This window comes from Budorcas taxicolor, chromosome 6 (assembly GCF_023091745.1).
Source record: "Budorcas taxicolor isolate Tak-1 chromosome 6, Takin1.1, whole genome shotgun sequence".
Lineage (NCBI taxonomy): Eukaryota > Metazoa > Chordata > Mammalia > Artiodactyla > Bovidae > Budorcas > Budorcas taxicolor.
The window spans coordinates 20,714,313-20,786,401 of record NC_068915.1 but is presented as its reverse complement, the minus strand read 5'-3'; positions in this window follow the sequence as shown (position 1 = coordinate 20,786,401).

The window sequence follows — 72,089 nt, the reverse complement described above, 5'->3', positions numbered from 1 at the left end:
CAACCACTGTCCCTTCCCAAGTTTTGGGGTCAGCTCCAGACATTTTCATTCAGGGCCTTGGCATTAGCATTGTAGATCAGTCTTGGATGAGTATTCAAACAACCCTGGAACTCTACAATTCAATAGACTGTATCAGATTTTTAACTTACTTGGTTATGTCTGCTCTTCCACTACAAGAAAAGGATCTCTTTGAATGTTGCAAATGAGGCCTCACACCCTTACAGTTAGCATTTATCTGTCTTTCAACAATCCTCAATTTCTGACAATCCCTCTGACAGCAAAAGTACAACTCATCAGAGAATAGTCAACTCCACTCTCTTTGTAGAAATGTTTGGGTATCTTTCAAATGACTCACAGAAACTACAAGGGCATGTCCATCCATTGGTATGCTTTCTTGTTCAATGGTGAAAGCTTTTATCAATCACACCACTCCTGTGTGCCAGGGACAATTCATGCCCAATCTATCATTTGGGATGGATTCCATTTTGCCTGCCTTTCAATGAATGAGTCACTCTCAAATCCCTATCTTATCATCTGTCTGTTTAGACTATTCTTGGTACCATTTGTTTCAGTGTATATGTACTGCAAATCAAATGCATGATGGGTGGTAGTTTAGTTATGCAAGAGATTTAATATTGGAGGGAGCAATAGGAGGTGTGCAGAGCCTTTGAATCATAATACATATCTGATATGTAGAGAAGAGATAAAAGGAAGGGAGAAAAATCTTAGTGTACTTGAAAAAAAAACTCAACAAGGTCAATGGAAGTGCTTTAGCCAATGTCACCCATTAGAGAAGTCCCAGCGCTTGCTGGAATAAGCCCACATTAGTGCTCTCACCAGGGCTTCCCTGCTGATTCAGCTGGTAAAGCACCTGCCTGGCAATGCAAGAGATGCAAGAGATGTGGCTTTGACCTCCTGGAGAAGAAACCACTGGCAACGCACGCCAGTATTCTTGCCTGGAAAATTCTGCGGACAGGGGAGCCTGGTGAGCTACAGTGCATGGGGTAACAAAGAGTCAGACACAACTAAGCACACACCTACACACCCACACCCCCACTCACCCCCACACTGCTCTCACCATGTCCAGGCTAGGGCTGTGAGCAGCTTGCGAGCAGTGTGCTCTCAGCACAAAAGCAAGAGTGAATCCAGAATGATAGCCTGCTCCCTGCTGCCAAATACCTGAACAGTACTTTTCATGTCCTTCATAATCAATTTTTCTCTTGGCTATGATTCCCATTTTCTGCTTATTTGTATGTCTAGTAATTTTTATTGAATGTTGAACATTAGGAATTTAACATTTTTGAAGGCTGGATTTTGTTTTATTCTCTTAAGGAGTGTTGAATTTTCTGGCAAATAGCTAAGTTCCTTTTAGGTTCTTTTTCTGTTTATTTCCATAACCTCAAATTCTCTGTCCCACCCATTCTAACCAGCTGTCTCCCTGAATATCCGTTTCTGTCTTCTCAATTTTCCAGACCATGTTTTGGTCCTTCCTTTCTGCTCCATAGTCTAGAAATTACTTCGAGTTATAAACCTCAGGTAGTCATAGAGTTCATCTGTTTCCTTTTTCTCGGTTCTTTGCTCATGTTGTCCAATTCCTGAAATATTTTTTCTTGTGTTTTTGGCCAGTTTTTTAATTGTTTGTGAAAAGTGAAAGTCACTCAGTCGTGTCTGACTCTTTGCAACCCCATAGACTGTACAGTTCATGGAATTCTCCAGGCCAGAATACTGGAATGGGTAGCCTTTGCCTTCTCCAGGGGATCTTCCCAACCCAGGGATTGAACCCAGGTCTCCTGCATTGCAGGCAAATTCTTTACCAGCTGAGCCACAAGCAGGAGATTAATTCTATACCATCTTACTCCTTAATGGTTTGATCAGATGTCTGAGTTCCTCAAAAATTTGAGCAGCAGCATTTTATTTTTGATTTTATGTAAACATGTGCTCAGCTCTACCATTCAGATTCAAATTATTTTATCTGAATGAATTTTATTTCCTCCCTACCACAGGGATCACTCCCCTGCTCCTTGGTTCCCTTGCTCTTCCTTTCTGTCTTTTTTTACCTATCATACAGTTAGGATTACAAGGCGGACATCTATACAAATGTATACCCAGTGAATGTTAGTACCAAAAGTGAAACCAGGACCATAATAGTGGGAAAGAGCAGAATAAATTAAAATTTGCTTATTGAAAGATAACTCTAAAATGCTATAAACATTTTCAAGATTCCTGTGAGCCCTTGTAAATGCACGTGTAAGAAAGCATGAAAGAGTTAAACACAAACCAAACTACAGTGAAACATAAAATGAATAATGTTTACCTTTAGCTACTGAAAGCAGTGCAAAAACTGATAATATCACAGAAGAAGTAAACATCATGTAAAGATCTTTTTAAAATATGAGGAAATATTTTTGATAGCATCTGTGTTAGAGGAGTGCTATTTCCTATGGAAAGGAATGGGCTTTTGAAAACTCTCCATATTCAACACAGAAAAGAAGACACTTTCAAGTTTTTGCAGCAGGCATATTTGGAGAATTGGAAGATAGTAAAACCATTAACAAGCACATGGATATAGTATAAAAGCAAGTAAAAACTAGAAATAACTCCAGTGAAACTAAAATTCTTTGTTCATCAGCAAATGTCTTACTCATTTTGTGTATCTTTTAAATACCCCACTTTACATGGAAAGTGTCAAGTTCCTAGTTCCTAGTTTACCCCAAACTAGGAACCCCATAAATACTGATTGAATTAAATTACCTTAATTTGGGATTTTTCTCTTTTTTTTTTTTTTTTTTGGAAATTACAGAAAGTTTCACGCTTGGATGGAATACTTGAGTTAATGGAAATACCTGTTAGACCATAAAAGAAGAGAAGAGAAATAAACGGAAAAATAATAGACAGCATCAGTTTGTCACAATGGCTTCCTTTTTTCCTTCCAAAAGATAGAAGCAACTGCCACAGAATTTCCTAAAGGAGATAATTGTGTTCCCAGAATTTCAAAAGATAATTGAGGAGATTTCTTCCCCTCATGTGGAATTCATTGGTAAAACCTGAAAAATGCAACTGGGAAAGAATGTTTCAATAAAATGGACAATTTGCAAAATACCAGTTTATAAAATGACGATATATCAAAAAAATAAGTGCCACTTTTTAATACCAATTTTGGCTTGCCATTTTTAAGACTTTTTTTAAATGATAAACTGAAAAAAAAAGAAACTCGAGCAGGAATAACCCAAAAAGAAAATTTACTGTGGATTATGTGGTGAAAAGAATTAACTCTCATTCAATATCATTAATAATGATGCCAAGTGTACAGTATGAGTATTCCCAATTATCCCCAAGATGGCAATCTTCCTCAAGTGCTATATAACATTTCCATGTAAAATCTGAGATAATAAATTTAGCAAAAACTATTACAAAATGTTTTTATTAGAGTCATTTAAAAACACTTATATATCAACCTGTTAGTTTTCTGAGATTTTCCTGCTTTACTGACATCACCACCACTTGTGAATGTTAGTGGTCTTGAAATTTTTACTTTTGTTGAATTCCTAGGTAGTAAAGTCTGACTCATCAAATTTTACTTAAAAATAAGGGAAAGACAATTGTTATTGAGAGACAGTTTTCTTAACCTAAAAAAAAAAAAGTATCATTTTTAATGAAAAAAAAATAGAACTATAATAAATTAATTTTTAAACTGTTACCCCTTGTTCTATAATCCCTGCTATTGGTTATAGATTTATGCAAACCCACAACTTAGTAATTGCTAATTATTTTTTCAGGAAAAGGAAAAATAAAGTCTATTGAATTAATTTACACAACTTAAACTAAGTGAGAACACAGACTTCAAGGTCAAGCATTTAAGCTGCCTGAAAAGTATTTGTAAGAGTAATTTGCATTTGTTTCATTTTCAATTTTTTCTTTTAAGACGATGTTTTCTTCCAGAATACATTTACAGCTATTCTAAAAATCAAGGTTTGCATCGCTGTCTTTTCTCATACTTTTTATGTGTTGGCAGTGGAAGGGGAGTCCAGGACAATTCAGTCCAACATGTGACCAAAGCTGGAAATTGTTATGTTTGGGTATGGGGATGGGTATTCTTCCCAGAGCTGTTTGTATCCTTAGAGATCATTATTCCTACAACACAGGGATCACTCCTTAGAACTTTCTTGTTCCTCATAATTGAAATATTCTTTGTCTTTCCTTTTGTGAATCTCATGCAAGCCCACTTGCATCTTGTGCTGTGAAACAAATCTGAGTACCCTGCCCCTTCCACCCTCTGTGAACCAGCATCACGACTTTGCTTAGGATATTTGTATGTGGTTGAAGTGGGGGCATGTGGTGAGCAAGAAAGGGTGCTTTCTTGCTTCTCCTTTTTCCTTTTTGTGGATTCACTTCAAGTTGCAACAGTCACTTATATATACATGGCCTAGATACTTATATCATACCTGGAATTTTCAGTTGAGAGTTATACAACCGAGCCACTACAGGGGTTCTACTGTGGAAATCTATTTCCTGGAACATTCTGTTGTACTATAGCTGATGTCAAGACGTGACATAATTACTAAAAACAACAACTTGGGCCATATTTTTTAAAATTCACATTAGAAAGCATCCATGTTTTGTGAGCTGCTGACTGGTAATTATGGCAGAAACAGACAGATTGTTAATCAAACCCATTTTCCTTTTCTCCCAAAGTGTGTGCACTTAGTTGCTCAGTCATGTCCGACTCTTTGCAACACCATGCACCATTGCCTGCCAGGCTCCTCTGTCCACGGGATTCTTTGGGCAAGAATACTGAAGTGGATAGCCATTCCCTTCTCCAGGGGATCTTCCTCACCCAGGGATCTCCTGCATTGCAGGCAGATTCTCTACCATCTGAGCCACCATGGAAGCCCTTTTTTCCTAATACACAGGACCTTTCCTTATCTCCTTTGCAGTTAGGTGTGGTCAGGTAATTACACTCTGGCCTACAGAAAGTGGATGGCCAATAAAAATATCCTACATAATTCTCTGTCTCAGTTCTACCATCTGTAGTCTATATGACAATGCCTGCTGCTGCTGCTGCTGCTGCTAAGTCACTTCAGTCGTGTCCGACTCTGTGCGACCCCATAGACGGCAGCCCACCAGGCTCCACCGTCCCTGGGATTCTCCAGGCAAGAACACTGAAGTGGGTTGCCATTCCCTTCTCCAATGCATGAAAGTGAAAAGTGAAAGTGAAGTCGCTCAGTTGTGTCTGACCCTCAGGGACCCCATAGACTGCAGTCTTCCAGGCTCCTCCATCCATGGGATTTTCCAGGCAAGAGTACTGGAGTGGGGTGCCATTGCCTTCTTCATGACAATGCCTACTTTTGATTATATTCTTTGAGGCCAAAGATGGAGAAGCTCTATACAGTCAGCAAAAACAAGACCAGGAGCTGACTGTGGCACAGATCATAACTCCTTATTGCCAAATTCAGACTTAAATTGAAGAAAGTACAGAAAACCACTAGACCATTCATGTATGATCAAAATCAAATCCCTTAGGATTATACAGTGGTGGGGTTAAATAAATTCAAGGGATTAGATCTGTTAGACAGAGTGCTTAAAGAACTATGGATGGAGGTTCGTGACATTGTACTGGAGGCAGGGATCAAGAAGATCCCCAAGGAAAAGAAAAGCAAAAAGCCAAAATGGCTGTCTGAGGAGGGCTTACAAATAGCTGTGAATAGAAGAGAAGCGAAAGGCAAAGGAGGAAAGGAAAGATATACCCATTTGAATGCAGAGTTCCGAAGAATAGCAAGGAGAGATAAGAAAGCCTTCCCCAGCAATCAATGCAAAAAAATAGAGGAAAACAATAGAAGGGGAAAGACTAGAGATCTCCTCAAGAAAATTAGAGATAGCAAGGGAACACTGCATGTAAAGATGGGCTCAATAAAGGGCAGAAATGGTCTGGACCTGACAGAAGCAGAAGGTATTAAGAAGATGTGGCAAGAGTACACAGAAGAACTGTGCAAAAACAGATCTTCATGACCCAGATAATCACGAAGGTGTGATCACTCACCTAAAGCCAGACATCCTAGAATGCGAAGTCAAGTGGGCCTTAGGAAGTATCACTATGAACAAAGCTAGTGGAGGTGATGGAATTCCAGTTGAGCTATTTCAAATCTTAAAAGATGATGCTGTGAAAATGCTACACTCAATATGTCAGCAAATTTGAAAAACTCAGCAGTGGCCATGGGACTGGAAAAGGTCAGTTTTCATTAAAATCCCAAAGAAAGGCAATGCCAAAGAATGCTCAAACTACCTCACAATTGCACTCATCTCACACGCTAGTAAAATAATGCTCAAAATTCTCAAAGCCAGGCTTCAAAAGTACATGAACTGTGAACTTCCAGATGTTCAAGCTAGATTTAGAAAAGGCAGAGAAACCAGCGACCAAATTGCCAACATCCACTGAATCATAGAAAAACAAGAGAGTTCTAGAAAAACATCTGCTTCTGCTTTATTGGCTATGCCAAAGCCTTTGACTGTGTGGATCACAACAAACTCTGGAAAATTCTTCAAGAGATGGGAATACCAGACCACCTGACCTGCCTACTGAGAAATCTGTATGCAGGTCAGGAAGCAACAGTTAGAACTGGACATGGAACAACAGACTGGTTCCAAATCAGGAAAGGAGTACATCAAGGCTGTATATTGTCACCCTGCTTATTTAACTTACATGCAGAGTACATCATGTGAAATGCCAGGTTGGATGAAGCACAAGCTGGTATCAAGACTGCCAGGAGAAATATCAATAATCTCAGATATGCAGACGACACCACCCTTATGGCAGAAAGTGAAGAAGAACTAAAGAGCCTCTTGATGAAAGTGAAAGAGGAGAGTGAAAATGTTGGCTTAAAGCTCAACATTCAGAAAACTAAGATCATGGCATCCAGTCCCATCACTTCATGGCAAATAGACAGGGAAAAGAATGGAAACAGTGACAGACTTTATTTGGGGGGGGGGGGGGGGCTCCATAATCACTGCAGATGGTGACTGCAGCCATCAAATTAAAAGACACTTGCCCCTTGGAAGAAAAGCTATGACAAACCTAGAGAGCATATTAAAAAGCAGAGACATTCCTTTGCCAAAAAAGGTCTGTCTAGTCAAAGCTATGGTTTTTCCAGTAGTCATGTATGGATGTGAGATTTAGACTATAAGGAAAGCTGAACGCTGAATAATTGATGGTTTTGAACTGTGGTGTTGGAGAAGACTCTTGAGAGTCCCTTGGACTGCAAGGAGATCCAACCATTCCATTCTAAAGGAGATCAGTCCTGGGTGTTCATTGGAAGGACTGATATTGAAGCTGAAACTCCAATATTTTGGCCATCTGATGTGAAGAATTGACTCATTAGGAGAGACCCTGATGCTGGGAAAGATTGAAGGCAGGAGGAGAAGGGGACAACAGAGGTTGAGATGGTTGGATGGCATCACCAACTCAATGGACATGAGTCTGAGTAAACTCTGGGAGTTGGTGATGGACAGAGAGGCCTGGCGTGCTGCAGTCCATGGGGCCGCAGAGTCGGACACGACTGAGTGGCTGAACTGAACTGATGATAATACCTATGTCAATTTTGGCATTCATATATTGAAAATGGTAGTCAGTCCTGAAATTTCTGTATCTATACAATTGCCCTCTTTGCTCCTGCATAACTCCTCACCTCCCACCATCATTTGTACTTTAGAGAAGCAAATAATACATTTCTTTTGCATTCAGTCATGACTTAAAGGTTTACTTAAGGTTTTTAGCAGCCAATCGTAGATAATACAGTGGCAAAAGTTTAAACCATCCTATATGTTGACTGCCCACAATTTTTTCTCTACTAATATTGCTTTTATTTGGGTGACTAGTTCATTGTTTCTGAGAATTACTACCAACAGAATTTTTAATGAAATTTACCTCTTACACAAGGATGTTATAGGAATTATTCTAATATTTTTATAAATCTTTCAGGGATTCATGATGCAAAGGCTCCACATAAAGCAAAATAATGATGTTAACTGTATTATACACAACAATTTTAATGAATAATACTGCATAACATAAATACAAAACAACTATTTCCAGAGACAATTGTTTCTCTGAAGTGAACTCTTTGTGAATACATCAGAATAATTTCATAGAACAAATTAAGAAAGCACTTGGTACAACCTATCCATTTTGTACTCTTCCATTTTCATAGTTACAAGGCTAAAATGCTTAGAAAAGACTAATAATTATCTCTGCTAACAAAGAAAACTAATCCTTTTCACTTTTTAATCCAACCAGCTTTGCTTCCTACCACAGCAGCAGAGAATTCCTGGCTCTGATCTGCACCTTCTGCCCATCCATTAAAAGCACATGACATCATGCTCTGACCTTCTTTTCTCGAACCAAAATTGCTTTCCGTTACTGGAATATAATGTACAAAGGTCTCTAAACTCGCATGTTCAGGATTTCCACTTTCATCATAATGCCATAGCCACCATCATGATGTATACCATGGAAAGGCCTGTCTTCTGAACAGCTCTGAAAAGTGGGAAATGTATTGTCTACACAATCAGAGCACTTTCTCACAGTTAAGACTTTGTCCCTACTGGTCTCTCCATTTGTAAAAAGTTTATCCATTTCTATAAATCAAAATGTTTCTTTCACCTCAAAGTACCAATTCTATGTACTATAAAACCTGTCCCAGGTCATTTCTCTTTCTTCTCTGTCCAGAAAACCTCCAGTCACATAGTAACCTGACTATTCACTTATGTTACTAGAAGAACCAGTGTTGGCAATATCTGCCAAGACTCATACAAACAACACTCAGTCTGAGACGACCATGAGGGGCTATGCTGGTGTGCAATGCATAATTCCAGTGGGCCTGATATAGATTACTATACAGATTAGAGTGGTATAATCATCAGTTGTATATAGTGGCCCTGCCCAGTGCCACAGTCTTAATTCTTTCATGTTCTGAGTTCCACTACCCTTCATCTACTCCTACATCTCTTCTCTGTTACTAAGAAGTACTACAACTCTGACAACATCACCAGTGACTGGTACACTCTGTGACTACAATTCTTGTTGGGCTTTTTTTTTTTTTCCATTTTTTTCACTCCTCTCTTCTCAATCTATTCTTCAGACTCTCAAGTCTTCTATTTCCTTTTCCTTTCATTTTTATGTATTCTTTGTAGTCATCTTCCCTGGCCTCATTTTCTTTCCTACCCAGCCCAGACTCCTTAGTCAATAATCCCAGCACAGTCACAGATCCTCTGTACCTTCTCCTTAGTTCTAAATCTTTTTGCATAATGGACTCCACAACTTACTAAACCTAGATCCAGTATCTTCAGCTGGTTTGGTTCGGTTTAATTCAAACTACTATATGAATGCACAAATAGTTTTTTTTGTTTGTTTGTTTTTTACTGTGCCTAGATGAATGCCAGGAGCATATAAGCACAGGGCACTCCCTGAAATAATAGAAAAGAAGACCTCAAGTGGGCTTTAAATTCATCGTAAATGGTAAGTGCAGATGGGGAAAATTCAGCAGCCATAGAGATTGGTGTCACCACATATGTATGGGCTTGGGACTCCTCCGAGATCTCAGTGAACTCAGCAATCTTTTGCTTGGTCACAGATAACTTTTGTCCCTATTATCCTTAGCATTAATCCAAACCAATGCACTCTCCTCAGCATTAACCCCTGCCAGATCCCTCCTTGGCAGGCACCACTACTTCTCACTTCACAGAGAAAACAGAAGTCATCACCCATCAACTCCCTCAACCCACCACTCTGAAACCCATTTTTTAAAATATAAATTTATTTATTTTAATTGGAGGTTAATTACTTTACAATATTGTATTGGTTTTGCCATACATCAACATGAATCTGCCACAGGTATACACGTGTTCCCCATCCTGAACTCCCCGCCCTCCTCCCTCCCTGAACCATCCCTCTGGGTCATCATTTTTGCACCATGCTGTCTTATTCTCAGTTTTAGAAAAAGCCTGGTGCTTCCTAAACTCTCCAATCATACTTTGCTCTCAACCTTTCTCATCTCCCTCAGAGACCTTACTTCATTAATGATTATCTCCTTTATCATACAACAAACTGTCCTCCTGCATTAGCTTCCTCCTTTCTGCTAAAAATCTAGCCAAGTATTATCACCCTTAAAAGGCAAAGAATCCAAGTCCTTTGTTTGCCTTTAATAACCCTATCTCCTTTCATCCTTCTTCAATCAATTTACCTTTAAAAATTGTCTGCTCTGTGGCCTACTTCTCTTTCTACACCTTGATAACTAGTCTCACACAAATTCTAGTCCTGGAATGTTTGTGGTCAGCTCAGCATCACAATCACTTCACCTAAATCTGCAAAATACAAATCCCAGACCCTCTTACTTTACTTTCTAGGTTAGACTTTATCAGTGACAAACTCAGGTGAGAATTAAGTGAAAGTAAAGCAGAAGCTGCAATTCTCTGGAGCAGGTGACATATGAGAGATACAGAGAGATGATCAAATCGCCATGGCTTTCAGGGAAATTCTGAAGACCCATCTGTTTCTCCCCACAGACTGAAGCCATTTGGGGGGCTTTCTATAGATTTTGGAGAATTAAAATAACTGCTGGTTAACTTTTGAGAACAATTTACTTTAGCATCTCAGACTGAGATCTTTTGTGTCAATTTCTCTGAACTTCGGCCAACTTCCTCATCCTCAGTGGCAACTTCCCTGAGTTTCAGTCCTTCAATTTTTCTCCAGCAAGTTCTGTCAATACATGATTCTATATTAAACCTTCTATGCACAGACTACATGGAATATATTACCTGAGTGAATACTGATGAATACACTCAAATACTCCCCTGAGTCTATTCTAGCAAATATCACCAAAAATTTCCAGATCTCCAAAACTTTATTCGGTGTCTCTGAAACTATTGCCAATGTGGCAACTGCTTTCTTGGAACTTACTATCTTTATGGAACTTAGGGGCTATCAGAAGAGATACTTAAAGACATAATAATATTTATATATATAATAAGATGTACTATAAAAAGAAGTAAACTTCTATCAATGGAAAGAGGAAAGAGCAACTGGACCTATCTTAGGGAATTATGATGAAGGATTCCCTCTGAAATCTCCTGACTATACTGAACTCCTCTGGGGCCTCCAAGCAGTACATGGGGCCTCCTAGGCAGTATTAACACAGCTAATGACTTTCATTCCTTTCTCCCTTTCTTTTATCCTCTAGGATATAACTTGACGATGTCCACAAATAAACGCTCTTATTTTTCTGTCCTAACAATGAACAAAGGGAAAAGTGAGTAAAAAAGAGATCCTGAATAAAGAAAATTCACTTACAAAATTCTCTGTCCAGAGTTTACAGGCTCAGAAGCCTAGATTTATTCAAATAAATTTTTCTAAACCCCAAAGCAAAGATCTCAATCTTTTCTACTATGATAGTGCTTTAGAGAATAATCTCAATTGAATACAAATGTATATCCACAATTACTACTTATAAGAAAAGCAATTAAGTAAAAAATTTAAATATATGCAAAAAACAATCTTATTAGTTTCTTTTCCCCAGGAAATCAAGGGCAAGATCCTCAACTACTTTATATTATAATATGTTAATAGATCTAACAGTAACAATCAATTTAGTGTGTGAAATCCACTCTTCCATAATATTTTGACTATAGTGATATTTCACAAGCTGTCAGCATGGATAGAAAATTTCCATAATTTTAGAAAACTAGGTCAACATCATATAGACACACTCTACATAATCCAGCCTATTCTGTCAATATCTTAACTCTAGCAGGAATGTGGATTCCATAATACTGTGAAATCAAACAAGAATTTCTGAAATAGAAGCAATTGGAAAATGTCCTATACTTCCAAGTCAAATTCATATGTGGAAAATCTGTGTGTAGTACAATAGATTTAAATAAGGAATGCTGAAGATGAAATAAACAAGGATTTGGGTATGACAGTCATTTTAGTTGATTACATCATAGCCTGAATTTAGAAAATCTATGATGTTACTATGGAAACTGTTTTTGCTTAAATGTAGTTATAGATATTCTTTAAGTACAAATTAAATTAATTGAAGGCAGGAGTAAAATGTCAGAACCATTTAGAAGCTTAAAGAACAATCTACTTACCTAGAAGAATTAACAAGAGTGATGGAAAAGGGAAGACTATGAACACATCTCCTAAAATGAATACATACAGAATATTTTTAAAGCAAGCTCTACACATTTTGAAATCCACTTAGAATAATGTAAATTCCAAATACTATCCAATTCCAACTTCAACATGATGTTTACAATCTAGTGGGACTAAAACTATAAATTCTCTGATGCCTACTTTAGTTTTTAAAACTCAAGTGGAAGAATTAATCTTCCTAGGGATTACCTTGGATATTGTAGACACTTACAAAGTTGCCTAAATTAATGAATTAGCCTAGAATCACACAATGCTACAGTGACGATGCTGCGACTGATTAAGGCCCAGTAAATAGTGCCCTATTTCCCATTTTTTCTGAACTAGCTAAAAGTAAGAAAGATAGAAGGAAATGGAAGATGCAATGGGCTGAATGTTTGTATTCCTGTAATAGTCATATGTTCAAGCTCTAATCCCCAATGTAGTGGTATTTGGAGGTGGGCCTTTGGGAGACAATTAGATTTAGATGAGGCCATGAGGAGGGGATATGGTATGGACCTAACAGAAGCAGAAGATATTAAGATGTGGCAAGAATACACAGAAGAACTGTACAAAAAAGATCTTCACAACCCAGATAATCACAATGGTGTGATCACTCACCTAGAGCCAGACATCCTGGAGTGCAAAATCAAGTGGGCCTTAGGAAGCATCACTACGAACAAAGCTAGTGGAGGCGATGGAATTCCAGTTGAGCTATTTCACATCCTAAAAGATAATGCTGTGAAAATGCTGCACTCAATATGTCAATAAATTTGGAAAACTCAGCTGTGGCCACAAGACTGGAAAAGATCAGTTTTCATTAAAATCCCGAAGAAAGGCAACGCCAAGCAATGTCCAAACAACTGCACAATTGCACTCATCTCACACGCTGGCAAAGTAATGCTCAAAATTCTCCAAGCCAGGCTTCAACAGTACATGAACCAGGAACTTCCAGATGTTCATCTGGAAGCAATTGGATTTAGACAAGGAAGAGAAACCAGAGATCAAATTGCCAAATCCATTGAATCATGGAAAAAGCAAGAGAATTCCAGAAAAAAAAATCTGCTTCTGCTTTATTGACTATGCCAAAGGCTTTGACTGTGTGGATCACAGCAAACTCTGGAAAATTCTTCAAGAGATAGGAATACAGGACCACCTGATCTGCCTACTGAGAAATCTGTATGCAGGTCAAGAAACAACACTTAAAACTGGACGTGGAACAACAGACTGGTTCCAAATCAGGAAAGGAGTACATCAAGGCTATATATTGTCACCCTGCATATTTAACTTTTATGCAGAGTACATCATGAGAAATGCTGGACTGGATGAAGCACAAGCTGGAATAAAGACTGCTGGGAGAAATATCAATAACCTCAGATATGCAGATGACACCACCCTTATGGCAGAAGGTGAAGAAGAACTAAAGAACCTCTTGATGAAAGTGAAAGAGGAGAGTGAAAAAGTTGGCTTAAAACTCAACATTCAGAAAACTAAGATCATGGCATCTGATCCCATCACTTCATGGTAAATAGATGAAGAAAGAGTGGAAACAGTGACAGACTTTATTTTTCAGGGCTCCAAAATCACTGCAGATGCTGACTGCAGCCATGAAATTAAAAGACGTTTGCTCCTTGGAAGAAAAGTTATGACCAACCTAGACAGCGTATTAAAAAGCAGAGACATTACTTTGACAACAAAGGTCTATCTAGCCAAGGCTATGGTTTTTCCAGTGGTCATGTATGGATGTAAGAGTTGGACTATAAAGAAAGCTGAGCACCGAAGAACTGATGCTTTTGAACTGTGGTGTTGGAGAAGACTCTTGAGAGTCCCTTGGACAGCAAGGAGATCCAACCAGTCCATCCTAAAGGAAATCGGTCCTGAATATTCATAGGAAGGACAGATGCTGAAGCTTAAACTCCAATCCTTCGGCCATCTGATGAGAAGAACTGATTCCCTGGAAAAGACCCTGATGCTGAGAAAGATTGAAGGTGGGAGGAGAAGAGGACAAGAGAGGATGAGATGGTTGAATGGCATAACTGACTCAACGGACATGAGTTTCAGTAAACTCCGGGAGTTAGTGATGGACAGGGAGGCCTGGCCTGCTGCATTCCATGGAGTTGCAAATTCAGACATGACTGAGCAACTGAACTGAACTGAGGCCATGAAGGTTGGGCCTCCATAATATGATTAGTGCCTTTATTAAAAGAGGAAAAGATCAGAGCCCTCTTTCTTTCTCTCTCTCTACCATGCAACAATACAGCAAAAGGCAGTCAACTACAAAACAGGAAGAGAACTCTTGCTAATCACCAAATATGCTGAAACCTTGACCTTAGTCTTCCTAGCCTCAAGAACTCTGAGAAATAAACATCTCTTGTTTACAAGACCCAGTCTATAATAGGAGCCAGAACAGACTAAGACTAAGACAGAAGACTTAATACAAATATCTCCTTTAATATTGAACAATCTAATAAGAGAGAATGGAGCTATTGCACACAGGTTTCTTATACATGAGCTCAGATTTTAGCACTCACTATGCCAAAGCCTTTGACTGTGTGGATCACAATAAACTGGAAAATTCTGAAAGAGATAGGAATACCAGACCACCTGATCTCCCTCTTGAGAAACCTATATGCAGGTCAGGAAGCAACAGTTAGAACTGGACATGGGACAACAGACTGGTTCCAAATAGGAAAAGGAGTCCATCAAGGCTGTATATTACCAAGAGCTTATTTAACTTATATGCAGAGTACATCATGAGAAGCACAAGCTGGAATCAAGATTGCCAGGAGAAATATCAATAACCTCAGATATGAAGATGACACCACCCTTATGGCAGAAAGTGAAGAGGAACTCAAAAGCCTCTTGATGAAAGTGAAAGAGGAGAGTGAAAAAGTTGGCTTAAAGCTCAACATTCAGAAAACGAAGATCATGGCATCTGGTCCCATCACATCATGGGAAATAGATGAGGAAACAGTGTCAGACTTTATTTTGGGGGGCTCCAAAATCACTGCAGATGGTGATTGCAGCTATGAAATTAAAAGACGCTTACTCCTTGGAAGAAAAGTTATGACCAACCTAGCTAGCATATTCAAAAGCAGAGACATTACTTTGCCAACAAAAGTCCCTCTAGTCAAGGCTATGGTTTTTCTTGTGGTCATGTATGGATGTGAGAGTTGGACTGTGAAGAAGGCTGAGTGCTGAAGAATTGATGCTTTTGAACTGTGGTGTTGGAGATGACTCTTGAGAGTCCCTTGGACTGCAAGGAGATCCAACTAGTCCATTCTGAAGGACATCAGTCCTGGGCGTTCATTGGAAGGACTGATGCTAAAGCTGAAACTCCAGTACTTTGGCCACCTCATGCGAAGAGTTGACTCATTGGAAAAGACTCTGATGATGGCAGGGATTGAGGGCAGGATGAGAAGGGGACGACAGAGGATGAGATGGCTGGATGGCATCACCATATTGAGGGACATGAGTTTGAGTGAACTCAGGGAGTTGGTGATGGACAGGGAGGCCTGGTGTGCTGCAATTCATGGGGTCGCAGAGAGTGGGACACAACTGAGTGACTGAACTGAACTGACTGATGCACAGACAATGTTAGAACACCACAGACCTTCCCATGTGGGAGTCTGCCTTTCTAAACCTAACACACAGAGACGTATACTTTCTGTTAATGGGTTTGGACCTAAAGAAAAAGATTAAAAAAATGTAACTGAGCTAGGATACTAAGCATGTTCTTCCAAAATTAAGTTACCCAATACATCCAACTCGCCCAGAAAGAAGGATGTGAGGGTGAGGAGACACGTCACAACCAGGAGACACGTCACAACCATTGTATGAAAAGGAATCATCAGGCTTGTGAAAAAAAGTGTTCTGTGCATACCAATTACGGGAATACTTGTGTTATCTGATAATCAATTAATCATGGGGTAGGATCAGTATCAGTTCAGTTCAGTTCAGTTGCTCAGTCGTGTCCGACTCTTTGCGACCCCATGAATAGCAGCACGCCAGGCCTCCCTGTCCATCACCAACTCCCAGAGTGCACTCACACTCGCGTCCATCGAGTCAGTGATGCATCCAGCCATCTCATCCTCGGTCGTCCCCTTCTCCTCCTGCCCCCAATCCCTCCCAGCATCAGAGTCTTTTCCAATGAGTCAACTCTTCGCATGAGGTGGCCAAAGTACTGGAGTTTCAGCTTTAGCATCATTCCCTCCAAAGAAATCCCAGGGTTGATCTCCTTGCAGTCCAAGGGACTCTCAAGAGTCTTCTCCAACACCACAGTTCAAAAGCATCAATTCTTCGGCTCTCAGCCTTCTTCACAGTCCAACTCTCACATCCATACATGACTACTGGAAAAACCATAGCCTTGACGAGATGGACCTTAGTCGGCAAAGTAATGTCTCTGCTTTTCAATATGCTATCTAGGTTGCTCATAACTTTTCTTCCAAGGAGTAAGAGTCTTTTAATTTCATGGCTGCAATCACCATCTGCAGTGATTTTGGAGCCCCAAAAAATAAAGTCTGACACTGTTTCCACTGTTTCACCGTCTATTTCCCATGAAGTGATGGGATCAGATGCCATGATCTTTGTTTTCTAAATGTACTTATCAAATAGGTTAATCCAGGGCATTTCTAGTCACTCATTCATTTAAAAAGTATTCATTGATAGCTACTTGGTCTGGACAATCTTGCAGATCTTGGGGTTATGAGGAAGGTATATACAGTATCCTCCTTGGGAGGTTTGTAACTTACAAAGCAGACGTGAATTGAGCTAGCAATTACAATTCAGAGTGACATTAGCATAGAGGAAGTACAGTGTGCTCTGGATGCTCACAGATGGGACTTTAACCTTGTGAAGCTGAAGAATTCTACCTGAAGGGCTCAACTTTGAAGCAGAAAGCAAAAGCATTTGGTAAGAATTAGCTTGACAAAGGAATTGAGAAAGTTTCTCAGGCAAACAGACATTAAATTCGTAGGCCTAGAGTAAAGTGTGAGAAGGTGGTGTAGTCAACAAATCAAAAGAAATTCAGGAAGGCAAGGGTGTAGTGTGAATATGAGGGAAGAGATAGATTATGCTAGAGAAGCAAGAGGAAAGAGACATGCCCAGGCCCACATTTTAGGAAAATCTCTTTGGCTCTAGAGAGGAGAAATAGCTAAAAAATAAAGTTATGGACACTGAATAAAAATAATTGCAATATTTTAAGAAGAAAAAGTGGTGGTTTGAATGAGGGAACTAGACACAAAAATGGATAGAAATAAATGTACTTTAAAAATATATGGTAGGTAGAATAGCCAAGATTTGCTGACCTTGAGAAGATATCCAATATGTGGCTAAAAGAAAGGGAGATTAATGTATTCTGCCTCAGATAGCAAAGTAGATGTTTGTGTCATTCAGTGAAACAGAAACTCACCTGAAAGTGTTTGGAAATGGGACTGCAAAATGACAAATACATTTTGGTGGATTTTAGATTCAGTTTTTTAGAATATCTAAGTAGAAATGCCCAGTAAGCACTTGCGTATATGGGTCTGGAGTTCAGGAAAATAAGTTAATTGAGTAATCATAGGGTAGATCACTCTACTCTTATTAAATAGCTTAAATCAGGGCATTTCTAGTCACTCATTCATTTATAAGTATTCATTGATAGCTATTTGATCGGACATTCTTGCAGATCTTGCTTTTATGAGGAAGGTAGTCACAGTATCCACACTTTTGAGGTTTGGAAATTGGAAATAGAAGGTAGGAACCAATGGCATATAAGTGGTGCCTGCAGCTATAACCATTTCACTAAGTGGATTGAATTTGGTAGTGTATGATCAACAAACAGCATTATTATTTAACCACCATTTCCTTCAAACCTATTCTGTAAGATTTCCCTTCTTTAGTTTTTAAATTTGTTTTTATTGAAGGATAATTGCTTTACACAATTTTGTTGTTTTCTGTCAAACCTTAACATGAATAAGCCATAGGTATACATATATCCCCTCCCTTTTGAACCTCCCTCCCTTCTTCCTCCTCATCTCACTCCTCTAGGTTGATGCAGAGCCTCTGGTTGAGTTTCCTGAGCCATACAGCAGATTCCCATTGGCTATCTATTTTACACATGGGAATGTAAGTTCCCACGTTACCCTTTCCATACTTCTCACCCTCTCCTCCCCTCTCTCCATGTCCATAAGTCTATTCTCTATGTCTGTTTCTCCATTGCTGTCCTGTAAGTAAATTCTTCAGGACCATTTTTCTAGATTCTGTATATATACATTGCTGCTAAGTTGCTTCAGTCATGTCTGACTCTGTGCAACCCCATAGACGGCAGCCCACCAGGCTCTCCTGTCCCTGGGATTCTCCAGGCAAGAACACTGGAGTAGGCTGCCATTTCCTTCTCCAATGCATGAAAGTGTAAAGTGAAAGTGAAGTCACTCAGTCGTGTCCGACTCTTAGTGATCCCATGGACTGCAGCCTACCAGGCCCCTCTGTCCATGGCATGCGTTAGAATACAATATTTATCTTTCTCTTTCTGACTTACTTCACTCTGTATAAGAGGTTCTAGGTTCATCCACCTCATTAGAACTGACTCAAAGGCATTCCTTTTTATGGCTGAGTAATATCCCATTGTGTATATTTACCACAACTTCTTTATCCATTCACCTGTCGATGGACATCTAGCTTCCATGTGCTAGCTATTGTAAAGAGTGCTGCAGTGAACAGTGGGATACATGTGTCATTTTCAATTTTGGTTTCCTCAGGGTTTATGCCTAGGAGTGGGATTGCTGGGTCATATGGTGATTTTATTCCTGGTTTTTTAAGGAATCTCCATATCATCTTCCATAGTTGCTGGATCAATCTACATTCCCGCCAACAGTGCAAGAGTGTTCCCTTTTCTCCACACCCTCTGCAGCACTTACTGTTTGTAGAACTTTTGATGATGACCATTCTGACCGGTGTGAAGTGATATCTCATGGTTATTTTGATTTGCATTTCTCTAATAATGAGTGAAGTTGTGCATATTTTCATATGTTTGTTAGCCATCTGTATGTCTTCTTTGGAGAACGTCTGTTTAGGTCTTTTTCCCACGTTTTAATTGGGTTGTTTGTTTTTCTGGTATTGAGTTGTATGAGCTGCTTGTATATTTTGGAAATTAATCCCTTGTCAGTTGTTTCATTTGCTATTATTTTCTCTCATTCTGAAGGTTGTCCCTTCACCTTGCTTAGTGTTTCCTTTCCTGTGCAAAAGCTTTTAAGTTTAATCAACTTGTTTGCTTCTGTTATGACCAACCTAGATAGCATATTAAAAAGCAGAGACATTACTTTGCCAACAAAAGTCCATCTAGTCAAGGCTATGGTTTTTCCAGTGGTCACGTTTGTATGTGAGAGTTGGACTATAAAGAAAGCTGAGCACCAAAGAATTGATGCTTTTGAACTGTGGTGTTGGAGAAGACCCTTGAGAGTCCCTTGGATTACAAGAAGATCCAACCAGTCCATCCTAAAGGAGATCAGTCCTGGGTCTTCATTGGAAGGAGTGATGTTGAGGCTGAAACTCCAATACTTTGGCCACCTCATGAGAAGAGCGACTCATTGGAAAAAACCCTGATGCTGGGAAGGATTGAGGGTGGGAGGAGAAGGGGACAACAGAGGATGAGATGGCTGGATGGCATCACTGACTCGATGGGCATGAGTTTGGGTAAACTCCGGGAGTTGGTAATGTACAGGGAAGCCTGGCATGCTGCGATTCATGGGGTCGCAAAGAGTCAGACACGACTGAGCGACTGAATGAACTGAACTGAGGAGGTGGGTCATAAAGGATCTTGCTTTGATTTATGTCTTTGAGTGTTCTGCCTATGTTTTCCTCTAAGAGTTTTAGGGTTTCTGGTCTTACATTTAGGTCTTTTAATCTTTTTTGAGTTTATCTTTGTGTATGGTGTTAGGAAGTGTTCTAATTTCCTTCTTCTACATGTAGCTGTCCAGTTTTCTCAGCACCATTTATTGAAGAGGCTGTCTTTGCCCCATTGTATATTCTTAACTCCTTTATCAAAAATAAGGTACCTATAGTTGCATGGGCTTATTTATGGGCTTTCTATCTTGTTCCATTGGTCTATATTTCTGTTTTTGTGCTAGTTCCATACTGTCTTGATGACTGTAGCTTTGTAGTATAACCTGAAGTCAGGAAGGTTGATTCCTCCAGCTCCATTCTTATTCCTCAAGACTGCTTTGGCTATTTGGGGTCTTCTGTGTTTCCATATGAGTTGTGAAATTTTTTGTTCTAGTTCTGGGGAAAATGTCATTGGTAATTTGATAGGGATCACAGAGAATCTGTCAATTATGTTTGGTCGTATAGTCATTTTCACAATATTGATTCTTCCTACCCAGAAACATGGAATATCTCTCCATCTGTTTATTCCTGGATATCTAATTCTTCTTGTTGCAAGGTAAATGGGATTGATTCTTTCATTTCTCTTTCTGATTTTTCATTGTTAGTATATAGAAATGCAACTGTACTTGCATTTCTGTGAACTGAGTTTGTATCCTGCAACTTTGCTAAATTCACTGATTAGCTCTAATAATTTTCTGATAATATCTTTAAGGTTTTCTATGTACAGTATCATTCATCTGCAAACAGTGAGAGCTTTACTTCTTTTCTGATCTGGATTCCTTTTTATTTCTTTTTCTTCTCTGATTGCTATAGCTAGGATTTCCAGAACTATGTTGAGTAATAGTGGCAAAAGTGGGCACCCTTGTCTCATTCCTGATCTTAGGGGGAGTGCTTTCAGTTTTTCACCATTGAGAATGATCTTTGCTGTAGGCTTATCATATATGGCCTTTACTATGTTGAGGTAGGTTCCTTCTATGCCCATGAAGTGAAGTTGCTCAGTCATGTCCAATTCTTTGTGACGCCATGGACTGTAACCTACCAGGCTCCTCTGTCCATAGGATTTTCCAGGCAAGAATACTGGAGTGGGTTGCTATTTCCTTCTCCAGGGGATCTTCCCAACCCAGGAATTGAACCCAGGTCTCACACATTGTAGGCAGACGCTTTACCATCTCAGCCACCAGGGAAGTCCTGTCCATAGTATATAAGGTATTAAACTTAAAACATCCAAAGCACCTCTGGATTTTACTGTGTATATGGATAAATAAGTGCAACATCTATGTAGGTTGACTGTTTTGAATCTAATACTATATTTTGGTCTTATTCCCAACCCTTATTTTGGCTTTGATTGACAGGTCAGCAATGTCTGAAAACTACAATGTTAATTTTGTCCATTATATTTTCCAATTTTGACCTGTTTTTTCCAGAGTGCTGCTGTTCACTTTTAGGAAGTTCTATTTTAAACAAATGGGGTCCTATCTCAGCTTTCTACACCCTCCTCCAATCATGGTTGAGTCCATCAAGTGTGGACTCCCAACCCCTCCAAAGGATGCTCTTTCATCTATGACCCAATCCTTCCCCTGCCACACAAACATATACACACAAAATGAACAATGAAATAAACACTGCTTCCAGAAACTAAATTAGAAATAAAAAGAAAATGAGTTACTGAGAAACAAAGCTGAAAAATAAATACATAAAGAAAAGCGCTGAGTGGAAGACCAAAGGAGATCCTAAGAGCCAGAGCTATGGTAAATTATAAAGTTTAAAAGAAGCTATACAGTTGTATTCTGTTTCCTGTTTTTATTATACACAGAAAGAAGGAACTTATTGTTAGTAAAGAGTAGAAAGAGGAGAGACACTGAGTCATGGTAATTACAAAGCTGTAGGAAGGATACTCATGATCAGAAGTTCCTTCAACTGGGAGCCCAGCACTACAGTGTATGCAGAACTAACCTTCTAGATATGTAATGGTGCTAGGATTTCTGTGAGGTCTTGTTTTTCTTGTCTAGAGTCACCATGAATGTTAGTAAGGTTGTGCTCTTATAAGATGATCAAGCCCAGGATGGAAGGCCACAATGACACCCAAGCCATGAGAGTTGTGGTGACCTGGATAAAGGAAACCTATGCAGGATTCATACATCCAGTACAGTTGCTTCTAATCTGCACACTGTGGCCCCACCCTCATCACCCCAAATGAAATGTCAGAATAAACTCCCCCTTTACTAATTTATTTTTTTAAGAAAAAAGCCAGCCTGTGTTACTCTATCTTTACCTCACGTGTGTAAAAAATTGGGCTCTCACAAAGACATATCATTTCACAGTGTTAGAATGGTTATTTTCAAAAGACAAGAAAGAATAATGGTTGAAGGGAATGTGGAGAAAAGGGAACCCTCATGCAATGTTGGTTGGAATGTCAATTAATGCAGCCATTATGGAAAACAGTATGGCAGTCCTCAAAAATTTAAAAATTGAACCACCATCAGTTCACTTTAGTCACTCAGTCATGTCCACCCCTTTGCATCCCCATGGACTGCAGCACACCAGGCTCCCCTGTCCATCACCAACTCTCAGAGCTTACTCAAACTCATGTCCATCGAATCGGTGATGCCATCCAACCATCTCATCCTCTGTTGTCTGCTTCTCCTTCCACCCTCAATCTTTCTCAGCTTCAGGATCTTTCCAAGTGAGTCAGTTCTTTGCATCAGGTGGCCAAAGTACTGAAGTTTCAGCTTCAGTATCAGTCATTCCAATGAATATCCAAGACTCATTTCCTTTAGGATGAACTGGTTGGATCTCCTTGCAGTCCAAGTGAATGTCAGGAGTCTTCTCCAACACCACAGTTCAAAAGCATCAATTCTTCAGTGCTCAGTTTTCTTTATAGTCCAACTCACATCCAAACATGACTACTGGAAAAACCATAGCTTTGACTAGATGGACCTTTACTGGCAAAGTAAGGTCTCTGTTTTTCAATATGCTGTCTAGTTTGGGACTTCCCTGGTAGCTCAGACGGTAAAGCATCTATTTACAATGTGGGAGACCTGGGATCGATTCCTGGGTCAGGAAGATCCCCTGGAGAAGGAAATGGCAGTCCACACAAGCACTACTGCCTGGAAAATCCCATGGACAGAGGAGCCTGGTAGGCTACAGTCCACAGGGTCACAAAGAGTCAGATGCGACTCAGCGACTTCACTTTCACTTTCAGGTTGGCATTAGCTTTTCTTCCAAGGAGTAAGCGTCTTTTAATTTCATGGCTTCAGTCACCATCTGCAGTGATTTTGGAGCCCCCAAAAATAAAGACTGTCACTGTTTCCATTCTTACCGTATCTATTTGCCATGAAGTGATGGGACCAGATGCCATGATCTTCCTTTTCTGAATGTTGAACTTTAAGCCAACATTTTTACTCTCCTCTTTCACTTTCATCAAGACACTCTTTAGTTCTTCTTTGCTTTCTGCCATAAGGGTGGTGTCATCTGCATATCTGAGGTTATTGATATTTCTCCTGGCAGTCTTGATTCCAGCTTATGCTTCATCCAGCCCAGCATTTTGCAAGATGTACTCTGCATATAAGTTAAAAAAGCAGGGTCACAATATACAGCTTGATGTACTCCTTTTCCTATTTGGGACCAGTCTGTTGTTCCATGTCCAATTCTAACTGTTGCTTCCTGACCTGCATACAGATTTCTCAGGAGGCAGCTCAGGTGGTCTGATACTCCCATCTCTTGAAGAATTTTCCACAGTTTGCTGTGATCCACACAGTCAAAGGCTTTGTTGTAGTCTATAAAGCAGAAGCAGATGCTTTTCAAAACTCTTGCTTTTTCTATGATCCAATGGATGTTGGTGATTTGATCTCTGGTTCCTCTGCATTTTCTAAATCTAGCTTGAACATCTGAAAGTTTATGGTTCACATATTGTTGAAGCCTGGCTTGGAGAATTTTGAGCATTACTTTGCTAGTGTGTGAGATGGGTGCAATTGTGTAATAGTTTGAACATTCTTGGGCATTGCTTTTCTTTGGGGTTAGAATGAAAACTGACTTTTTCCAGTCCTGTGGCCACTGCTGAGTTTTTCAAATTTGCTGGCATATTGAGTGCGGCATTTTCATAGCATCATTTTCTAGATTTGAAATAGCTCAACTGGAATTCCATTGTCTCCACTAGCCTTGTTCATAGTGATGCTTCCTAAGGCCCACTTGACTTCACATTCCAGGATGTCTGGCTCTAAGTGAGTGAACATCATCATAGTTATATGGGTCATGAAAACCTTTTTTGTATCAGTCTTCCATGTATTCTTTCCACCTCTTCTTTATATCTTCTGCTTCTGTTCAGTCCATACATTTTCTGTCTTTATTGTGCCCATCTTTGCATGAAGTGTTCCCTTGGAATGTCTGATTTTCTTGAAGGGATCTCTAGTCTTTCACATTGTGTGGTTTTCCTCTATTTTTTGCACTAATCACTTAGAAAGGCTTTCTTATCTCTCCTAGCTATTCTTTGGAACTCGGCATTCATATGGGTATATCTTTCCTCTTATCCATTGCATTTAGCTTCTCTTCTTTTCTCAGCTATAGGTAAGGCCTTCTCAGACTACCATTTTGCCTTTTTGCATTTATTTTTCTTGGGGATGGTCTTGATCACTGCCTCCTGTACAATGTCACAAACCTCCATCCATAGTTCTTCAGGCACTCTGTCTATCAGATCTAATTCCTTGAATCTATTTGTCACTTCCACTGTATACTCATAAGGAATTTGATATAGATCATACCTGAATGGTCTAGTGGTTTTCTGTACTTTCTTCAATTTAAGTCTGAACATGGCAATAAGGAGTTCATGATCTAAGCCACAGTCAGCCCCTGATCTTGTTTTTGCTGACCTTATAGAGCTTCTCCATCTTTGGCTGTAAACAATATAATCAAGCTGATTTTGGTGTTGGCCATCTGGTGATGTCCATGTGTACAGTCTTCTCTTGTGTTGTTGGAAGAGAGTGTTTGCTATGACCAGTGCATTTTTTTGACAAAATTCTGTGAATCTTTCACCTGCTTCATTCTGTACTCCAAGGCCAAATTTGCCCGTTACTCCGGGTATTTCTTGACCTCCTACTTTTGCATTTCAGTCCCCTATAATGAAAAGGACTTCTTTTGGGGGTGTTAATTCTAGGAGGTCTTGTAGGTCTTCATAGAACTGTTCAGCTTCTTTAGCATTATTGGTCAGGGCATATACTTGCATCACTGTGATATTGAATGGTTTGCCTTGGAAATGAACAGAGATCATTCTGTCATTTTTGAGATTGCATCCAAGTATTGCATTTTGGATTCTTTTGTTGACTATGATGGCTACTCCATTTCTTCTAAGGGATTCTTGCCCACAGTAGTAGATATAATGGTCATCTGAGTTAAGTTCACCCATTCCAGTCCATTTTAGTTCACTGATTCCTAAAATGTTAATATTCACTATTCCCATCTCTTGTTTGACCACTTTCAATTTGGCTTGATTCATGGACCTAACATTACAGTCAGAGAAGGCAATGGCACCCCACTCCAGTACTCTTGCCTGGAAAATCCCATGGATGGAGGAGCCTAGTAGGCTGCAGTCCATGGGATTGCGAAGAGTCAAACATGACTGAGCGACTTCACTTTCACTTTTCACTTTCATGCACTGGAGAAGGAAATGGCAACCCACTCCAGTGTTCTCGCAATCCCAGGGATGGGGGAGCCTGGTGAGCTGCTGTTTATGGGGTTACACAGGGTCGGACACGACTGAGGCAACTTACCAGTAGCAGCAGCAACATTACAGTTTCCTATGCAATATTGTTCTTTACAGCATCAGACTTTACTTCCATCACCAGTCACATCCACAACTGGGTGTTGTTTTTGCTTTGGCACTGTCTCTTCATTCTTTCTGGAGTAAGGGTATATGAGATGGCAGAGTAGAAGGATGAGCGTTCATCTCCTTGGAGAACACCACAACCCATTGCCGAACAACCATCAATAGGAAAATGTTGGATCCCACCAGAAAAAGATACCCCACATCTAAGGGCAAAGGAGAAGCCCCAGCAAGATGGTAGCAGGGGTGAAATTACATTTAGAATCAAACCCCATACCCTCCAGAGACCCTCAGAGGGCTCAAATAAATCTTGTGCATACCAGGACCCAGACACCCCACAGAGGTTGAGCCAGAACCGTGTTTGCATGTCTCCCGAAGAGGTATGGATCAGCAGTGGCCTGCCGCAGGTGCAGGTGCTCTGGGTGCAGCAGACCTGGATATAACATAAGCCCTCCTGGAGGAGTTGCCGTTAAGCCCACCATAGAGCTACCAGAACTTACACAGCACTGGGGAAACAGACTCTTGGAGGGCACAAACAAAATCTTGTGTGCACTAGGACTCAGGAGAAAGGAGCAGTCACCCCACAAGATATTGACCCAGACTTTCCTGTGAGTGTCCAGGAGTCTCTGGCAGAGGTGTGGGTCAGCAGTGGCCTGCTGCAGGATTGGGAGTACTGAGTGGGGCAGTGCATGCATGGAACCTTTTGAAGGAGGCTACCATTATCTTCATTACTTCCACCATAATTTGGCCTCAGGTCAAACAACAGAGAAGGAACACAGCCTGGCCTATCAACAGAAAATTGGATTAAAGATTTACGGATCATGGCACCACCCATCAGAACAAGACCCAGTTTCCCCCACATTCACTCTCTCCCAACAGGAAATTTCCATAAGGCTCTTATCCTTATCCATCAGAGGGGAGACAGAATGAAAACCACAGTCACAGAAAACTAACCAAACTGATCACATGGACCACAGCCTTGTCTAACTCAGTGAAACTATGAGCCATGTTGTGTAAGGCCACCCAAGATGAACAGGTCATGGTGGAGAGTTCTGACAACGTGTGGTCCTCTGGAGAAGGGAATGGCAAGCCACATCAGTATTCTTGCCTTAAGAGCCCCATGAACAGTATGAAAAGGCAAAAAGATAGGACACTGAAAGATAAACTTCCCAGGTTGGTAGGTGCCCAAAATACTACTGGAACTACCATATGATCCAGCAATTCCAGGTCTAATTTTATTTGAAGAAATCAAAACACTAATTCAAAATGTTATACTCACTCCCATGTTCACTGCACCATTATTTATAATAGCCAAGACATGGAAACAACCCAAGAGTCCATCAATGGATGAACGCATGTGCGGTAGTAGCTCAGTCATGTCTAACTCTTTGTGACCCTATGGACTGCAGCCCACCAAGCTCTGCTGTCCATGGAATTCTCCAGGCAAGAATACTGGAGTGGGTTGCCATTTCTTTTCCAGGGGGATCTTCCCAACCCAGTGATCAAACCCAGGTCTCCTGTATTGCAGGTAGATGCTTTACTCTCTGAGACACCAGGGAACACCAATGGATGAATAGATAAAGAAACTGTGAGATATATACATACACACACACTCACACACACACATATATATACACACATATGAATACCACTTTGTATAAAAAAGAATGAAATATTGCCATTTGTAACACATGAATCACCGCTGATGGCTTTATACTAAGTGAATGAAGTCAGACAGTAAAAGACAAATGCTACATGATCACATTTATCTGTGGAATCTTTAAAAAACAAATCAAACTTATAGATACAGAGAACAGGTGGTTGCCTGAGGCCAGAGGTGGGCGTACGAAGTGGGTGAAATGGGAGAAGAGAGTCAAAAGGTACAAACTTCCAGTTATAAAACATATCGTTGGGAAGTACTGTATAGCATGGTGGCTATAGTTAAAAATACTGTATTGTATATTTGAAACTTGCTAAGAGAATAGATCTTGAAAGTTTTCACCTCAGGAAAAAGAAAATGCATTAACTGTATGATGATGGATGTTAACTAGACATTGTGGTCATTTTACAATATATACATATATTAAGTCATTATGTCGTACAGCTAATATAATGAAACTAGCAGAATGCTATATGTCAGCTATATTCCAATAAAAAACGGAATGGAGGGAATGGAAAAAATGAGATCTCTAGTAGTTTGTCTCTAAGATTCCTTCAAGTGTTTTTATCTGTACTTTTCTTTTAATTTAATGTGATTTTTTTTTTTCAGAATTTAGAGCTTGTGATTTCATTCTGTTTTCATATTGATAACTTAATCCTGTGTGGATCTGCTCACTGCAGGAAGCATTAGATTCCTAGATTCATATTTTAAATTTACTTCAATTGCATTATATATATATATATATATATATATATATATATATATATATATATATATAAATTAGACCAAGGTTTGTCATTCTCTGAAGTATAAATAGTACAATGGCAAAGTAGCTCTTTCCTTAATTTGCATGTAATTTAAGCAGAAGACTAAAAAAAATTGCAATAAACTGGAGGTTATGCCATAAATAAGCACACAGTGTAGTAGAAGCACTGAGACTTGGCGTCAAGCTCAAATTTGGGGATTACAGATAAGGAAAGGCTTCTGGAGAAGATAACACCTAAGTTGAGTTTTAAAGAAGAGAACCAGTAAAGGGAAATGTCAGAAAGGTATTGTAGTCAAGAGAACAGATACAGAAAAGAATCGATTATCGAGAGCAGAGCTTTACAACAATGCTGATTAAGAGTTAACGAAAATTATAGTCCACTGTGCTGTGCTGTGCTTAGTCACTCAGTCATGTCTGGCTCTTTGTGGCCCCATGGACTGCAGCCCTCCAGGCTCCTCTGTCCATGGGGAATCTCCAGGCAAGAGTACTGGAGTGGGTTGCCATGCCCTCCTCCAGGGATCTTCCCAACCTGGGGATCAAACCCAGGTCTCCTTCATTGCAGGTGAATTCTTTACCATGGATTCTTTACTAGCTGAGCCACAAGGGAAGCCCTCTGAGCAACCAGCGAAGCCTTATAGTCCACTTGGGTGGAGTCTAAAACCTATAACCTTCTGAAAACAACAATTTCCACTCCCTAGTGAAAAAGTCAGAGAAGGCAATGGCACCGCACTCCAGTACTCTTGCCTGGAAAATCCCATGGACGGAGGGGCCTGGTAGGCTGCAGTCCATGGGGTCGCTAACAGTCAGGCATGGCTAAGCAACTTCACTTTCACTTTTCACTTTCATGCATTGGAGAAGGGAATGGCAACCCACCTCAGTGTTCTTGCCTGGAGAATCCCAGGGACAGAGGAGCCTACTGGGCTGCCATCTATGGGGTCGCACAGAGTTGGACACGACTGAAGCGACCCAGCAGCAGCAGCAGCAGTGAAAAGGTATTTTTAGAAAATAAAGGCATTTGAGATAACTGAATTTCAGTAAACTTTTGATATTAATATGCATGAATTATTCTCAAGATAAAAATATTGATATATATGTAATATGTTTATACAGTAACCTACACATTTTATATTAACCCTTGATTGATTGATTGAAGTTGCTCAGTCGTGTCCAACTCTTTGCAGCTCCAAGGATGATAGCCTGCCAGATTCCTCCGTCCATGAGATTTTTCCAGGCAAAAATCCTGGAGTGGTTTGCTTCTCCAGGGGATCTTCCCAACCCAGGGATCAAACCCGGATCTCCCACACTGCAGACAGACTATATTAACCCTATAAATCATTATATCAATATTAACTTTAGCAATATAATGTCCTTTAAATTTTCTTTACTTTCCTTTTTTGTTATAGATTATATATGTACATCATAAAAAAGAATATTCTATGAAATTTGTTTCACCCACTGTCTCTCAAAATCTCTACAAATACTGACAGTTTCTTTGTATCCTTCCAAAGCTAGTACGTCTATCACAAACACAAAATTGGTAAACTTTAAGAATATTAAAAAAAGTTAAAAAGTATTTAAGAATATATCTTAAATTTAAGAATATATCTTAGAGAGTTCTCCAGACTACTTCAATATTTTTCTCTTTTAATGTTTTTAACTTTTTATTTTGAACTAATTTTAGGCTTACAGAAAGGTTGCAAAAAACATGAATTTCCTTATATCACTCACTATGTTTTCTAAAATGTTAACATCTAATATAAGTATGGCATAATTATCAAAAACAGGATATAAGCACTGTTGTAATATTATCACTTAAGCCAAGATTTTATTCTAATTTCAACAAATTTTTGGCTAATGACTTTTCCTTCTTACATGATCCAATCCAGGATCCCATGATATATTTAGTCATTATTTCCTCTTGATCTACCAGTCTGTAAGAGTTCCTCAGTCTTTCCTTGTCTTTCATGAACTTGCTACTTCAGCAGTACTAATAAGTTATTTTGTAGAATTTCCTTCAATATGGTTTTGTCTAATGTTGCTTCCTAATTAGAATGAGATTGTACATTTCTATATATATGCCACAGAAATGATGCATCAGAAATTATTTATTCCAGGACCAGGACAGGAAAAATACAAGGTAAACCTGTACTATCTGGTGATGTAGGAAGGTAATAAAATGCTCTAAAAGGTGAGAGTTTTCTGAAAGGACACAAGAGCCAACAGGATTAACAATCTAACGTCCAATGGCCCTAATGACCAAAAGATCAAAGAGCAACAAAATGAAAAAACAATGGTATTGGATTATAACCTATAGAATAAATTAAATATTCATAAGTATGTAGTGATATAAATCAATAACTGAGTGAATAAATAAATAGGGAGAGGAATAGCTCTTAAAATACAAATTCCACTTAGTGAATCCGGAGAAACAGAGAATCAACATTAGGCAAACGCTATAGTAATAATTATTACTGATAAGATCCACCAACACATCCAAAAATTAGTGGGCAGAAGTATGAGAAATGAATTGCCTAGTCTCAAACTATCTCCCCTATTAACTATAAATATATATATATATATATTAACTTTGCAGTGGAGAAATTTGATACATACTAACTTAACCATATGATCATGGTACCCATTATTTGTCATATGATATATGAGCTATTTGGTGTGATGCATGGAGAAGGATAAAGATCATAATTTAATTTTTAATAAATAAGTTTTAAAATATATATTTATGGGATTTAAATTTTTAATATTAAAATTTTTAATGTAAAACAATAAAATCTACACTTATAGTAATAGTCTATTTTATGATTTTCAACATGTGTAAGCATGTATTAAATTTCCAGAAATGAAATTGCTAGATCAAAATATATAAGTAATCTGTTATGTTAACATCTATAACTATATTACCCTCCATGCTGCTTATGCCAGTTTATGCTCTATCAAATATTTGTACTACAGTCTAAACAATAGAATGTGCTACTAAACATTCTAGTATATTTAAACATCTACAAATGTTATGGGTAATACATAGTATTTTAGTTTGGTTTTAAGCTTCTCTTTATGTATGTTCTTGGGTTATTTGTACTTTCCTACCTATGAATCATGGAGAAGGAAATGGCAACCCACTACAGTACTCTTGCCTGGAGAAGCACATGGACAAAGGAGCCTGGCAGGCTACAGTCCACGGTGTCACAACAGTCAGACACGACTTGGTGATGAAACCACCATCACGACCTATGAATCATATTTTCATATCCATTATTCTTTTCTTAGTGGAGTAATCAGTCTTTCTTATTTTTATTAATTTCTAGGAGCTCTTTTCCTCCATTTCTTTGCATTGATCACTGAAGAAGGCTCTCTTATCTCTTCTTGCTTTTCTTTGGAACTCTGCATTCAGATGCTTATATCTTTCCTTTTCTCCTTTGTTTTTCACCTCTCTTCTTTTCACAACTATTTGTAAGGCCTCCCCAGACAGCCATTTTGCTTTTTTGCATTTCTTTTCCATGGGGATGGTCTTGATCCCTGTCTCCTGTACAATGTCACGAACCTCATTCCATAGTTCATCAGGCGCTCTATCTATCATATCTAGGCCCTTAAATCTATTTCTCACTTCCACTGTATAATCATAAGGGATTTGATTGAGGTCATACCTGAATGGTCTAGCGGTTTTCCCTACTTTATTCAATTTGAGTCTGAATTTGGTAATAAGGTGTTCATGATCTGAGCCACAGTCAGCTCCTGGTCTTGTTTTAGTTAACTGTATAGAGCTTTTCCATCTTTGACTGCAAAGAAAATAATCAATCAGAAGAGGAACTAAAAAGCCTCTTGATGAAAGTGAAAGTGGAGAGTGAAAAAGTTGGCTTAAAGCTCAACATTCAGAAAATGAAGATCATGGCATCTGGTCCCCTCACTTCATGGGAAATAGATGGGGAAACAGTGGAAATAATGTCAGACTTTACTTTTGGAGGCTCCAAAATCACTGCAGATGGTGATTGCAGCCATGAAATTAAAAGACACTTACTCCTTGGAAGAAAAGTTATGAGCAACCTAGATAGCATATTCAAAAGCAGAGACATTACTTTGCCGACTAAGGTTCGTCTACTCAAGGCTATGGTTTTTCCTGTGGTCATGTATGGATGTGAGAGTTGGACTGTGAAGAAGGCTGAGCACTGAAGAATTGATGCTTTTGAACTGTGGTGTTGGAGAAGACTCTTGAGAGTCCCTTGGACTGCAAGGAGATCCAACGAGTCCATTCTGAAGGAGATCAGCCCTGGGATTTCTTTGGAAGAAATGATGCTAAAGCTGAAACTCCAGTACTTTGGGCACCTCATGTGAAGAGTTGACTCATTGGAAAAGACTCTGGTGCTGGGAGGGATTGGGGGCAGGAGGAGAAGGGGACGACAAAGGATGAGATGGCTGGATGGCATCACTGACTCGATGGACGTGAGTCTGCGTGAACTCCGGGAGTTGGTGATGGACAGGGAGGCCTGGCATGCTGCGATTCATGGGGTTGCAAAGAGTTGGACACGACTGAGTGACTGAACTGAACTGAACTGAGGAGCTCTTTATGTATTAGGCTAATAAACTTCTCATCTGTAGTATGGCTTGCAAATATTTTAAAAAGCACATATTCTGAGGAGTAAGTTCTATTAGTGTGTTATCATTGTCATTAGCAGTGATTTTCCAACTACTTTTATTCTCATAATTAGAACCAGTGTATGTTACTGTATATTTTAAAAGTGATAAAATATCAAATATTTTAAAGATTAGCAGCTTCCATTTTCTCTACATTATTTCTTCTAATAAATTTAGATTTTAGGCATGATACATAGAAGTTTTGCTCTCTATTGGTCAAAAAAAAAGATATGTAATCAGGACTTCATCAAATGAAGCTTCATAGGATTTTAGACCTAGCATATTATTTTTAAGAGCTAGCATTTTTCTAAATTGAATATGAAACTAGAGATTTTGGCAAAAAATGGTTATTGTCTTTTCCACAATTGTAAAGTCGAGTTTATTTAACTCAACCTCAGGTTATCCTATGATATTCAATATATCAATGAGAAAACACTGATAAACAACAAAAAATTGAATTGTAATTTATTATAGTAATTCTGGTACAATGTCAATTAAATTCTGATCTCCATAACTGTATCTCTAGCCAGTAAAGAATGAGCTGCTCTTTGAACCCAACATATCTACAATGAGGGCTCCTGTGCCAAGCATGGATTGTCATTGCCTCTCCCTTCAGTTTTCCCTTTATTGATAAATGTGATAAATATACATAGAGAAAGAAAAGAGAAGGGCAGGAGAGAAGAGATGGGGGGATAAAATTTTATATGACTATCTAAAGCTGTGGTTTCCAATCATTTTTGATTACATACCCACATTAGCAAAAAGTTTTCAGCTTGTATCTCCAATATAAAGTTTATAAAATTATGTATTAAACACATTTTATAGAATGTTAATACAATAGACTCCCTTTCTTCAGCTCCTGATGAATAATGAGAAGTTCTGATGTTCTCTCATTTCTAATGAATCCTCTTCCATATCCTCTAGAGGATAAACATCATACATGGAAAGAGCTGTAATAGAGAACAACAGGTCCTTTCACAAAATCCAGTCTGTAACAGCAGAAACATACAATCTATTTGGAACTCATGAACAGAACAAGAAAATAGCATATAATCAAAAGCGAGAGATCAATTTTTTTCTTTAAGACTGACAGAATTAAAGAGGTTTAAAGATGCTCAAGGTGTTTAGCAAAGTGTTCACAGGTAAGATGAGTTTCAAACTAAGCTTTGAATGAGAATAGATAGAATAAAGGCAAGAGATAAACTAAGCAGATTTTACTGAATTGAAAGTTTCTGAATATGTTTTTGTACTATACACACTAGAGTGACAAGGGTTAAGGAGAGAAATGGGAACAAGGTGGCATACACATGAGGCTAGCCTGATGGTATGAAAGTATAAGTGGCCAACCTCCCTCTATGTCTACAACACCTGCATATGGTGCTAAGTACTGGCACAAATGAAATTAAAAGATGCTTACTCCTTGGAAGAAAAGTTATGACCAACCTAGATAGCATGTTGAAAAGCAGAGACGTTACTTTGCCAACAAAGGTCCAGCTAGTCAAGGCTATGGTTTTTCCAGTGGTCATGTATGGATGTGAGAGTTGGACTGTGAAGAAAGCTGAGCACTGAAGAATTGATGCTTTTGAACTGTGGTGTTGGAGAAGACTCTTGAGAGTCCCTTGGACTGCAAGGAGATCCAACCAGTCCATTCTAAAGGAGATCAGTCCTGGATGTTCATTGGAAGGACTGATGCTGAAGCTGGAACTCCAGTACTTTGGCCACCTCATGCGAAGAGTTGACTCATTGGAAAAGACTCTGATGCTGGGAGGGATTGGGGGCAGGAGGAGAAGGGGACGACCGAGGATGAGATGGCTGGATGGCATCACGGACTCGATGGACGTGAGTCTGAGTGAACTCCAGGAGTTGATGATGGACAGGGAGGCCTGGTGTGCTGCGATTCATGGGGTCACAAAGAGTTGGACACGACTGAGCGACTGAACTGAACTGAACTGGCACAAATAAAGTCCTAAAAAGCAGGCTGCTGACTCTTCCATGTGTGTTAAAATCACCTGGACATATCACTTGGTAAAGTTATATATAATCACTTTATAAAGTATAAAATCACTTGGTATAAGGCATATTCTGAGAGTAGATTGAGGTGGGGTGTGAGATTCAGTGTTGCTAAGAAGATCGTAGGTGATGACAATAATGCTGGTCCACGGACCACATTTTGAGGACCAAGTCCATAGAGGTCAAATCCCCCACAGGCCTTGTGTGACTTTTATTTTGGTAGGATTTCAAAGTTACAGAAAAATGTCAAGGGTATATACTATCACCATCCCTTATCCCTGTTGATGGTAACTGTGATTATGGAGCTGAGGTAATGTTCCTCAGGTTTCTTCCCTGTCAAATTACTCTTTTTGCCCTTTCTCCATAACTCTACCCTTTGGAAGGATGTCTTTCTTTTCAGCTCATACTTTAGGAATGAAGAGTTGTGCTCTACTTCAGAGGATGAAGTATGTACAAAATTATCTGAAATCATCAGGCACATTAATTTGTCCCATTTATGTATTTATTTCATCATTTGCTTATAGCAGTAAAGACCTACGGATATTCATTTTGTATTTTGAATTATAACCCACACTACTGTTCTCTCTTGTTGAACTTGTTTGGGCTTTTGCCATTGAGAGCTCTTTCAGTTGGCTTACATTTCCCTCTAACATACTTTTATCATTGTTCGCTTCTGCTTTTAAATGTTTCCTTCTTTTCTGGCACTACAAGATTCTCCAGGCTCATCTTCTATATTCCTTGCCCCAGTTCTAGAACCTGCTATTTCTCAAAGGAGCCTTGGCTTCTTCTTTTAGAAAATAGTATCAGAAACCCGTATCTTGGTACTAGATGTGCTTATCTGCATAGCTGAGGTTGTTGATATTTCTCCTGGAAATCTTGATTCCAGACTGTGCTTCATCCAGCCTGGCATTTCACATGATATATTCTGCATAAAAATTAAATAAGCAGGGTGACAATACACAGCCTTGTCATACTCCTTTCCCAATTTAGAATGTCAATTGTTCCATGTCCAGTTGTAACTGTTATTCTTGACCTGCATACAAGTTTCTCAAGAGGCAGATTAGGTGGTCTGGTAGTCCCATCTCTTGAAGAATTTTCCACAGTTTCTGGTGATTCACACAATCAAAGACTTTAGCATAATCAATGAAACAGAAGTAGATGTTTTACTGGGACTCCCTTGCTTTCTCCATAATCCAACAAATGTTGGCAATTGCATCTCTGATTCCTCTGCCTCTCCAAAGCCTGGCTTATACATCTGCAAGTTCTCAGTTCACCTACTGCTAAAGACTAGCTTGAAGGATTTTGAGCATAACCTTACTAGCGTGTGAAAGGAGCACAACTGTATGCTAGTTTGAGCATTCTTTGGCATTGCCTTTCTTTGGGATTGGAATGAAAACTGACTTTTTCCCATCCTGTAGCTACTGCTGAGCTTTCCAGATTTGCTGGCATATTGAGTGCAGCACTTTAACAGCATCATCTTTTAGGACTTTCAACAGCTTAGTTGGAATTCCATCACCTCTACTAGCTTTGTTCATATTAATGCTTCCTAAGGCCTACTGGACTTCACACTGCAGAATGTCTAACTCTAGGTGAGTAACCACGTCATCGTCATTATCCAAGTCATTAACCTTTCTTTGTACAGTTCTTCTGTGTATTCTTGTCACCTCTTCTTAATCTCTTTTGTTCCTGTTAGGTCCTTGACATTTCTATCCTTTGTTGTACCCATCCTTGTATGAAATATTCCCTGGATATCTCCAATTTTCTTGTAGAGAACTCTAGTCTTTCGCATTCTATTGTTTTCCTCTCTCTCTCTCTCTCTTTTTTTTTTTTTTTTTTTTTTTGCATTATTCATTTAAGAAGGCCTTCTTGTCTTTCTTTGATATTCTCTGGAACTCTGCATTCAGTTGGATCTATCTTTCCCTTTCTCTCTTCCCTTTTACTTTTCTTCTTTCCTCAGCTATGTGTAAAGCCTCCTCAGGCAACCACTTTGCCTTTTTGCATTTCTTTTTCTTTGGGATGGTTTTGGTCACCACCCTCTTGTAGAGTGTTACAAACTTCCATCCATAGTTCTTCAGGCACTCTGTCTACCAGGTCTAATCCCCTGAATCTATTTGTCATCTCCACTGTATAAGCATAAGGGACTTGATATAGGTCATACCTGAATGGCCAAGTGGGTTTCCCTACGGTTTTCAATTAAATACAAAATATTTCAGTTCAGTTGCTTTGTCGTGTCCGACTCTTTGAGACCCCATGAATTGCAGCACGCCAGGCCTCCCTGTCCATCACCATCTCCCAGAGTTCACTCAGACTCACACCCATCGAGTCGGTGATGCCATCCAGCCATCTCATCCTCTGTCGTCCCCTTCTCCTCCTGCCCTCAATCCCTCCGAGCATCAGAGTCTTTTCCAATGAGTCAACTCTTCGCATGAGGTGGCCAAAGTATTGGAGTTTCAGCTTTAGCATCAGTCCTTCCAATGAACACCCAGGACTGATCTCCTTCAGAATGGACTGGTTGGATCTCCTTGCAGTCCAAGGGACTCTCAAGAGTCTTCTCCAACACCACAGTTCAAAAGCATCAATTCTTCGGCACTCAGCCTTCTTCACAGTCCAACTCTCACATCCATACATGACCACTGGAAAAACCATAGCCTTGACTAGGTGGACCTTTGTTGGCAAACTAATGTCTCTACTTTTCAATATGCTATCTAGGTTGGTCATAACTATTCTTCCAAGGAGTAAGCTTCTTTTAATTTCCTGGCTGCAGTCACCATCTGCAGCGATTTTGGAGCCCAGAAAAATAAAGTCTGACACTGTTTCCACTGTTTCCCCATCTATTTCTCATGAAGTGAGGGGACCAGATGCCATGATCTTTGTTTTCTGAATGTTGAGCTTTAAGCCAACTTTTTCACTCTCCTCTTTCACTTTCATCAAGAGGCTTTTTAGTTCCTCTTCACTTTCTGCCGTAAGGGTGGTGTCATCTGCATATCTGAGGTTATTGATATTTCTCTGGCTATCTTGATTCCAGCTTGTGCTTCTTCCAGCCCAGGGTTTCTCATGATGTACTCTGCATAGAAGTTAAATAAGCAGAGTGACAATATACAGCCTTGGCGTACTCCTTTTCCTATTTGGAACCAGTCTGTTATTCCATGTCCAGTTCTAACTGTTGCCTCCTGACCTGCATACAGATTTCTCAAGAGGCAGGTCAGGTGGTCTAGTATTCCCATCTCTCTCAGAATTTTCCAGTTTATTGTGATCCACACAGTCAAAGGCTTTGGCAGAGTCAATAAAGTAGAAATAGATGTTTTTCTGGAACTCTCTTGTTAAGATAAATACGCTCTCCTTATTTAGATCACTATTCATTAGATATCTAACTACTTGCAGCTGAATGCATTCCTAACTAATATATTACTACTACTTAACAGATTTGGTTTAAACATCAATTAGATCATAGCATCCGTTCCCATCACTTCATGGGAAATAGATGGGGAAACAGTGGAAACAGTGTCAGACTTTATTTTTGGGGCCTCCAAAATCACTGTAGATGGTGACTGCAGCCATGAAATTAAAAGACGCTTACACCTTGGAAGAAAAGTTATAATCAACCTAGATAGCATATTCAAAAGCAGAGACATTACTTTGCCTACTAAGGTCCGTCTAGTCAAGGCTATGGTTTTTCCTGCGGTCATGTATGGATGTGAGAGTTGGACTGTGAAGAAGGCTGAGCACTGAAAAATTGATGCTTTTGAACTGTGGTGTTGGAGAAGACTCTTGAGAGTCCCTTGGACTGCAAGGAGGTCCAACGAGTCCATTCTGAAGGAGATCAGCCCTGGGATTTCTTTGGAAGGAATGATGCTAAAGCTGAAACTCCAGTACTTTGGCCACCTCATGCGAAGAGTTGACTCATTGGAAAAGACTCTGATGCTGGGAGGGATTGGGGGCAGGAGGAGAAGGGGACGACCGAGGATGAGATGGCTGGATGGCATCACGGACTCGATAGACGTGAGTCTGCATGAACTCTGGGAGTTGGTGATGGACAGGGAGACCTGGCGTGCTGCGATTCATGGGATTGCAAAGAGTCGGACACGACTGAGCGACTGAACTGAACTGTGATAGTTCAATGTGGCTCACAGTGTATGACATAGTAAACAATAAATGTATTCTATAACTTTCACTTATTTATGACCTTTCTTCCAAAATTATTTGAGATGGCTTACACAAACACACATTCAACAGACTTCAAAAGAAAAAAATTACTGAAAAAAAGGTAGAATTAGTAAAGTTAAGACACAAAACACATTCCTAGAGATATATAAAACTGCCACTGGCAGTTCCCAAATTTGATTCGAGTTTCCTAGATGATAAAGCAGAAAAGGAAACAAGTCACCTGATATTAAAAGCCAAGATAGAATTTTTTGCTCAAGATCAAGTAATAGTACAATGTAAGAGAGGAACTAGAACTTATAGAGACTGAATTTCCAAGACATAACCTGAATTTCTGAGTTACTTCCCACTGCATCATGTTAAGGGGCTTTAATAGGGTACCCAGATTTTGCACAACACCTTTACCCTACACCTAGAGGAAAAAGCAAAGAATTCACTATGATGGAAGAGAGTTTTCTCACAGGGAGAAAACTCCCTGCTCCAAGCTGATAACCAGAAAAATCTTAAAAGTTGTCTATCATGATAATTTCTTGCAGTGGTTATTTCCTTTAAAATTTATATTGGCATCCAGAAAAAAAACATTTAGGCTGGGTAATTTCTGAAAGATTCTAAACTACCCAACGGCTTTATTTTTAAAATCTATTTATAACTTTCAATACCCTTGCAGTAACCAAGAAAACCACAGTCATGTAAGAAGACAGAGAAATGTGCATAATAGACACCCAAACATGGAGGCAGTCTTAGAGTGTGTGAGACAGTGGGGAAGAGGAATGGAGGGGGGAGGACTCTAAAGAGAAGCAGTAACACGCTCTTACTGATACATTTCCCATTTATTGTGATGTATATATTATCTAACAAGGAGTTGTAAATCTGAGAACAAAAAAAAAAATCTGCTCTAGGGAAACCGTGGTATCTTTTCTTAAAAGAGTTCAGAACCCTCGAGAGCCCGGGAATATTTTCTGAAACCTTCCGAAAGAACATTTTAATGTTCCTTTTAGAAATTTAGGAATATTCCTCGCATTCAGGAAGTCCACAAGATGGGAAGTTTATGATGACTCCTTAACTCATTGTAAACGTGAGCAGGAATATGTTGGCCATCACATACCCTGGGGGGAAAGCAAAGAGGATGACTATCAGAATCAGAACAACGGGGAAGGGAAAGGACTAGGTTTTATTTTTGTTCCTAGAGTTTTCTCCTCAAGATGAGTGGAGAGAAAGGCTCCAGTTTAAGCCTATAGAAGAACTGCAAGTCTATAGCATAGAAGCTAGCTAGGGCAGGTGCCTAACGCCCTGCTTCTCAGGCAGCTTGAAAAATGTATTGTGTGGATAATAACAAAGCTCTAGTACAGCTCCAAATTTTGGGTTTAAATCAAGTTTTCAAAGTTTTTTCAATCATTAGATGTAGGGGGTCAATCTTTGCTCACAGAGCTGTATTTGAATAAATAAGTGACAAAGATACCTATTTATTCTACTTCAAGCTTGCTTCAGTGCCTTAGCCTAGGGGTAGTGTTGAAATCCACACAAGTCTTAAAACGTAATTTGGAAACCATCCCCTCACTTATCCTAATTCATGAGATCAGGATTCCAAGGGCAGAGACCATTTGGTTTTCCTGAAACCATGCTGGGAGAACAAGAAATGCTCCTGTTCAGTTGTCATGACCTCCTGCAGTGGAGATGCGCAACCTTGAACTCTGCTGTCAGCGTCTCCAGAAGCATTTGCTTAGATTTATGAATGAACGCACTAGCTAAAAAGTAGCCTAATCTTCTAATTATTTGTAAACCACTTTACATACAGTGTTCCCAAAATAGGTTCTGAAGCAGCTCCACAGTCACTGAAATTCTGTAGTTCACCCTTTAGTTACGTATTTTTTTCACCTTCAGTGAATACAAGGAGTGTTTCAGCCTACATGTTAAATATGAAGAAGCAAACGTGTGAAGTGAGAAAATAAAAATACATTGAATTTTTTTTAGAACATATACTTACACACTTTCAAAGTCTGCATATATTTTAATGATAAGGAAACTCCAATGAGAATATAGCCTTTGCCTATCTTATTCATCAACATAGCCCCAATGCTTATTATCAGCACCCAGCATACAGTACTCACTCAATAAACATTCCTGGAATAAATAAATACTTCACTTAACAGAGAGCATTATTATGCACCTAAATCATTTTCCCATTCATGCTAACCATGACCTTTCAAAAAATAAATGAATTTGTCTGCTCCAATAGCGAAGAATGGGCTGAAAATTCTTCCCAGCTTCTCCTGACTACCCATCAGAGATATGAGTATCACCTGTCAGGTGGCTGTCAGATCCAAGTTGAAATTGCTGCTGTTCTTTTCATCAACTTATAGCTGTTATGCCTCCTACCATTTCCTTAATTTGAGGAAGCTAAGTTTTGTTTTTTAAGTAAATAAAAAATTAAAGAGAAAGAAAGAGTAGCTCCAAAGAATTTTACTTCCTGTTTTGCTTAAGGATACCATTATGATCTTTAAAGAGAGATTTACCAAGAAATAGTAGAGATGGTTACCTTTGTTTTTATTATTGCTGCATTAAAGGGTACAGGTAAAATCTTTGATAGTAAAAGAAACTTCCACCCATTTTTAGAGAGGATCTTTTAAATGTACCTACATGTATAGATAAGTAGATTCTTTGCTATCAGACACTGAAGTTTCAGCCTAAGGTGGAGGATTTAATTTCAGGTACCTCTCTAGCTTTATACTGTTATTATAAGCAGAAAATGATTCCAGCCATTATGAACCAAGATTCAGATGAGTCCCTGCTGGTTTTGTCTAACTCTGACTTCACCTTTTACAACGTGTGTTTCACCTTCCAAAAGGCATCCCCCATCCCCCAAGCCCCCACTGCCTGCCTACAGAGATACAGCAGGGCATCGCTTTACAGTCCCACGTGGCTTATCCCTGTGGAGCCAGAGCCCTGTCGGCTGTGCTGCTCCTTCTCTTCTGCAGCACAGCAGCAGCACTCAAACAGTTAACCACCTTCCAAGTGTCCCAGTAATACATTCCTGCTGCAACACTCCTCAGCTCTCCAGAATCGAATTTCTGCAAATGTCTGTACATAGAGACATTCACTCCCCAGCTCAACAGAAAGGGCTGCAGTCGGGGCCAAGCAGAGTAAAAAATGAGCTTACAAATGTGGGGCAGGACATGCGTGGCTGGTTTTTTCTTTTTCTTTTGACTCAAAGAACTCAAGCTTCTGTGTGACAGTTGGAGACTCGGACAACCAGCATTCTTTAAAATGCACATAAGGATGACAGTTTGCTGCCTGACTACCACTGGCTGGCTAGAGCCCCTAAATGAATTATGAGGAAGTGTGTGGGTGGGGAAAGGATTTACCTTCAGTGATGAACCTATTGGCAGTTCTATACATGCAAATATTATCATGCATATTCATCATTATGTCTCCACTTTTCTCCAAGTGGTGGCACTGAATGAGTTAAAAGTCAAATGGCTGTCAATTAAGGGTATAAGTAAAATAATCTTGAAATATTTGACTGAAGGTATAAGCTTGCTCTGTGTGCTAAGCAAGAACACAGGGAGGCTGAAAAAAAGGGGGGCAATGGGTTTGGAAGAGTGCATTAAGCCGAAATAACACACTTGTCCTGACCATCCTGGGTACTGTGTCTCAGTAATTAGGAGGAGCAATACCCTTCTGTGGATTGGAAAAGCAAGTAAGAAGGAGACTTAAGTTAAGCTAGCATACATCAAAAATAATTGACAATGGTTAGGCTTCATTGTACAGAAGCCTGCACTGGCGTTGCAGCTACCAGCCCACCACCCACCTAAGAATTATTATTTGAAAAGGATGTCAGAGGATTATAGAAGATCCTTGTGTCTGCTCCAATTAGGATCAACACTCCGGCTGCCTGCTCATTGAGCATTGGGTACGTAATCATGAAAACATATTGACCCCTGCTGGAACTGTGTAGAACTGCAACATTTTCCCCTGCCAAGTTTGACCTGCAAGGCCTATCATTTGCATGCGGCAAGCCTAAAGGGCTGTGTTTGCTTATTTGAAAGAAGCCTCTATGTCACAATACCAGTATCAAAATAATAAATTGCAAAGATAATTTCAGAGTATTTCAACCAGTCCAAGACAATTAAAACATCTGATAATAGAGCCTTTTTATTTTCTGTATGGTGTTTATCATTTTCTTGGTTCAAATTGCTACAACAATCAATGAACATCAAATCTGAGTCCTCCCTATTATGTTTTAGACTCCCTATAGACTCACTGTCTCCAAAATGCAGTATTATTTTCAAAGAAACTTAAAATATGGAAAATACACTAAACTTTGGAGTAATTATTTTGTTTCCACTATAAATATTATCCTAGAGTTTGAATCTTGATGACAATTTCCTTCTAAGTTATTTTCCATATGAATAAGTGTTGTAAACTTGTGTTATTGTAGAACATCACTGAGAAATTTTGCCTTTTAAGAATTCTCAGAGAAAAGCTCCTGGGAAAAGACTTTTTCCAGCATGTGTGGATTTGCCAAGTTGTTTTCTAGCTAAACACAGGACATGGAACAGTTAACTCACTGAATACATGACTTTCTATTTTGTAGGGTGTATTAAAATAGCATAGATATTATCTGAATTTTTCCTCTGTGGTGGGGGTTAGAAAGAAGAAGTTCTTCTTGAATAAGTTAACAGAACAATTATATCAGTGTCAGTGAAGTTGGCATAAGCTCTCCTGCAGCACCTAGGCATGTCTCCTGGCATGTTCTGTTAGCTGGCCCATCATGGGGTTCAATGTTTAGCCAAGACTCAGAGGCCATTCTCTGTACAGATCATTTAACCTGGTTCCATTTAATAGTTGCCACAGTTACCCCTCAGTTCAACCAACTGCTCTGAAAATACACATTATCGGTCAAATGGGAGGAAAAAAAAAAAACCTGCAAGCTTCATTCTAGCTTCATATAAAGAAAATTTGTGCATCATATTTATAATAGTTCAGTGGTCATCTTAATATGACAGTCCATCTGTTAAATTTTTTTAAAAAAGGAGTCCATGTTTAGGGTAAATTAAGTCAGTCACACTAAAGTGATTATGTATGTGATGCCATATTGGTTTTGTATTTTTAGCAAAAAATAAAACTGAGTCAAAAAAAAAAACCCATCATGGAATGTAAACAGAATGAAAGCAGGGACTTTGTCTTTTTATTAACTTCTATCCCCAATACCAAGGACATCACTCTACATACAGCAATCAGTTATTAAACATTTTAAATTTGTGAGTTATATATTTTTCTAAATAGTAATATTATTCAGCTTGTGAGCTGACTTTCCCATTTTCTAAATATCTCCATGGACAGATTATCTACTTAATTCCTCTAAACCCTGATTTGTTCACCTATAAAATAAAGACAATTACAACAACCATCTCAAGCAAGTAAAATGACATTAAGTTTATAGAGATACTTTATGAGTTTAAAAACATAACACAAAGTGCATCATATGTGCTACGGTACATTTGAAGTTTTAAGTAAATGTTTCTTTCCTTAAGCAAGACAAATTCCAAGGTAAAGAATTAGAAAAAATGGTTCATAAAGGTAATATAAGCTGAACTGAACATCAATATATGGAGTTAAATGAGGATTTTTTAAAAAACTCTTAGCATTTATTAAAGAAAAACAAATTCAAGGACACACATAGATTATTATTATAAATTAATAAGAGATAAGGACACACAGGAGTGGAGAAGGAGGATTACTTCCTTTCAACAGGGATAGAAAAATAGAAATAAGCTTGATTTGCCAAAAATAATGGTGTCAAAGGCAGAAAGAAGTATTGCTGTTAGAAACACAGCACAAATAGGAAGGAAGCCTGAGCTCCCGTAACTCTGAGTCACAGGGGCAGCCATTTTTAAAAGTCCGTATCCATAACATTTACATCTCATAATTGTTCGAGATCCAAAGCATTTGAACAGCAATATACAGAAAGACACTCCAAGCCAAATTTATCATTTAGGGTGGAAAACACCAACTAAAATGCCTGTTTGTCTTTTAAGGAAAATTGTATAAGCTTAAAGTCAAAGCTAAAATACTTCTCAGAACCTCTCTAGGTTGCCATGTGATTTCCTGTAACTCATTTTTCCACGATAGACATATAATTTAAAAGGGAAAAAGAAGCAGCAGATGAAAGAATGAGTGGAAGAGCTCCTGTCGTGTGTTTTAAAATGCTCCTCCTGTTCTGAGCAGGTTGAGGTAATGCAGTCATGCATAGTACACCGGCGTCGTTGAGAGTCTTCGAACCTTCATGATACATTTCAGAGAACACAGCAGTCACCGAAGAGCTGCTGAAATGCTCAGCAGGGGTGGTGACAAGACCAGGTCACCTTAGTCAACCAGAACTCTAGCTATCGTACCTCAAAATCTTAACTTCACTCAGTGTTTTGTGGCAACCTAGTTCATCCTTTAAAACACATGCTATTTCACATTACTCATTATTTTCAAAAGGAGATTTAATTTACATCCAAGTGTTATCCAAAATGTCTAAATGTTCACTTTCACAGGCATTGGCTGTCTCCTACAAGCACAATCCATCACCAGTTATCCAATGAACAGTATGCCTCCTACTACAGAAAGATAGATCCCTAAGATTTTCTTCTTAAATAGAACAATCAGTGGCAGATGTCATATAGGCAATTGGGCTATTAAAGTTATATTTAATAGGTTAATCACTTCACTAGCTAAAGAAAACTCAGAGTGTGTAAAAAGCACAAGGAAATTTCAACTATAATTCACACTTTTTTAAACTACCCCACAAGTCAGAATAATAAAAACTGGCAAAATTTATCAAAAAGAATGGTATGATCATGACAGAAAAAAATGAGTGAACCAGAGAAAGCCAGTAGCTTTAAAACCTCTGTTCTTGAACCCAGTCATGCTTCCAATATCATTCTCCAGGCTGACCCTAAATCATTCATGCACCACCTAGATAATGACAATTAAACATTATTCAGTATTCTTCACTTTTAATTCTTCTCTATAGTCACTTTAAGTGTAATATATTGTTATATGTTAGCCATTATTCAAGTGACTTCTTTATTAGTAGTTTGGGGAGGGGTGACATAATTCACACTGAAGAAAAATGTAATATGTGTGCTATAATTATTCTAAGTGAAGAAATGAAGTGAAACTCATTCAGTTGTGTCCAACTCTTTGTGACCCCATGGACTGCACAGTCCACGGAATTCTCTAGGCTAGAATACTGGAGTGGGTAGCCTTCCCTCCTCCAGGGGATCTTCCCAACCCAGGGATTGAACCCAGGTCTCCAGCATTGTAGGCAGATTCTTTACTAGTTGAGGCATAATGGAAGCCCATAATTATTCTAAACTGATGAATAATTATTCTACACTGATGGTCAAAATTATTTCAATAAAAAGAAATTTCCCCCCTTCCATTTTTACTCAGTCATTCCATATTTGTGCTTACTTGAAAATTTTGACTACTGTATCTAGTAGGAAAAATAAGAGAAAAAGTGAAGACGTGCTTCGAAAGAAAAATTAACCATAAGAATTGCTTAATTTGAGTATCTTTTATGCTACTTTGAAATACACACACATACACATACACATAGAGAAACCCCATATTGCCTTTACCATCAGGTCCTGTCATTTTAGACATTTCTCCAAAGAAGACACACAGATAGCCAAGAGGCACACAAAAAGATGTTCAACATTGCGAATTATTAGAGAAATGCAAAACAAAACTACAATGAAATACTATCTCACACTGGTTAGAATGGCCATCTTCAAAAAAATCCACAAACAATAAATGCTGGAGAGGGTGTAGGAAACACAACAACCTATACTGTTGGGGGGAATGGAAATGGGCACAGCCATCATGGAGAACAGCATGAACATTTCTTTAAAAACTAAAAATAAAGCTAAAATATGATCCTGCTATACTGCTCCTAGGCGTATGTCCAGAGAAAAACATGGTCTGAAAGAATACATGCACCCTAATGTTCACCGTAGTACTATTTACAATAGCCAAGACATGGAAGCAACCTAAACGTTCACTGACAGATGAATGGATAAAAAAGACGTGGTGCATATGTACAATGGACTATGACTCAGCCATGAAGAAGAATGGGATAATGTCATTTGCTGCAACATGGGTGAACCTAGACACTGACTCACTGAGTGAGGTCAGTCAGAGAGAGAACGGCAAATATTCTAGGGTATCACTTATACGTCAAGTCCACCAAAATGATACAAATGAACTTATTTACAAAACAGAAACAGACTCACGTTCTTAGAGAACAAAAGTATGGCTGTGAGGGGGGAACGATGTCGGGGAGGGATAATTAGGGAGTTTGGGTTTGATATGTACACCCTACTATATTTAAAATGGATAACTGAAAGATCTACTGTATAGCATGGGGAACTCTGCTTAATTATGTAAGCAATCTAAATGGGGAAAAAAAGTTAAAAATAGATACATGTATATGTATAACTGAATCACTTTGCTGTATACTTGAAACTGACACACTGTCAATCACCTATACTCTAATATAAAATATAAAGTTAATAAAATAAGAATAAAATAAAAAATAAAACATTCAAAAAAATCAGGTCCTGTCAATTTTATCCCTTACAGATCTTTAAATCCTTGCTCTTCCTCCTGTGCCTAACTTCAAGCAGATAAAGGTGACTTCTATCTCTTGTCTGAACGTCCCCAATAATTTCCTACTCTAGAGTGGACTCCCCCACTCTAACCTAATCACCCCACACCTTCCCATCCACCCCCACCCCCACCCCAACCAATTCCAACAAATTCTCAAGACAGCCAGAGGGATCTTACAAAATGCAAGTCAAAAATTGAGTTAAGTCACCTACCTGCTTAAAATGCATTACCTTTCAATGCTTCCCACACTCTTAGGATCAAGATTAATTCTTTATATGAACCTGTGAGAACCTGCAGGGTCAGCTTCCTATCAACCCTCACCAGCCTTTGCTGCCCTCAGTGATGCTGGTCTTCAGTTCACTGCAGTCTCTCTCCTCCTGTTTCCACTCCCTACCCATCAGCTTTGCAGATCTCCTTGGGCGTCTTCCTCAAGGACACTGCCTGACACTTAAAAACACTGTTTCAACTCTCTTACCACATGTCTTTACTTTTTTGTTCTTCTGTGAACAGTAGGTATGAGTTATGTAGGATAAAGAATAAAACATTATCGGGCCACAAAGGGCCCCAGAGTGAACTGTAATCCTGAAGTTTATTTCTATCATCCCAATGTGGGACCACACACCAGCAAGTGTGTAAATATATGCTTTTTCTTAGCATCAGTGAAGAGCATTAAAATGCATTACCAAAGAGTTAAGTTAATCCAGCTTACCTGGAGAGGTGCTGACTCTAAGATAAGGTATTTGTACTAAAAACAAATAATTTTCCTGGTATAAATCTAGTATATTCCTTAGATAAATCCTGGTCTTCTCATTCACTGTTTTCTCCTGGCTTGGGTTGCTCTTGTCTTTCAGTTCTCCCTAATGACAGCATTCGTTGTGCCATCACAAAGCTCTTATTTATTACCTCTCAGACAATTGTTCTTTAATTTTTTCGCTGTTTTGTTAATTCAGGAGATGTTCTTTTAAAAGATTACATTTATTTTCCCCTATGTATTTTAAAAGATACAAATCTACTAAGACTTCCTACAGATAAATACAGAGATCTATGACTCATAGTTTATAACTGTCACTCAAATCCATTAACCCCTGAATATTATTACCAAAGAATTGGGAGCAATAAAGGCATATCTCTGTGGCCTACTTCATTTCTACCTGTATCCCATCACCATTTTTCCTTTAATTTTTTTTTTCCTTTTATGCTTTGCCTAGAATATTCTAACTTGTTTTCTCTCCAATATTCTCTTTGGTTAAATCAAAACATGCTTTTCTGAAAAAGGGAAAGTAAAGGAGAAGAATTCCTATGAGTTGGAGACTTTCCTTATTAAAAACATACTCACTTTCTCTAAGAGATATAAACACTGACTTCTTGAATATGAAAGTTTCAATAATAAAATATCATCTTTGACGATGATAGAGAAAACAATACTGCAAGTTCCTACTAACAAAGACCTAACTTAAAATAAGCCATTTAAGATATACTCTCATAGGATGGAGTGAGTTGGTGTTTGTTCAGAACACTTACGCCCATGATTACAGAAATCATACCTGTAATGTGGGGATATTTTTCTTTCTTTTCAACACCAAGATCATTGTGTGTGTTGTGGGAATTGGGTGAAGTGGTGTGGGATGAGGAAAAGATTATTGGCTCTCACGGTTTCATAGACAGTTTAAAAGGAATTCATGACAAAACTGTGGAGCATCCATTAGTTTAGCATATATTAAATGCTAAGGTCTTCAAATATTGTACTTTTTTAAGTCTTTATGATGAGTTTTCTAATTCCTTTTTATCTGTGTTAAAGCTGATCTTATCACACTAAGGACCATTAATCTACAAATGAAATCAAATTATGTTTCCTTAAATGTTTGCATATTAACAGATATAAGATGGTATTATTTTTGTGATTATTTTTAAACTAGGTATCTAGAATTTTATATTAAGAAAGTAAAGATTTGGGTGTCAAAGGTACAAGCTTCCAGTTATAAAATAGTCATGGGGATGTCATGTACAGCCTGGTGACTCTAATTAATAAAACCATATTGTATATTTGAAGGCTTCCCTTGTGGCTCAGCTGCCAAAAAATCTGCCTGCAATGCAGGAGACCTGGGTTCAACCTCTGGGTTGGGAAGATCCCCTGGAGAACTGAAAGACTAACCGGTCCAGTATTCTGGCTTGGAGAATTCCATGGACTGTATAGTTCATGGGGTCACAAAGAGTTGGACATGACTGAGTGACTTTCACTTCACTTCATGTATATTTGAAAGTTCCTAAGAGTAGATCTTCAGAGAAGGCAATGGCACCCCACTCCAGTACTCTTGCCTGGAAAATCCCATGGATGGAGGAGTCTGGAAGGCTGCAGTCCATGGGGTCGCTGAGGGTCAGACACGACTGAGCGACTTCACTTTCACTTTTCACTTTCATGCATTGGAGAAGGAAATGGCACCCCACTCCAGTGTTCTTGCCTGGAGAATCCCAGGGATGGGGGAGCCTGGTGGGCTGCCGTCTATGGGGTTGCACAGAGTCGGACACAACTGAAGTGACTTAGCAGTAGCAGTAGCAGCAGCAAGAGTAGATCTTAAAAGTTCTCACCACAAGAAAAAAAATTATAACTATGTATGGTGATGGATGTTAACTAGGCTTATTGTAGCGATCATTTTGTGATATATACAAGTACCAAATCATTATGATGTATACTTGAAACTAACATGTCAATTTTACCTCAATTAAAATATGTATTTTAAATAGTTCAGGTTTATCTTTTTAACATAATTAGTTTCATTCTATCTCTTACTATCTTCACAAAAATATATTCTTTCATAGTTGCCCCACAGATTCAAATTCACTTTCTGTAGGAAATGCTTCCAATGTGAATTACCTCTTCATTTGGGCATACTCTCTTGTTGATTTTAGTAATCCAGGTTATAGGTACTCATGGTCATTTATGTATTGTTTGGCAAGCATTATTCTTGTGTATGTACTGAACTCTCAACTAGAATGTAAACTGAAGGGAAACATTAAAATTAAACATTCACAGAAAAATTACAGGCTGCAATGTCAAAAAAAAGTTCAAATCTTACTTCCATAATTTTCTGTTAGCTTTACCATGAACAATTAATTTAATCTTCCTAAACTTAATTTCCTATTTGTAAAATGCAGAAAACAATGGTACCTAGTTCCTAGGCCAATTATTGAAATCACATATTTTAATATATAGATTTAGCTCAATAGCTGGCATGCATTAATAATTCACTATTATTATTATTAAATGCCTCAAAAAAAAACCCTCCTATTTTCCTTGGTTCTCTTATATTCATACATATATACTTATCTATCATAGCATTTAATATACAGTGGGTTCCTAATATATGTAGTTTTGAATAAGACTAGAGATTATTAATCATTAGTTATTACTATTATTGTTATTATTACCAGTTATTAGCAGTGTAATCTTGTGAACATTGAATTTATACTGGGATAATCATGTGATTTATATAGCAAGTCTTGTGACTTTATGTAATTTACTATCGACATCTGAAAATAAATAATCTTTTCTAAAAGTATCTGCTTTCTGTATTTCGAGGTTATTTGAGTTGTTCATAGGATAAAAGTTAAATAAAGGCCAAAAGCATGAGATGGTAAACTCTGGGTGAAGAGTTCCCAGAGCCTCGTTTGAGTTTTGAGTTGTCTGACTCGAATGCCACAGACAGACAACTGCCGTGTGCCAGGCGTTCCAATTTCAACACATTTCACTGAACACATTCCAGGTGAGAGGCATTTTTCTGAGCCTTGAGGGTACAGTGGAGAACAAGACAGGTCCCGTGCTCACAGCTTAGCATGCAGTGCCAGTGCATGGGTCCACAACAGCGGCACTAGAATAAAATTCCCTCCATGTCCCTAGGTTTTGGGATAAAAGTTCAACTCCAAAGAATGGCCAGAGACACACTGAATTGATCCAGACAGTACCATCATCAGCAAATGAGAATAGTTCTGCCATTAGACTACATTGAGAAGTTAGACTTGCCTATTTTCCATATAATAGTCTTAGTATGAAATGGGAAAATCACTGAAGCGTCAGATATTCATTTGGGTAAAGAGCAAGCTTCCTGGAATGAGGAACGAGGAGGGAGACTCAGAGAACAAGCTTTTCACAAACACTTCCTGCTCAAACTTGTTTCAGACAGACTGAACATTTTACAAGAACAGGTTTCTTATTATATTCCTTTTAGCCTCCTGGACTGAAATCAGCTGGCTGAGAACCTTTACAAAAGTATCAAGCCTTTTCAAACCTAAAGTAACAGGGGGAGTTTTATTGAAAGCTTCTTTTTTTTAATCCTACCCATATATCTGTATCTTCAGACATAACAAGTGTATGCATATTTCAGATACTTTCCTAATTTACAGTCTCAAAAAATATGGGTAAGTTAAATCAAATGTCAAATTCTAACACCTGTTACAAATAAACAGACTTACAAAAGCTCCCCTGGACATACTGATGGCAAGATATAACCCATTGCTGAGAATTAGTGAAAAAAACTTTTAGAGAGCTATGTATTTAGAGGAAAGTCCCCCAGATTTTCTTGGGGAGCTAAAGAATTTTCAAGAGTAGGCAATGAACTCAATCATTGCTATATCAATTTTCTCTCAATAGTTCTAAAAACTTTTATTTGAGAAAAATTTCAAAGAAGGAAGACATGAATTGACCTATCCCAAGTCAAGAAAAAATGACAACATCCTGATTCCAGAGCACTCCCATGACCCCATAAGCCTTGAAAAGTGAAAGTTAAGTTGCTCAGTTGTATCCGACTCTTTGCGACCCCACGGACTGTAGCCTACCAGGCTCCTCCATCCGTCCATGGGATTTTCCAGGCAAGAGTACTGGAGTGGGTTGCCATTTCCTTCTCCAGGGGGATCTTCCTGACTCAGGGATTGAACCCTGGTCTTCCTCATGGTAGGCAAAAGCCTTTACAGTCTGAGCCACCAGGGAAGTCCACAAGCCTTAGAACTAGACTAAGTTTTTTGGAGTCCATAACTAGAAATTCCTAAGAAGCATATAGAAATTATTGGCAATCAGAATGCATTTTACCAGCAAAGCCACTAGACCTTTGTACTTTCTCTTCCATGTACCTAGAATGTTCTTTCCCCCATTCCATACCTAGCTTATCCCTTACTTTCACTTAACTCTCAACCCATAAACACTGTCCTTCAGGCCCTAATTTACAGCACCCTCTGCCTTGATCAGCGGAGAAGGTGATGGCATCCTACTCCAGTACACTTGCCTGGAAAATCCCATGGGCAGACATGACTGAGCGACTTCACTTTCATGCATTGGAGAAGGAAATGGCAACCCACTCCAGTGTTCTTGCCTGCAGAATCCCAGGGACAGGGGAGCTTGGTGGGCTGTGGTCTATGCGGTCGCATAGAGTCGGACACGACTGAAGCAACTTAGCAGCAGCAGCAGCTGCCTTGATCAGAAGCCTTCTTTCTGAGTCATTCTTTCTTCACTGATATCCTGTTTGTGTTTAACCACACCATTTTTCTTCCTACCCACTTATATTATTTACATCTTCCAAACAGTATCTTCTTCTTAAATTCCCATCCCTGTCAACTTCCCATTCTGTCTAGCTTTCCAGCTAACTGTGGGAAGATGGGGACACAATCAAGCTGGAGGCAAAAGCAAGGTGATGCATTTTTTATCTTTTCATCAAAACAGCTGGTTCTAATAGGATTCAAGAAATGCATTCCAAATGAGATGTGGGGTTCTGCTTCTCCATCAAACTTAGCCTACTGTATAGCACAGGGAACTCTGCTCAGTGCTCTGTGATAACCTAAATGGGAAATTAATTGGAAAAAGAATAGGTACATATATGAATATAACTGACTCACTTTGCTCTACACCTGAAACTAATACAACAGTTGGTCAACTATAATCCAATATAAAATAAAAATAAAAACAGATTAAACCTTTGGCATCCTTAGATTTGATATGTAAGATTTAAATTTTTTGCATATGCCCTAAAGGCTGATGATATGTGTTAATTTTCCTGAGTTTTGAACTTGAGTCTTCAGCAAGTCATTTAGACAACCATAATATCTCAATAGGCTTTACTGTTTTCCACTAATAATTGTTTGAAGAGTATATTGTGTTACCAAATTTGGGGATTTTTTTTTAAGTTTCAGGATGTATCTCTTATCTGTATCAAGCATTAGCTGCATTTATTGTAGCACCATTTTGTACATTAGATTCCTAGTATGTGCATCAAAACTCATGGCCTTTTATAAAGAGTTGTACATATTAGCTTCACAGTGGAACACCACAGAAGGGTTGTAAGATAATTATAATTACTACTCTTTGGGAGAGTGGAAGTGAGGGTGAGAGGAGAAATAAATGATATACACCCTGGTACTGCATAAAAATTATCAAGGTGTCTACACAGAAGATAATAGAATATAATTAAGTTTAATTACCCCAAGCAGTATGAACCAAGTGTTTATTTAATTATGTTGAGGCAAATAGTATTGAGAAAAAAACATTTTCTGGTAGTCTGTAATAGAGGTAGGATTGACCTATAGACTACTGTAAAATGATAACGAGGTTCAAGAAGGAGGGGATATATGTATACTTATGGCTGATTCACATTGTCGGAAAGCAGAAATCAACACAACATTCTAAACGATTATACAATTAAAAATAAATTTTTAAAAAGATATAGGAAATAAAGTGAAGCCTGTTACCATTAACAAAAAGAAGTAACAATCAAAAACTAATCACCCAGTGCTCAAATCTCAGCTTCTAATACTTTCTCCAATAAAAGGAACCAGAGCTACAAGAAAAAATAGCTAATGCTAGGGTTGGACCCTGGAGAAGGAAATGGCAACCCACTCCAGTGTTCTTGCCTGGAGAATCCCAGGGATGGGGGAGCATGGTGGGCTGCCGTCTATGGGGTCGCACAGAGTTGGACATGACTGAAGTGACTTAGCAGCAGCAGCAGCAGCAGGGCTGGATCCAGGAATATAAAAGACACCCAGAGCAACTTATGGTGCTAGAAAGTAAGAAAGCATTCAAAAAGCAAGGGGATGGAGCATGTCAAGGGGACACAGGACCCAAGCTAAAAGAGCTTTCAATGGCCAAACCGGGTCAGTCATCAGTCAGTTGCTCAGCCATGTCCGACTCTTTGCCACCCCATGAATCGCAACATGCCAGGCCACCCTATCCATCACCAACTCCCAGAGTTTACTCAAACTCATGTCCATTGAGTCGGTGATGCCATCCAACCATCTCATCCTCTGTTGTCCCCTTCTCCTCCCACCTTCAATCTTTCCCTTCAAGCATCAGGGTCTTTTCAAATGAGTCAGCTCTTCACATCAGGTGGCCCAAGTATTGGAGTTTCAGCTTCAACATCAGTCCTTCCAATGCATATTCAGGACTGATTTCCTTTAGGATGGACTGGTTGGATAACCTTACCAATTAACAAAATAACATGGATTAGATTATAGCCCAAACTATACAATATATGTCCATGAGTTCATACTTTTATAAACAAATGCTTGAATAAATATACAAGTAAATAAATTAGGGAGCAACGACAAATCTTACATAGAGAAGAATCCAAATAATTTCTGTAAATACTCCCTACAAGTAGGGGACCTGAAGGCCCCATTCCTTGAATGTTTGCCACACTTAGTGACTTGATTTTAGAGTATAGAAAGGTGGGGGAAAGCTAAATTTACACTAGACAAACACTACCTAAGTCAAATGATTAAGGTCAACATCAACCATGGATGAGGCAGGTTGATAGTATGGACACTTAATATGCTATGATGAGAAGAGCATGTCCCCTCCACCTCCGTGGCTCCTTCTCAAAAACACGTATCTCCAGATTTACCATGAGAAAAACATTAGATAAATCCCAAATGAAGGGCATTCTATAAACTACCCAACTAGCATTCCTCCAAACTGCCAGAGTCCTCAGAAAGTCTCAGAAACCATAGTAGCCAAGAGGAGACCAAGCAGGCATGGTAACTCCTTGGTGACTTCAAGGAATCTTGAAGCAGAAAAATAAAAGACATTAGAGGAAAACTACTGAAAGCTAAATTAAGTGCAAAGTTTAGTTAACAGTAATGATCAGTGTTCGTTTCTTAGTTGTGACAAAGGTACCATAGAAATGTAAGATTTACCAATGGAGGACACGGAGAGTGGACGTTCCATACTATCTTTGCAGCTTTTCTGTAAATCTAAAACTGTTATTTAAGGGTTTTAAGATGTTTTAATTAACCTATAATATCCATAAAGGAATATATTAGAAATCTTTATAACTAAAATGTTTTTATCCCTGGGGAACCAAGAGTAATATTAATGATAAGAATAACGATAACTATCATTTATTGAACACTTAGGGAGCTGCAGCACCATGCAAAGGAAAACACATCTCATTAACTCATTTCATCCATGCAGCATGCCCGTGAGCTAGACACTTAGGTCACTACTCCTCTTTTACTGCGAGGAAACAGGCAAAGGGAGGTAAACCAGGGATGGATGGCTAAAGTGCTGCTAAGCAGCGCTGCTTAAACAATAAGTTTCCCATATGACATCCCTCAGATAACACATCTGCACTCAGATATTAAAGGGATTATTTCACATAGAGGGTGCAGATTAGAAAATTATAATAGGATGAATTATTCCTAACAGGCAGAAGGAATATAATCAGATTTCTTACCCTAAGCTTAGGGTAGATCTCCACTGTGTAACAGAATAGTACCCAATTCTGGAATGGACATATGGTGACATAATCAATCCCAGGGATCTGAAGAGTCAACACTTACAGATGAACCAGGATTCATATAAGCCAGCTTTTATTTCTGAATGTCAATTAGACGCCAAAGATATGAAAATAGATGCAATAAGAGGGCTAGCCAGCCAAGAGCTGTACTTCTTTCTGGAAAGGTGGTTCAAGAACCAAAATTCCTCTAAAATCTTAAGAAAAAGCCTGAAAATTAGGAGAATCACCAGTCACTTTAGATCATGTTTTTGTTCTGTTTTTGTTTTATTCCAAGGACTTTTTGTTGGGGAAGAAAAGGGAATCTAACAGAGCTAAGAGTGAAAAGAAATGGGGAAGAGAGAAGACACCGAGACCTACAAGTGCTCGATGCTTAGACAGCTGAGCAGAGGAGTTCAGGTGAAACTGCAAACAAGGTCAAGAGCACTGGGCCAAGGGCAAACAAGGTGGGACCTGGCAGGGAACTGTGGACTTGGGTTGTTCTTTTATTTACTCTGGTGAAAGTTTGTCCCTGAAAGTGTAGTGAGAAAGAAACAAAGCCAGAGCAAAGCCTCTCCCAGCTTCTGTTGTTTACTTAAATATAGATGGAAAAACTGTGTCTGGTTCCCGCTGTGGAAACACCACGTTGTAACTCCAGCACCTGGAAGGGAACTTCACACATACCACTCTTCCACAAACATTTGTTTACAGAATAAAATAATTCGCAATAAATTAGTTTCTGTTAAATTCCAGTTAACACCATCTAATTATATACTGAATGCATTCTGACAAGTGAATTCAAAATCCTAAGTCACAGAGTGGGGGAAAAGGAAAGAGAAAGAGGTAAGTAAGCTAATCAAATTTTCAAGATCCATTCACAAGCTCTTATTTCTAGATTAGTCTCTATACATTAATTATGTCCTGACCTTCTAAAAGCAACTATTTTGTCTTCAGTGCTCAAAAAATATTTATTGATCACTTTTGTCAAAACTCTATCTGGCTCTGTGGATACAGAGTGGAATGGGCAAAGTACTTTACTTCAGAAAACTCAGCATATAGAAGAAGAATAGTTGTTATAACAGCTAACATTTGGGAAGAAAATCCAGAAAAGAGGGGATATGTGAATATGTGTAGCTGATTCACTTTGCTTTACAGTAGAAACTAACATTGTAATGCATGAATACTCCAATAAAAATGTTGTTTAAAATACTAAAATATGTTGGTAACATTTATGAGACATATGAGTCAGCACTGTTTTAAGTTTAAGGTTTAAGGTTAACCATTTAAGGTTACACATATTAATGAATTAATTTAATCTTCCCAATAAATTTATAAAGTGAGACTATTATTGTTTTCATTTCCAAAACGACAAAACTATGACTGAAAAAGCTTGAGTAACTCACTCAAGGATATATAGCTAGGAAGTTACAGAGCTCAAGTCTGAACTCAGTAAAACTGACTCCAGAGCATAAATGTATGAAAAACATCCCATGAAGACATGTGTGATTTATAAAATATATCTGCAAAGCACAATGCCTAGTGCCGTAAAATGAACATCGAATATCAACGGTATCATCTGAAATTCTATAAGCCTCGCCAACCTGAAAGATCCAAGCAGATGAGTATGTGTATGGGGGTAGCTGGGAAGGATGGTAATGGTTTAAAAACTTTATAATGATCATAATAAGAGGATAATTATCCAATTAAACTATACCAGCAGACACACAGGATCTTAACCTCTAAATCTGTCTTTTAGGATCAAGAACAACCTGTGGTATCTTTTGTGTTTATGGCCCGAGTCTTATTGGTCCCCTCTTCACAGTCTCCCTCCTTTGTTGCTCCTGACAATATGGCCTCAGAGGAGGAAGCAGGATTTTCCTGGTGGCTCAGATGGTAAAGAATCTGCCTACAATGTGGGAGACCAGGTTCAATCCCTGAGTTGGGAAGATCCCCTTGAGAAGGGAATGGTAAGCCACTCCAGTATTCTTGCCTAGACAGTTCCATGGATAGAGGAGCCTGGCAAGCTACAGTCCATGGCGTCATAAAGAGTCAAACACAACTGAGACACACACACACAGAAGAGGAAGAAATTCACTTTATTCAGACTTTTCCACTGAAAATTTTGTGGGAAAATGTCTTCAGTGGAGATCTTGAGGGAAGCAAGAATTTCTCAGTAGTCAAAGAAGGGAAAGAATTCTAGGCAGAGGGAACAGCAAGAACAAGTATTCTAAAATCTCTAGAACACCGACAATGGGGGAGGAGGTGAAGACCAATGTGACGAGCTGGGCAGGGGACGTTTGTGCATAATTGCATAAATTTTGCCAAAGAGTCATTGAAAGTTCTAAGTAGAGAATTAACATGAACAATTTCAAGTTTAGAAACAGGGTACAGAAACTGGAGGTACATACACTAGGAATCTGCTGAAATAGTGAAGCTTCCCCCAAAAAACATGAGTGCTATTTTTTGCATGACACAACACAAATGATGGTGAGTATGAATAAAACAGAATGGATGTGTGAAACATGCTGTCAAGGTCAAATTCACCATCTCCAGTTAGAATTCACCATCTCCAAATTAGAATTTATTCATTCATTTATCCAAGGAATACTATGTTTTTGGCAGGGCTCTAGACACAGCAATGGACAAGACAAAATCGTTGCCTTATGATGCTTTATGATGCATTCTAGTAGGGGAAACAGAAAAGAAACAAGTAAATTTACAACATGTTAGGTAATTATAAATACAATGAAGCAAACAGCAGGATAAAGTATGCTGATGGGGGAGTGGGTGAGATAATGGGAGAGAAGGGGAGGGTGGTAAACAGAATGATGGTCCCCAGAATGTCCAAGTTTTAAACTTCAGAACCTGTGAATGTGTCATATGACAAAGCGGAATTCAGTGTGTACATGGAATTAAGGGGCCAATCAGTGAAGAATAAAATAAAGAGATTGTGTGTGTGTTGTGTGAGAGCACGCTCTTACTCAGTTGCTCAGTAGTACCTGACTCTTTGAGACCCCTTGGACTGTAGCCCACCAGGTTCCTCTGTTCTTGAGTTTTTCCAGTCAAGAATACTGAAATGAGTTGCCATTTCCTCCTCCAGGAGATCTTCCTGACCCAGGGATCAAACCCATGTCTCCTACATTTCCTGTATTGGCAGGTAGATTCTTTATGGTCTGAGACACCTGGGAAATCCAAAATAAGATTACCCTAGATTATCTGAGCAAGTCTGACATAATCACAGCAGTCCTTAAAAGTGAAAGAGGAAATCAAAAGAGAGAGAGAGAGAGAAAGACATGGTAAGTCTAAGAGGAACTTAGCTCGATGTTGCTGACTTTGACGGTGAAAAGAAGGCCATGAACTAAGAAACGTGGGTGTCCTCTAGCTCTAGATAGCGAGGACACAGATTCTTCCCTACAGTCTCCAGAAAGGAACATAGCCCCGCCAACACTTTGGTTTTAGCAGATTTCTGACTTTCAGAACTATAGGGTAATAAAATGGTATGGGCTAAGCCACCAAGTTCATGGTGATAGTCACAATCAGAAATATAAATGGAGTGGGAGCCCCATCCCTGGATGATCACTTGAGTGACAAGCAGTGGTGCTGGGTAGAGGAAATAAAAGGAAGAAGGGTTTTCTTTTTTGTTATTCAGAATAGGTATTTGAGAAAAATAATTAAGTCAATTTTGAAATTCTTAAGAGTAAAGACACCAATAAGGACAACCAGAAGAAAACGTTGAGAATATAGTTGAATAGAAGCACTAGAAAAAAAATTATAGTAGATTAGGGACTTTTGCCTTGTTTTCCGTCAATTTACAAGTGGGAGTAGAATTCCTAAACAAGGATGAGAATGTCCAGGTAGTGTTACTAGTAGCGTAGAAGTAAGGAATTCCTACCACAGAGACATTGAGAATATTCACTCCGAAAGAAGTTGGGGAAATAGTGACTTGCCAAGGAAAGACTAAGGGAAGGAGGAGAGGGGGGCAACAAAGGATGAGATGATTGGATGGCATCATCAATTCAATGGACATGAGTTTGAGCAAACTCCAGGAGATAGTGAAGGACAGGGGAGCCCGGCGTGCTGTAGTCCATGGGGTCACAAAGAATAGGACACAACTTAGCTACTGAACAACGATAACAAAAGGAGACTGTATCTCTAGATATATTTAACTCCACCTGAGATCTCATTCTTGACTCCAGACCCACAGCTTATGAAACATCTCCAGTTGAAAGTTGCATAAGCCTATCAAATCTGTTGTGTCCAAAATGAAATTAATCCCCTCATATACCTGATCTTCCTGTGGTGTCCTTACTTTCCCTCAAAGATACCTCCAGGAACTTAGTTATTTGAGGTGGAAATTCAGGGATTAATAATGTCTCTCCCTTTCTTTTACTAGTCTCTTCATAAAATCCTTTATTGGACTCTTATCAGCGCAGCCTCCTTAAGCCTCTTAATTTCCTCTGCTTCTCCCCATCCCCACTGCTCTTTTCCAGGTCACTATCATCTGTTAGCAAGACTACAACATTAGCCCCTCGCAGGTTTTCTTGCCTCTCTCCACTCTATTCCCACAATGCTTCTAACATGCCATTTGAAACAATGCTCTTGTGATTGCCCTGCCAAAACCCTTCAGTGGTTTCCTGTATCTCAAGGTAAAATAGAAAGCCTTTAGCATGGCAAAAATTCTCTGAATGACCTCACTCTTGACCATGGCCCCAGTTTCAATATCTCTCCTAAATCGAATGAAAAATCTGTCTTTTCCTAAATATGCTATCTGTTTTCTCATGTGCCCCATCCTTTGCACAAATTGCTCCCTCAACCTTTAAAAAACTCCACCCTTGTCCATGTGGATAATTTATCCTAGCCCTTCGGGACTCAGCTTACACTACACCTCCTTTAGAAATCTTTCCCAGACATCTCCAAAGTTTACTGAGGAGCTGCTCCAGTGTGAACCCTTATGCAGAAGAGATTTATTAAAAGTATATGAGGTAGGTCACAGACAGGATTCAAGACTGAGAATGCGAGTTTATGAAAAATGAGATAGAAAACAAGGACACTCTAGGGTCTGGTAATAGAAACTCCCAGCACTGTTGTCAGGATGTCACCAGTGGAACACATTTACACAAAGCTTATTTTTCACCCTTGTATCATTCTCTCATGATTCAAAATCCAGGGGGACGGTCTAATCGGCCTGACTTGAATCTCATGATGGTAACCTGGCTGAAAGAAGCCATGCATGCATGCTCAGTTGCTAAGTCATGTCCAACTCTTTGCAACCCCATGGACTTTAGCCCACCAGACTTCTCTGTCCATGGAATTTTCCAGGCAAGAATACTGGAGTGGGTTTCCCAGGTGGTGTATTAGTAAAGAACCCACCTGCCAATGCAGGAGACACAAGAGAACTGGTCTCGATCCCTGGGTTGGGAAGATCTCCTGGAGAAGGAAATGGCAACCCACTCCAGTGTTCTTGCCTGGAGAATCCTATAGACAGAGGAACCTGGTGGGCTACAGTCCATGGGCTTGCAAAGAGATGGACATGACTGAGCTTGCACACACGCCAATACTGGATGGGTTGCCATTTCCTTCTCCAGGAGATCTTCCTGACCCAGGAATGGAAACTGAGTCTCTTACACCTCCTGCATTGGCAGGTGTGATCTTTACCACTGAACCACCTGGGAAGCCCAGAAGAAGGCCTGTTGCTCAACATTTTTACCATCACCACACACATGGGGGAAAAGGTACTATGCCTCATTAATCTCAAGATGCTGCTACTAAAGGAGAAGGCAAAGCAGCAACGTGTGTCCACTACAGCCATAGGCAGAATGTGAGAATCCCTGGACTCAGAGTGTCAGAAATACACGTTTTCCCTAGAGTGTGGTAATACACTGGAGAAAATCAGGATGAACTTTGAGCTGTCTTGTTTTCAAAGACAGTTGGTATTTCATTATAACAATGTCTTATTAAGTCAGTCTTTCATTAAAATGTGCTGCAGGCTAAAATCAGGGCCATTTCTTTCACCATCTGAAATAGAAAACTCAAAAAAGACATCATGTACTAAAAATAACGTGATATTCCTTTTGAGTTGTATCATCAGTGAGGAAATTTCTAGGATAGACTAATATCTTTATAGGTAGTCCTAGGACTCATGTGAATAAGTAAAAGGCTACACTCCTTTTCCTAAGAAGCAATGAGCATCTTTCTGTTACCTTTTGTTTTTCTTAAGAGCCTCATGAAATCACATGGCATAGCCTACTGTAGCATGGAATCACTCCCAATTTCAGCAGACGTCCACCAGGCATGCCTAAGAATTTCCCTTCAGTTTCGTGGCCCTGCCGTCTTCTACATGTCACAGGCACTCATTTGTATTTCTTTTTCAATCAGGACTTGAGCTTCTCATTTGCAAAAGGGATGGGGCACGCAAAAACAGCAGTCCCTACCTTTTCGGCACCGCGGAACCCATTTTGTGAAAGATAATTTTCCACAGTCAGTGGGTGGGGTCGATGCTTTCGGGATGATTCTCATAAGGAGAACGCGACTTAGACCCCTCATGTGTGCAGTTCACAGTAGGCTTTGCACTCCTATGAGAATCTCATGCCACCACTGATCTGACAGGAGGCAGAGCTCAGGCAGTAACGTGAGCGATGGGGAGCAGCTGTAAATACAGATGAAGCTACCCTCACTCACCTGCCACTCACCTCCTGCTGTGTGGCCTGGTTCCTACCAGGCCATGGACCAGTACTGGAACTGTATGCTCACCCTACAGCAGACAAGCCTCCTTTCTATAATCTCTTGGAAAGACGACTTGAAAGAAGCTTTAGTGAGAGGCACACTCAGTGCAGCTCCAAAGCCTTAAACCTAAATCTTGGGATGCAGAACATCCATGTTTTCTGTAAATAGGATACTCAGTGTCTAGACAGCACATGTGACTTCAGCGTTTCCATTTTTTCTGCTGCCAAGTTCATTTGCATTCATCTTTTACTCTCATCTACTGATGGATATTAACAGAAGCAGAATTGCATACAGTTGGATATTCCATTGACAGAAAGAACTGCTTTAAAAAAAAAAAAAGTGACATCAGCTTCCAGAGGAAACACTATTAGAGAAAGACAATGCTCTTCTCTACCAACTAGCAATGTTACCTTGTACAAACTAACTTTTCTTTGTTTCTAGTTTTTCTACTGTGCATAGTAATATTATTGGGTTGGCCAAAACTTTCGTCTGGATTTTCTATAAGCTGGCGTGGAAAAACCTAAATGAAATTTTTGGCCAACCCAATAGCTGTGAGTGGAGAAGAAAATGGCAACCCACTCCAGTATCCTTGCCTGGAGAATCTCATGGACAGAGGAGCCTGGCAGGCTACAGTCCATGGAGTCGCAAGATTTGGACACAACTTAGGGAATAAACCACCACCATAGCTGTGAAAACTCACAACGTAATTTATATAAAAGTAGTTTGGAAAAGAAAAAAGCAAACTATTATAATCAAAATCAGACAAGTGCTTTGAGAAATTTACTCTTTTACTCCAAGATTATATTTCCCATCTGATACTAATGCTACCTTCAGATTCAGAAACTAGAGAAGACCTCCCACTTCCTCCCTCTGTTATATGATGCAGTTACCCCCAAGTTGTGCCAAACGAGCTCTTCTCTCTAGTTTTATAGGTTACCTACCTGTGCGTGTGTGTGCTCAGTCATGTCCAACTCTTTGCGACCTGTTACCTACCTAATAGTAACTAATCAATGGCTTTTCGGCCAATGAATGTTTTGGCTATAATACTAGCCAAATAATACTTTTCCTTCAAAAAAGGAAAAGTAAAATTTGAAAGTTCACTGAATTACATTATTTCTGGCAAATTGTATTATTTTACTGTTTAGCCATCAAAACAGCAACTCTCTAAAGAATATTGGACATGATAGGAGCCAAGTAAATATAAATATTGACTGTTCATGGGTACATACATCTTGAATCTAAAATCATTTTTAATTGATTCTGGAAGCACTTTTTGAAGTTCAATAAATGCTTCACAAATCAGTTGGAAGTCCACAAATGTTAATAATCGTTCACTTATTTCAATGGAAATAGTCTCATTAACATGTCAGTTGCTAAAAATGTATGAGTCCAGCCATGTTCTTTGCCTGACTCAAGGTAAAAAACCCTACTTGCCCAGTTTTACTTCAAAAACTAATCCTTGTTTAGATTGTTAACAGTTTCCTCTAGTGGTAGCCCTTGGTGAGAAATTCAACCCTCCCTCCTATATGAACATTTCCAAATCCTTCAGCTAGCTTTTACATTGCCAATGCAAAACAACTTTTCTGACTGCATTTTAAACTCTTTTAACCAGCTTGAGAGATATGCATCCTCCTCGGTGCAAAAAATGTAAAAATTAAATCTGAACTTCGGAATGCAGGAAATCCATGACTTCTGCAAAATGATCTCAAAAGTCCCAAAAGTAATAAGCAATACCTACACAACATCAGAACAAATATCCAGTAAAACAATCACATGGTGTTAACTAAGCAACTCTTATAGATTATCTGCTGTATAAGAATTAAATTAACTAAATGGAAACATTTCAAGTAATTTTTTTAAATTTTACTTTATTTTTCTTTACAATACTGTATTGGTTTTGCCATACATCAACATGAATCCACCACAGGTGTACACGTGTTCCCAATCCTGAACCCCCCTCCCACCTCCCCCCCCCCCCCCCATACCATCTCTCTGGGTCATCCCAATGCACCAGCCCCAAGCATCCTGTATCCTGCATTGAACCTAGACTGGCAATTCATTTCTTATATGATATTATATGTTTCAATGCTATTCTCCCAAATCATCCCACCCTCTCCCTCTCCCACAGAGTCCAAAAGTCTGTTCTATGCATCTGTGTCTCTTTTGCTGTCTCGCATACAGTGTCATCATTACCATCTTTCTAAATTCCATATATATGGGTTAGTATACTGTATTGGTGTTTTTTCTTTCTGGCTTACTTCACTCTGTATAATAGGCTCCAGTTTCATCCACCTCATTAGAACTGATTCCAATGTATTCTTTTTAATGACTGAGTAATACTCCATTGTGTATATGTACCACAGCTTTCTTATCCATTCATCTGCTGATTGACATCTAGGTTGCTTCCATGTCCTGGCTATTATAAACAGTGCTGCCATGAACGTTGGGGTGCACGTGTCTCTTTCAATTCTGGTTTCCTTGGTGTGTATGCCCAGCAGTGGGATTGCTGGGTCATAAGGCAGTTCTATATCCAGTTTTTTAAGGAATCTCCACACTGTTCTCCATAGTGGCTGTACTAGTTTGCATTCCCACCAACAGTGTAAGAAGGTTCTATTTTCTCGACACCCTCTCCAGCATTTATTGCTTGTAGACCTTTGGATCGCAGCCATTCTGACTGGTGTGAAATGGTACCTCATTGTGGTTTAATTTGCATTTCTCTGATAATGAGTGATATTGAGCATCTTTTCATATGTTTGTTAGCCATCTGTATGTCTTCTAGGAGAAATGTCTATTTAGTTCTTTGGCCCATTTTTTGATTGGGTTGTTTATTTTTCTGGAATTGAGCTGCAGGAGTTGCTTGTATATTTTTGAGATTAGCTGTTTGTCAGTTGCTTCATTTGCTATTATTTTCTCCCATTCAGAAGGCTGCCTTTTCACCTTGCTTATAGTTTACTTTGTTGTGCAGAAGCTTTTAATTTTAATTAGACCCCATTTCTTTATTTTTGCTTTTATTTCCAGTATTCTGGGAGGTGGGTCATAGAGAATCCTGCTGTGATTTATGTCGGAGAGTGTTTTGCCTATGTTCTCCTCTAGGAATTTTATAGTTTCTGGTCTTGCGTTTAGATCTTTAATCCATTTTGAATTTATTTTTGTGTATGCTGTTAGAAAGTGATCTAGTTTCATTCTTTTACAAGTGGTTGACCAGTTTTCCCAGTACCACTTGTTAAAGAGATTGTCTTTGATCCATCGTATATTCTTGCCTCCTTTGTCAAAGATAAGGTGTCCATAGGTGTGTGGATTTATCTCTGGGCTTTCTATTTTGTTCCATTGATCTATATTTCTGTCTTTGTGCCAGTACCATACTGTCTTGATGACTGTGGCTTAGAAGAGCTAACACCTATCCTGCTCAAACTCTTCCTGAAAATTGCAGAGGAAGGGAAACTTCCAAACTCATTCTATGAGGTCACCATCACCCTAATACCAGAACCTGACAAAGATGCCACAAAAAAAGAAAACCACAGGCCAATATCACCAATGAACATAGATGCAAAAATCCTTAACAAAATTCTAGCAATCAGAATCCAACAACACATGAAAAAGATCGTACACCATGACCAAGTGGGCTTTATCCCAGGGATGCAAGGATTCTTCAATATCTGCAAATCAATCAGTGCAATTCACCACATTAACAAATTGAAAAATAAAAGCCATATGATTATCTCAATAGATGCAGAGAAAGCCTTTGACAACAAAGGCAACAAATTCAACATCCATTTATGATAAAAACTCTCCAGAAAGCAGGAATAGAAGGAATATACCTCAACATAATAAAAGCTGTATATGACAAGCCCACAGCAAACATTATCCTCAATGGTGAAAAATTGAAAGCATTTCGCCTAAAGTCAGGAACAAGACAAGGGTGCCCACTTTCACCACTACTATTCAACATAGTTCTGGAAGTTTTGGCCATTTCAAGTAATTTTTGTACTCACAGTACGAGGTTTGCTTTGAAAACGGTGGCTTCAAGGAGGGTTTCATTTCTATATTGGTTACTTAAAACACTACGATGTTTAGGAAAACATCATATAGAGTCTGCCTTGAATTAAAGCAGTTTCAGTAAATAGAGCTCATACCATTCATGGGAAATATTTTTAAAAATTGTGACCAAATGGGACATTGAAACCTGCATTGTTATCCCATTAATTTTGAGTCTGCAGAACCATTCATTTAGCCCCAACATTGTTTAGTTTGAGCCACAAGCTAAGCTCACATTCCAGAAATATTCAATTCGAATTAGGCAGAAGAGCACAAATTGAAAGAAATAATAACTTAATTATATCATAAGATTAAAATGCCAAGAAAGTTCTTCCCATTTACCAGTTTCACTAGATAATAAATGCCACTGGCTAACATTTCAAATACTATTTAAAATTTAAAAAAAAAACAAACTGCTTTTGCTTTTTCTTGGAAACACCAACTGAATACCTTCTTAATAAGTTCTTTACAAGCAATTAGTGTCTTTTTTCTTCATTGGAATATAAGGTTTCACAGCAAGTTTTCAAGCTCCTGCACCCACCCTCTTTCTAATGCTTCAAATCCAAATGGCAAGTAGCCATATGGCACAGAGCAGTTCAATGCAGAAACAGGAATCTCTTAATATCTAGAAACCAGCTCTACCACTTCTGCTCCTGGCACCAAAGGATGAAAAGGAAGAGAAAGAGGAAATGCAGTAGAAAATCTCTGTGACCTTGAGCTAGGCAAAGATTTCCTAGGTACGACACCACAAGCAAGATCCATAAAATAACAAACTGATTAAGTGGACTTCACTGAAACTTAAAACATACTCTTTTAAAAACCCTGTTAAAAGAGTGAAAATGTTACAGATTATGATATTACAGATGTTACAGATTAGACCTTTGCAGATTATGTTACAGATTAGATATTTGCAGATTATATTTGATGAAGAAGTTTCTAAAGAATAAAGATCTCTAAAAACTCAATGGAAAAAATTTTAGTGGCGAAAAATTGGACGCCTCTTCAAAGAAGTCATGCAGATTGCTAATAAACAGACAAAAAGATATTCAACATCATTAATCAATAAAGTAATGCAAGTTAAAGCCACAATGAGATACCACTGCATATCCACTGGAATGAATGAAATTTGCAAACTTATATCCAGTATCTATAACAGTGCAGAAGAACTGAAACCCTCATGCCCTGCTGACGGAAATGTAAAATCGTACAACCACTTTGGAAAACCATGTGGCAGTTTCTTGAATTAACACACACCTATCACATGATTTGGCCATGCCACTCCTAGATTTTTACCTAAGAGAAATGAAAGCATCTCTCTGCATTTTATATGTGAATGTTCATATAGCTCTATTTGTAACAGCCAAAAAACTAGAAACTAGAAACAAGCCCAACACCATCAGTACATGAATGGATTAACAAATGGTCCTTTACCCATGATAGAATACACTCTACAGTACAAAAGAATGAGCGATTGATAAATGGCAGATATAGATGAAACACAAAATATGTTTAACCAGTGAAAGAAATTAACAAAAAGATAGTGGGTTGACCAAAAGTTCATCTGGCTTTTTCCATAGTCTAGAGAAAAAAATCCAAATGAACTTTTTAGCCAACCCAATACATATTGAAATATTCGATTTATATGAAATTCTAGAAAATGCAAAGTAATCTGTAGGTAACAAAAAAAGCAGACTGGTGGTTGCCCTGGCAAGAGGGAAAGGGGTGAGGAGGAGCAAGAGGGAAGGAATTTCAAAGGAACACAAGGGAAGCTCTTGAATGTGATGAGTACATTAATTATGTTAACTGTAATGATAGTTTTATGTATATAAACATATAAACAAAATTGATAAATTGTATGCTTTGTGCAGGTGCAATCTAATGTATGTAACTTATACTTCACTAAAGTTGTGTTTACTCTGCCCTAAAAAAAAAGAGACACAATGACATACAAACAGAAAAACACTCTGGAGAGACAATGTTAGTACGCCACAGATTTGGAAATAAACCAAGCTGTCTGCTCTTGGCACACGCTAAACTTCCTTTCCCCAGCTTGTAGTATCTGTAAATTTATGAATTATCAAATAAGGTATGTGGTCTTCAAGGATAATATACTTATACATGCAAAAGGCATCCAATTAGCCGCTCTCTTCACTTTCCCAGGAGAATAATAATCAATGACTGATGAGTCGCAAAGCATACAGATTTGATTTACCATATTTCCCTCCATTGTGATGGTGGGTGGGGAAAACGTGCTTAAGCACTGGGAAATACTTGCTTACCAAGCTTCAAAAGGCCTAGATGGACATCTTTTCTTTCCACCCCAGACTTGCACCAGTAGTCATCTGCTATCTCACAGCCTGGATGGCTCTGTCCACAGAGCAGATGGAGCTGTTCTTTCTTTCTTCTTGTTAGATTTGATACTCACTGATAAACATTTCCTCCTTGCTGAGTATTCTTGTTCACATGTGTTCATTTGGCATTGTACCTGCTCATAAGATGTTCCAGCAACATAGGTGCCAAGTTGTCATGGTTCTTCCCTGAAACCCTCGGAGTCTTTGGGGGTACTATTTAATTTTGTCCTCTGCACATTTTGTCCTCTGTACATCTGCGATGAAGATGGCGCTTTATACTTCTTTTGCAATACACTGTTATTCTCAGATATGTTCAGCTTAAGATATTTTTATAAACGTATCAGTCTTATGGGGCTCTCTTGGTGACCCAGCATTGGTGACTCAATCTGCCTGCATTGAGAAGTCGTAGGCTTGATCCCTGGGTCAGGAAAATTTAGTAGTATTCTTGCCTGGAGAATCCCGTGGTGAGAGCAGTCTGGTGGTTTACAGTCCATGGAGTTGCAAAGAATTGAATATGACTGTTTGAGCACACACGCGTATCAGTCTCACGTGCTCTGTGAACAGTGAAGACGAGCTCTTTTCCACTTCAGTTTCTTCCCTATGGAAGGTGCCAATGGCTTTATTAAAAAGAAGGGGCTGTTTGCCAACTGGAACTGCCTCATATGCCCTGTGAAGCAGCCCAACACAGCTGGTGGGCCAAATAATCAGTCTCTGTCCTGGGGTCTGGCTCCTGCCAGAGCTCACACAACCTGAGAAGCAGCAGAAAAAAGCCAACATGTCTATAGTGTGTGTAGTTATCTTCTTGGCACAAGTACAGTTCAGTTTCCATCAGCTAGTGCTGTCCACGTAGAGTATTTACTCCATATATAAACAGGCAGTTCACATGACCCTTGATAGACATGCTAATAGTTTGTACTAACAGCTGACTCAGAGCTGAATTCTGCCAGTTATACTGTGATTAACTCCCTGCACTGGAAGAGAAAAAGCAGCTCTGGCTAAACCCTTGGGTTCAGGTTGAGAATCAGCCTACAGAGAGCTCTACTACTATGATCCACTCAGTGGGCAGTGAACCCAGAGGTTTTCGATACCTTTAAACCATTTCCATCATACATGAAATGGGAAGACAGCAACAGCGTCGATACGAGCACTGACGCTTCCTGAAATGCCATCCTCTGTGGTGTTTTCGGTTATTCTTTTACTGTCTAAAGCCACTTGAGGTTTAAAATACATAACCAACCCAGCCTTCCAGCATGCTTTGGGTCTGCAGTGAGGAAACATAATTCAAGGAACACAAGGCCAACAGCGAGCACATTCCTTATGACTCCTACCAGCCAAGGGCTTCGGACAGGACCGACAGGTCTTCAGAAATGCCATGAGTATACTACTCAGTAACTGGGCTTTGCCTTCCTGTATTTCTTCCCATTCCAGTGCTGACAGTATGAGTTTGTTAAAAATCCCTCTTCAGTCTGAGGGTGAAAGGACTCTTAGAAACTTCCCAGACCAACTTAAGGTATCTCCAACTAAAATTTTAGACACAAGTTTTCATCTCAATATTTTTAAAATCTGCCCAGTTTACATTTTACTTAAAGTACTGCTAACCTTGAAACTAAATTGAAATGTTAGATATTTGGTTACCCTTTGTCTCCTGCAATATTTAAAATTAAATATCTGCCAAAGTAAAAGTTGCTAAGTATCTTAAAAATATTTGCTGCATATGCCTAAAAACCTCCAGTTAGTACATGAACACTCTTTGAGGTGCTGGATTAAAATTTCACTTATTCTATTTGTTAAGGATTTGGGGGGATTTTTTTGTGTGTTGACAGGGAATGGAAAGCAGTATTTAAAAGTAAAAACCAAGCAAAATTATATGTATTTCAGAGTATATCGCTCCGAACAGCCCACACTGAGCAAAGAAGTCACACGGTTAGAGTCACTTTCTTTCTTATTCATGCATTTCCTGACATATGAAAGCATCTGTTTAGTTAGTTAGAAAGGATGCACTGGTACAGTCTGAGTCCACTGTGACTTCACGACAGGAAGTGGGGGCTCATATGGGTTGTTAAGTGACAGACACAGGGGGCCCCGTTACTTGTTTTTTCCATTGATTTATTTTGTCTTGATTTGTTCTTCTGCTGCACCACACAGTTTGTGGGATCTTCGTCCCTTGACCAGGGATCAAACCCAAGCCCTTGGCAATGGAAGCACAGAGTCCTAACCACTGTATCGCCAGGGAATTCCCAGGTATTAAATATTATTAAATATTTTTAACATTACTCAAATTATAAGCTACAACTGGTAGTTAGTAGCAATTTTTTTAACCAGAGTACTGTATTATAAACACCCAATCTAGGAATGCTTTGGCTTGCCCTGGAACACCTGCAGGGAGAAAGGGCAGGAATTGCCCCTTGCACACAGGGAACCAGGACTTGAGGAGGAGGTAAGCTGATTTTCTCTCTATTGTCTTAG